General features: G+C 41.1%; 2 protein-coding genes and 1 long non-coding RNA gene across 3 annotated transcripts; all 3 read right to left on the bottom strand.

The window, feature by feature from the left end:
* Positions 1-36,795: 36,795 nt before the first annotated feature.
* Positions 36,796-39,055, bottom strand: hmx2 (H6 family homeobox 2). The gene is made up of 2 exons (XM_015944826.3): positions 38,258-39,055; positions 36,796-37,799 (listed from the first exon to the last, which is right to left on the bottom strand). Exons 1-2 carry the CDS (start codon positions 38,523-38,525, stop codon positions 37,252-37,254), a joined length of 816 nt encoding a protein of 271 aa, XP_015800312.1. The 5' UTR covers positions 38,526-39,055; the 3' UTR covers positions 36,796-37,251.
* Positions 39,056-42,781: 3,726 nt separating this feature from the next.
* On the bottom strand, positions 42,782-45,747 carry hmx3a (H6 family homeobox 3a). The gene is made up of 2 exons (XM_015944825.3): positions 45,037-45,747; positions 42,782-44,405 (listed from the first exon to the last, which is right to left on the bottom strand). The coding sequence occupies exons 1-2, from the start codon at positions 45,323-45,325 to the stop codon at positions 43,783-43,785; spliced, it is 912 nt and encodes a 303-aa protein (XP_015800311.3). The 5' UTR covers positions 45,326-45,747; the 3' UTR covers positions 42,782-43,782.
* Positions 45,748-57,006: 11,259 nt separating this feature from the next.
* Positions 57,007-72,074, bottom strand: LOC139062277 (uncharacterized). Its single transcript, XR_011515853.1, has 3 exons — positions 71,966-72,074; positions 58,554-58,642; positions 57,007-58,467 (listed from the first exon to the last, which is right to left on the bottom strand). It is a non-coding gene; the product is annotated as an uncharacterized lncRNA (long non-coding RNA).
* Positions 72,075-72,089: the final 15 nt, after the last annotated feature.

The raw sequence follows: 72,089 nt of genomic DNA, 5'->3' as shown, positions 1-72,089 counted from the left end.
GTTTTCATTTGCTTCCAATTTTTTCTTTTTTAAAGAAGAGAACGACCTCGACACTGACACTAATCCTTGTTGTGTCAGCCGGTGGTTGCCAAATTATAGAATATCATCTCTCTGCTCGTGTGTGTGTGTGTGTGTGTGTGTGTGTGTGTGTGTGTGCGTGCGCGTGCGTGCGTGCGCGTGCGTGCGTGCGTGCGTGCGTGTGTGTGTGTGTGTGTGTGTGTGTGTGTGTGTGTGTGTGTGTGTGTGTGTGTGTGTGTGTGCATTATTTTCTTTTAGGATTATACCAGCACATTTTGTCGCTGTGGCGAAAGCTTTACCTTTGAAAGCCATGTCGGGCTGATTCAAGATTCAATTTAACCACAACTGTTTATGGCAGTTAATATAGGGACTCGCCACAATAAATGCATTAAATTGCACCTGGCCTCGTGTCCCCGACAATAAGGTGAGTGGACAGGCTGTGTTGGTGTCGCTGGCTCTCACTATTATTACACGCCTGTGTCTTAAGGGTTGTCTGGGCCTCTGTCCATGGGATTTAATCAGCCTCTATTACCTGCTACCCTTTTCACAGTTAAAATAATCACCCACAATTACTGACATAAAGGGAAGAGCTGACAGGAGAGTCAGAGGCAGAGAAATCACACAAAGTAATTCCTCTCCACCTTGGTTGCTTGCATGGCTTTTGATGTTTTGAGGTGTATAATAAAAGGATTGAAGGGTGTCTGACACAACACGGACACACAGATATGGAAATGATTTTTAAGAACACACACGCACATGCCGAAAAATGTTTGAAAAAGAAAAAGATGATATATGGCATCTTATAGTGTATACAGATGTGACTAAAACACATTTTACACTACAACGAATGTGCAAATACTCCCATGCATGTGCACGCACACAAAATGCCTCACCGCCACCACCATTACCTAAAGAGGTCTGTACCGTTTATTATATGTTGCAGATGAAAGCAAAAGTGAAAATAATTTAATAATTGACCACCTCTAAAATGAAGAAAATACAAGCGCGAGAAAAGCGGCATTGTAATCCATTGTATTTTTATCCTCAGCACGTTGCTGACAAATAAGAGACACCATTAAATGTACCTTTGAAATAAATGGGCCCAATTACCGAGACGGCTGGGACTCTCTAATGAAGCTTTTGTTGAATCAGAAAAACATGGTGGATGGTGCTCAAATGGGGCAAGGAACAGGAGGGAGAAATCGTTCAAAAATGATCTACTGTGTGTGAGAGTGAAATTCACGTGAGACATAATGGCTGTGAAGCCGAGCAGCAGGATATAGAGAAACCAACAGGAATTTGTTGATTGTACGATATAATAAATGAATAATGATGGGCATGTTCATATAAGAGCAGAGAGTTAAAAAATGACCCACACAATTAAAAACAGCATGCTAAATGTACAATATGAACATTAGTAGCAATCATTATGAGAAGGGTTGATCAGTTACATTAGCTGCTTCATGTTCGGGAAGTAAGTCATGTTAAATGGGTTTAGGAGAGTTGTTTTGATAATGGCGTTTTGTGGAAACTCTCCTTTTTAATTATCAGGTCAGAGGGGAGCAGCTCAAACTCCCTCTCTTTCATTCCTCTTCACCACAGTGAGTGGGGCTGACCCTTCCCACAGCAATACGGAACACTCTGTACCACTGCTGCAAAACGTTAAAAACACCCTCAATTAGTTTAGCTGCAGCTCCTCATGCTAAGTAATTTATGAAGTCATGAAAATAAAGTCTTCCTAAAAGAGCGTGTGTGTTTATCTTTTTGTTCTCAATTAAAACCACTTTTTTTAAAGTACAATAAATAAAAGATCTGTGATAAAACATGTCATCTGGTGGTCTGTCATAGCTTCAGAGCATGAGTTTGATCGATTCAGGACAAAAAAAAACTGATCTTAGCCGTGGACATCGCAGATGATATTAAATGCAACAGCTTGTCAGAGGGTAAAGGTTAAAGGCATGAGTATCTGTTGAGGGCTAGACAGAGGTCAGAGGGGCTCAGTCAGGGTCAGGGGCTCAGGTGACCCCAAGTCTGTCCCAAAAGCTGCGTTCATGTTAGTGTGTCACACAACTCTTTCTTTATTACTTTAATTCTTTGGTGCCAGAGTCAAAGTATTGGCTAGACTTTACTTCTATTGTCTGCAAAATGCAACATCATTAAGAGGTGCTTTTTAAAGGTTGATAACAGTTCACAGTAAGGGTCCCTTTATTAACATCTCTGTTATTATTATATTATGTTGTTAACTATTAAGTGTCCTTAAGGTTAGGATGCAGGGCCAGTGGGATGTCTGCTTTATGCAGTAGACAATATGGTTACGCGTTTAATACTTTCATAGATAGTTAATGTATACTAATGCAGTAAGTAATGTTGTTAAAAGGACCATTATTGTAAAGTGTTACCAAAAGCTTAATCCTGTGTTAAACATTTTGAGACCAAGAATTATATCTGGATGGATGGATGGATGGATGGATGGCAAAGAAGTAGCCTACAGTTAGAATTTTACACTTTTTGAACTTGATTTTTAGAATGATTCTTCACTAATATATGGATGCTTTCAAGTTTTCATTTAAAAAAGAGAAAATAGATTTATAAACCAAAAGGTCGTATTGGGTAAGACTTTAAATAAGAAGTTTGTTTTCTCTTGAATCTAATTGAAATTGAGCATATCTTTACTTATTGACACCGATTAAATACGATTGTCATTTTTCAATAGACTTTTTTAAGAAGATAAATTGAAGAAAATCGTTTAACGGAAATTTTCCTTCAATAATTTTTCTTCAAAAAGTGGCAGAGAGAGAAATTTCCTTTAGAATATGTTTTGCACTTATTAAAATTAACTACAATAATACTTCAAAAACAAATTTTCAGTTGTGTTGTAATCATCGCCAGGTTGTTCATAAATAAATATATAGTTAATAAAACTCCAATTATTTTGTTTTGTTTAATATCCTCTGTGAGAATCATGTTCTTTGACTTCTCAAGTGCCTTCAACACCATCCAGCCATGTCTACTGCATCAGAAGAAGGGTGCAGGAGTGGATGGACACCTGATTACATGGACCATCAACTACCTCACCAACAGGCCACAGTACGTGAGGCCATGGACGTAATTTGGGGGGAAGGGGGGGGGGGGCATGTTCCCCCCACTTTTTCCAAAGTCAGGTTTTGACCCCTGCACTTTTTACCATTCAAAAACAATATTACGCTATATTAAATTGACACTGGTTGAGCTCTAGGACCAAGCGGAAAACAACCATTTGCGTTGAAGCCTGTTTCCCATTAGAGCATACTGTAAAGATACCCCCCGTGTCCCTCCCACTTCTAAAGTGAAAATTACGTCCTTGCGTGAGGCTGCACAACTGTACATCAAAGGTGGTTGAGTGCAATACTGGAGCTCCACAGGGTACGATGCTCTCGCCCTCTTTTCACCTTCTACACCTCGGACTTCACCTACAACACCAGATGCCGTCACCTCCAGAAGTTCTCAGTCGACTCAGCCGTTGTCGGGTGTGTGTCTGGGAGGAATGACCTGGAGTACAGGTCAGTCATCGTGGACTTTGTGGACTGGTGTGAGCGTAACCATCTTCCCTTTAACACCAGTAAAACAAAGGAAATGGTGACTGACTTCCAGAGACTGGTAAACATCTAAGGAGCAGACATTGAGGTGGTGAATACCTTTAAGTACCTTTGGTGTTCACCTCAACAGTAAACTAAACTGGTGCAACAACACTGATGCTCTGTATAAGAAGGGCCAAAGCTGTCTCCACCTCCTGAAGAGGCTGAGGCCCTTCTGAGTTAATTCCCATCTTCTAAAACCTTTTATCACTCTGTTGTTGGCCCTGTTATTCACTCTTCTGTGGTCTGTTGGGGTGCAGGCAGCTCTGACTGAGACAGGAAGAGACTGAACAAGCTAGTTAATAAAGCTAGCTCAGTTCTGGGCTGCCAACTAGATTCAGTGGAAGAGATGTGTGAAAGATTGATTCAAGTCCCATAGTTGTCACACACACTGGTGTGGTGTGATGTGGTGAAAATTGTCCTCTGCATTTGACCCATCCCTGTGAGGAGTGGTGAGCTGCAGACACGGCTGCACTCAAGAACTATTTGGTGGGTTAACCCCCCAATCTAACCCCTTAAAGCTGAATGTCAAGCAGGGAGGCACTGGGTCCCAATATTGTAAAGTCTTTGATTTGACCCGACCGGGATTTGAGCTCCGATATTCCAGTCCCAGGACAGACACTCTACCACTAGGCTACTGGGCTGAAATCAGGATGCTGAGTAAAATGACCTCCATCTTGGAAACCCCCTCCCATTCACTGCATTCAACTTGGCCATGGACAACACCTACAGAGGCAGATTGAGACATCCAAAATATAAAACGGAACGAAACCATAGTTCATTCATCCCCTCTGCAGTAAGATTCTATAACTTCTCTGTTAAACTGTTACTGATATTATCCTATTATTTTTTATCTTCCTACAGCTACAGCTTCAGCTTATATTCTTGAAGTTTTCTTAAAGTGACAGAGCCCTGGAGCGGCTCATTCTGGAAGGTCCTGAAACTGTCCAGAATAAAACAGCTAATGTTGCTTTATGTGAGAGGAACTTAGTGCAACAAACTTCATAAACATGTTTTGTATTGACCATATAACAGTTATAATTGAAGAAAACAAAATCATGATATGGTTTATTTAAAGGCTTTCATGCAACATTTCCAATTTTGCGAATAGAATTGTAAACATAACACCACCAGGTTTATATCCAACTGTTATTTGAGAGCTGTTGAAGATGAAAACAGTGTTGTGATTAAATCCAAAAACCTCTAGACATTTGCAAAGGGAATTTTTTCTGATTTAACCCTGGCCCTTTTGCCAAACACATGCTCAGTGGCGAGCTACAACGTTTTTTTTTGGCACTTCTTTTTGTTCATGTATTTCACAGCCAGAATTGAGGCTTAAAACTCTAAAATGTTGAGTTTTATCTTAAGTTTTAATTCTTGTCAAAGGTGGTTTTATCTTTAAATCAGCAGCTTTACAATCATTTCTACTTTACTTCATTTTTTTTCTCATATTGTGCTTTGTTTTTATGTCTTCATAAATAACAACAAACTGTCTTAGCAATACTATAAAACAACTGCGAGTTGTTCTAGGTTTTAAAAACAATAATTTAAAATAATTGTCACAGAAGAAAACCAGAAAGAAGCTTGACTTGGCCAATACCACTGAGCAGAATCAGGAGGTGCAGAACAGAATGACAAGGACCAGAGAGTGGAAGACACTGGGATGGTGATTACTGAGAGAGAACAGCTGGAATGATGAACAATGCAGGGCAGGTGTGAATGAACTGAGAGAGGGAATGACACAGAAGAGAACAGTAATACCAATAATAAACTGACAAAGAATATGGAAACATTATCTATAATAAAAAATACCCAAGTGTCTGGTTTTCACTTGTTTTTATGTAAACTGATCTCACATAGTTATGCTGCAACTTTTTAAAGTTCTCATTCACTCATTTTCTCAATTTATTTACTGTGGTCTCTAGTATAAATAAATGCCTTTTGAGTCTTTTTCTATGGAAAAAAGCTCTGGTGCTCCTGTTTATGCAAGAAGAAGATAGTCAGAGGAGGAGCAGGAAACGGCAGAATTTGGAGTCTTGGAGCTGTTTTTATTCTTGTTTTTCTGACATTTCTCCTCTGATTGGCTAACATCAACACGAGTATGACTGACTCTATGTGTGTTTCAACACTGATGTTTTTTCTCCACAAATAACACCAGCCTATAAGAGTTCTGCTATGTTATGGAGTTGTTAATGCTAACAGTTAGCTTCCACTGAGGCACGCTCTGCTCTCTCCTGGACACCAAATCAACAACAACATTCCCTGTCATAAGCCAAGATGGGTGAGCCTATTAACGTTAATTTACAGTGTGGCGTAGATCAGAATGGCTTTTCTAAATGAAAGTCCTGTTACCCCGGCTTTCCACAGGAGCCGTCAGCAGCACGTTACTGCAGCAGCACGTCATAGCTGCTGATAGGAACCGCTGTGGTCAACAGAACCTTTTCCACTGGAGCCGTCGGCAACCGTCAGCAGCGCGAGTCGGCCGCGTCACAGGAGCAGCATGTCGCGGCCTTTACGCGCCGGTTCTATTTCCTACGCGCGACGCCTCTGAAACGGGTCAAGTTCGACATTTTTGGGGAAGGAAAGACAGGAAATCGGACGCGGAAATGGAGAGAAGCTACCGAGATTTTCAGAATAAAGAACGTGCTGCCTTCCGGTTGCTTTACTTTTAAAAAATGTTACTAACTGTGCGTCCCCGTGAGAAGTTATCACCTAGCTAGCGGTCTCCTTTGTTTTTCAGGTCCGTATTGGCGATTATAAAACGGACAGAACATAAAACACAAACCATGTTGTAACTTTCTCCTGCTTGTTGTTGTGTTTACTGACGAAGTCACTCGTGTGACTTCGTGCTCTGTCGGTGACAGCTGCTCCCCTGCTGCTTCGCGTCTCGTGGGAAGGGCCAAGCAGCAGCTTACGCGAGCAAGACGTGCTGCTGCAGCAACCTGCTGCTGACGGCTCCCATGGAAACCCGGGGTTAGAGTGTGTTCTTGTTACCGTGCATGTGTCATTTTTACTTTGACCTGTTGTTTTTTTAATTCACAATTCCCTAGTCACCAGTAAAAGCTTGTTTGTCATCCTGTTTCAAACACCAGCTGAGTGATTCGTGCTTTCCTAAATTTCTTACATTTGGTTGTTTGTGAAAAATACCAACTAGTCAATTAAAAATCTATAAGTGGTACCAGTGATAAAATACAAAGGGTTATTTCTTATAGGTTTTTTTAATACAGTAAATCATAAGATGAATTACAAATGAACATGTTTGTTGAAAATGCTGCTGTTATATCTGAGAAAACAGTGATCATCAACAGCAAGCAGGTGAGGATAATTACAGAAAATTCCAATATTAGCCGAAGAAAATCAACATGTAAAAGAGCAGGTTATGAAGTGAAACGTCAGCTGAACACTTAGTCCATAAAGCAGCCGCTTCAACCTTGGCTGCTGCATTAAAACATAACAGCCTAATGTGCGCCTCAGTCCTACTGTACTATTCATTTCTTCATTACTATTTTATATATGTGTATGATTAACACTCATTGCATGGCTCAGTTCACAGTCTCTCTGTCGGAGGCCGCCACTAAAGACAGCTCAAGCTTGAGAGATTTTTCTTTTTCTTTTTTTTTTTCTTCCTCCCAGTCATTTAAATTTTTACACTTCCATTTACTCAACTTTTAATTTAGCGTATAATGATGCCATTAGAACAAAATCCATCTGGAAGTTCTGTTGGGAGCAGTTAATGTTCCGTGGCGTTTTGCTGCTAATGCCACTGTGCCTGCACTGGCAACAGATGCTCTGAAAGCAACAGATACATTCTTTTCCAAAATCATTACAACCGTGCTCGTGTCCAGGATAAATGTTGCTGCTTGTTCAGGATTGAGGACACATAGCAGACGGTATCACTGCCAATGAATTGTGTTTGTTAGTCTGACTTTTGCACAAAAACCTGAGCTTGTTAAGAGCATCAGTCATTCCTCTCAAATGTAAAGTGTTCTTTTAAGAAGAACAAATAAGGCATGAGTGAAACCTTCTCGAACATTATAAAGGTGTGGAAAACAGAAAAAACATTCAAATTGATACATTTTTATCATAATCAGTTACTCTGAGTTTAACATGGAGGACAAACATGAAAATTGTCTCCTACACCCATCTCCTGTATTAGCTTCTGATAGAAAATAGAAGGTGAAACGCTAGGATTTGAAAATTGTGACGGATCTACAGCACACTGTCACTTGGACTCACATCTTGACTCACAACGGGGAAGGCTGTTGGTTTAAAGTCCAGGAGAACATCTCAGCTAAAGCTAACTGTTAGCATTAGCAACTCCACCACATTAGAATTCCTCCATCCGTTTTGTTCATTAAACGTTGCTAAACAAATGGAGTCGGTGGTAGAGTTGCACTGCTGCATTGCAATTATAAATGAAAGTATCAGGAAATGAGATTCCAAATCCTGCCGTCTGAAGCTCAACTGTGATGTGACTCACTTCTAGTTCCTGAACCAGGTGCACCGGGGTACGACTTACAAGGCATTCATTTCTGCTAGAGACCACTGCAAATATATTATTTAAACGAGTGAACCACATCTTTAAGCAGTTTGAAGTTTTGGTACTTGGGACAGTTCTGCTCCAAATGCAGCCTTTTCACCGACGTCAACAACTGCAGAACACTTGGACGGTTCATTTTCTGTGACATGAAAGCTGAAGGAAAAGGCAAATAATTGTTTTCAGTGGCAATTTGGGTGATTAAGTACAGTGGATAATTAATTGGAATAACAAACAGTTTCCTCCATGCTAGATTAGTTGTGCTCCCCTACCACTGCCATGGCCTTTTTATCCTCTCTGCTTCAATTATGTTAATGCTAACTTTCTCTCCCACAAATAATTTTGATTAATTTGGTCTTGTTTTGAATTACAATTGCGCTGGCTGCTAGCACTTTAAAGCATTCATTAATTCCCAATTAGACTGGTGGGCTCATTTGCTCCAGTGCTGCTCGGTTCTGTAGCGCTTTGTGTTTAATGTGTTAATTGGGCAAGATTAAAAACTACTAACCTCTTATGAGTGGAGAAAAGTTATTCAACTGATACATTAGCATATTTTATTCAGGGATGCTTAATTAGATATTGCCACAATCATCATGACTGCTGAGTAACAACTGTTGTCAGCAGTTGAACACTAAAAGTGAAGTAAGCTCGAGGTCCAGTTCACCGCAGATGTTGGCTTTCTTCAGTTCTGAGCGTCTTGCTAATGTGCTGTCGGTGCTTATCTCCGATCATCCAACATGTCTTACAGCGTGGTGTTTTTTCCCCCTTTTTTTGATTTCTGTGTTTTATGTCTCTTTCGTGCTTTGTTACAACCACTCGAGCAGCATTAACAGCTCACTACTCCATTTACCCAAGACTTGGATTGTCTCTAACTCATTTACCACCATCAGAGGATCGACGCTTCGGGCAAACATGAGTGGGGTTGAACACAAGGAAGAAAGAGTGCTTTCATGTCCCGATGTGATCTCTTCAAATGGGACCTGGAACCTGGGAGTGAAATATTGTGCAGCTGTATGTACGGCACAAGCTTTTTTCTCATCACAAGATGATAGATACTGGTGTGTGTCGGCTCTGAATCTGGTCCTGAGAGGTTTGGTAAAGAACTTGTGCTGATCAAAAGGATCTTGATCATTTTATCTTGCTGAACTCTCTTTAGGTTTCTAATGTCTGAACTTTAATTTTTTCTTTTAGCTTAATAATCTAATACTTTTATAAATTATTATTTAATAAAAAATATTATTTAAAAACATTTGCTTTTGCATTTGCAAACATGTTTACGGCATCTTTACAAACATTTTGTTTGCTAGCAAAAATCCAACTCTTCATGTTTTGAAAGTGAGTACATTCAAAAACTCTAATTACACCAGAGTTGTAGAAATAAAACCTATGTGAGGACAGAAAAATTACTTAAAAAACATCCCAATAATGCTTTTCAGCATCAAAGTTGAACAACAACAGATTAATTAACTGAGTCATTTTGAGACAATACATTTAATTACAATAACATTTATACTACTGAATAAACTCAGTCTTCAGTCATGTGACCTGAGACCTGAACGTGTTGTGATTTATACATTTATACTGGTACATCAATCAAACCCAAAGTTTAAATATTTGGAGCTAAAAGCTGAGGTCCTGTAGCCTAGAAATCTAGACCGCCAGTTGTCAAAGCAAAAGATTTTGCTTATTGGTCTGGCCACTCTCCATTGGAACCTCCTCAGTTGGGTGGCTGGCCAATCACAGTGCTCTATCGTTTTGGATGTTACTGCAACTGAGCAAAACTAATATGACAACAGCTCGTTTGAAACAGCTTTTGACTATTTAGATTTGAGCTTTTCTTTGAGTCAGAAGTAGATAAAGGTACTTAAGTCCTTTATTTAGAAAAAGGATGTATTTGCGTGTTTTTCGACCGTGTATGGCAGACTGCCCCATAGACTGACATCCATAGCATTGTGTACATCACATTGTTTGCTGTCCAATTGCATGCAGCGACAGTTTGAAAAACAATCATAGATTCTGCCTTGTGATTGAGATCGGTCACTGGGTCATGGCCAGATGGGCAGCTGAGGAGGTAGAGCAGCTTGGCTCATGATCTGAGGATTGTGGGACTGATCCCAGCTCCCACAAGGGGTATTCTTGCCCTTGGGCAACACACTTCACACAACTTGCCTGTGTTGGTGGCGGTCAAAGGGGCAGATGGTGCAAATGGCAGCCTCGCCTCTGTTAGACCGCCCTAGGGTGGCTGTGGCTAAATAGTAGCTTACCATAACTGGCAGTGTGTGATTGTGAAAGTGTGTGAATAATGTAAAGCGCTATAAAAATCCAATCCATTTTTATTAATATCACCACTATATGTTCACATATATACGTAGGTAGGCCGTAGAAGGGTGGCTTGACGTTGGGGTCAAGTGAGGTCCTGCCTCAAGTGAAGGAGTCTAAGAATGGGGTCTTGTTCATGAGTGAGGGAAGAAGTGAGCGGAAGATCAAGAGGTGGATTGGGGTAGAGTCTGCAGTGATGCAGATGCTGAACTGGTCTGTTGTGGTGAAGAAGGAGCTGAGCCAAAAGGAAAAGCTCTAGTTTACCAGTCGATCTACGTCCCAACCCTGACTTATTGGCATGAGCTTTGGATAGTGACCAAAAGAACAAGATCATGGACACAAGCGGCCAAAAATTCAATTCAATTCAATTCAAAAATACTTTATTAATCCCAGAGGGAAATTTATTGCTGTAGTAGCTCAGGATAATAATAATAATCAAGTCGTCAAAGAGTTATTGTATATTACAATGGCTGTTGGCAGGAAGGATCTCCAGTAGCGGTCAGTGTTGCAGCGAAACTGAAGAAGCCTCTGACTGAATACACTCTTCCATTGTCGGACAGTCTTGTGAAGAGAATGCTCAGGGTTGTTCATAATTTTCTTGATTCTCTGGAGAATCCTTCTTTGCATTATTTCCTCCAGTAGTTCCACAGTCGTCCCCAGAACAGAACCAGCCTTTTTTATTGGGCTGTTGAGCCTTTTCAGGTCCCTGCTTCTGATGCTACTACCCCAACAGACGTTGGCTGAAGAGATTACACTCTCAACAACAGACTTGTAGAAGATCTGCAGCATCTTGCTACAGACACTGAAGGACCTAAGCGTGCTCAAGAAGTGCAGTCTGCAGTGTCCCTTCTTGTAAACAGCTTCACTGTTCTTTCTCCAGTGCAGTCTGTTGTCCAGGTGAACTCCAAGGTATTTGTATTCCTCAACCACCTCCACTTCTTCTCCCATGATGGAAACAGTGTTTGACTCCACCCTGTTTCTTCTGAAGTCTAAAATCATCTTTGTTTTGTTCACATTCAAGGTCAGATGAATGTTTCCACACCATGCCACAAAGCGCTCCACCAGCTCTCTGTACTCAGCTTACTGTCCATCTCTGATACACCTGACAACTGCAGAGTCATCTGAGTATTTCTGTAGATGACAGGTCTCTGATTTGTACTGGAAGTCTGAGGTGTACACGGTGAAAAGGAATGGTGAGAGTACAGTCCCCTGTGGTGCTCCAATGTTACTGATCACCTGGTTTGATGTGCAGTTCTTCAGCCTCACAAACTGTGGTCTGTTTGTCAGGTAGTCTTTAATCCAGGCGATAGTTGAGGCCCCCACCTGTGTCTTCTGGAGTTTCTGGCAAAGTAAATCAGGCTGGATTGTGTTAAATGCACTGGAGAAATCAAAGAACATGACCCTGACAGTGCTGCCTGCTTTGTCCAGATGACAGTGGATTGGTTGAAGCAGCAGGATGATGGCATCTTCAACTCCAACTCCATGGCGATAAGCAAACTGCAGCGGGTCCTGATATGTTCTAATTTGCTTATTCAGGTGGACCAACAGGAGTCTCTCCAGGACCTTCAAAGAGTTTCTTTCAGAGGGTGGCCGGGCTCAGCTGTAGAAATAGGGTGAGGAACTCGGACTTTTGGGAGAGACTCAGAGTAGAGCTGCTGCTCCTCCGCATCAAGAGGAGCCAGCCGACGTGGTTCTGACATGTTGTCAGGATGCTGCCTGGACACCTTCCTGGTTAGGATTAGGGTATTACAGGCATGTCCTGCTGGCAGGAGGCCCCCAGGTCAACCCAGGACAAGTTGGAGCAAGTACATCTCCAATCTGGCCCAGGAATGCCTTTGGGTCCTGCTGAAAGAGCTGGTGAAAGTGGGAGAGGGCTGTCTGGGATGCCCTACTTGAGATGCTACCCCTGCGATCTAGACCCAGTTAAGCAGAGAAAAACAAACGAACGATAATTGTAGGTAGGGCTTGGCAGGCTAGAGGTCCTGAACTAGTCTTGTAATGTGATGACCTCTTTTAAAAGATCTTTTGATCATTTCAGTTTGACCAATAATTACATTCATTGTGCTCCCACACACAAACCTAATTCATGTTTTGAGCATCTTGTGTATCTAAAAATGTCATGGAAGATGAATCAATTCATGTGTTTGATCTAAACTCAACTAAATAGACAAATTGTATTTATATACATGTTAAATTGTTAAAAATTACACATTTCTGAAATTACACCTTCTTTCATGAATACAGACACTGTATAACATAACAAGACTCTAAAGGAAGTGAACGCATTCACTAGTGTGTGTAAGTGTGTGTAATGACACCTGGAGTAAATGGAAAAGAAGAAGGGTGCTATCATGTGTTGCTTTAACCTCTTTCATGTCTCAAGTGCTCAGACACTGTCAAAATCTATTAGGTCCCTTTTAGAATTACAAAGCAGTGAAAATCCTCCTGTTTAGGTTTTTGTTCAGGCGATTCCTGGGACATTTTGAACAACACTGGAACATCGAAATGAAAAACCATTGTGCCTCACTTACAAATGGACACTTGCTTATTTCATTGCGCACATTTCATCTATATGGAAATCAAACGATGAACTCTAGAGCCTTGTTTTCTTGTTTGTGTTGTCCAGCAAGGACAAAGGAAGGAAAAATAGGAATTGCCTGCATGGTGAGAACCTTCATAGAGAAAGATTTCATGGCATTATTCTTGAGTAGGATGAGAGGAGACATGAATAAAAGAGATGTCCAGTGTCATGGGCGGCCCAGATTCCTGTCATGAAGAGTGCAGCTTGTGAGAGAGTGAGATTGGTTTGTTGGCATTAATGCTACCTTCAAGACGGCATCTTAGTGTGTCTCTTCTCCCTTCCTCATTTGGCAAAATTAAATTACAATGTTTGAAAGAAATTGATTAGTTTTCCACCAAGTGAGGCATTCCCAAATATAATGTCTACTCTAAAAACCCGGTAGGACGAAGGAAACACACAACATCACAAAATCTGCTAAATAAACCAAAAACATGTTAAGAAGTGGTTCAAATATATTCAGTTAATGGAAACACGAAATTCCAGTTAATATTTTAGTAATTTAGTGTTAATAGCTTGAAATCAAACATGTCCATTTTATACATGAATGTAGCTGAGAGAGGAGGCATCCCATTTCCTAACTCCACCTCCTCATCTCCCTGCCTCTAATAGGGGACAAAGGGACCCATTGTCCACAGTTTGTGTCCACTGCCATCAGGAAGTTAAGGCGGAGAGAATTAGAAAGGGGCAGGAACAGGGCTCCTAACTACAAGGTAACAAGGGAAAACCAATCCCACCTGGAATTATCCTGATACTGGAGACACAGGGCTCACCAGACAGTGGATCAATGGGGCTCTCTAGAAGAAGGACGGAGGAGGGGCCTGTTTCGAGATATGTTGCCCAAAAGAAAGTGTGCCACGTCGTGTCTAAATTACCCCCCAAAGTTGTGGGAGATCCAGTTACCTGTTGAGATGCTTTAGTTTGAATGTTCACTTGTCTGTTTTGGCTGTATGCCCATGCTACCCTGACCAAGGATCTGGCTTTGGGACTTGTATTACAGATTACAATGACGCAGAATTGTCCTACAAGCTTGTTTTGTTGAGGTCTGCCACACAAAAGTCAAGCTGACATGGCTGCAGTTTGGAGATAAAATTGCTGCTGAATTGCACTTTTTAAAAAATGCATTGCAATTTGAAGCACAAAATCCAATACAGTTACGTGGTTGTGCAGGTCCTTTCATTCAGAAAACAAGCAAGTTGGAAACCAGGCAATTGATTAAAAGCCTGAGCTGCCAGTTGAGCATCTATTTTGTCTGACTGAAAGCCATTTTCAACATCTGGTCTAAAATCGTGCTCATCATTTCTGGTGCTTTTATTTTTATTTCAATATATTACCCTTTTTCCATTTAGTAAAAATTGGTTATTTATAAGTATTGAGAACAGATGTAAACACCCAAAAATCTGGTTTGGCTTTGTAGAGCTTTGGTGAGAAAAATCTGAAAACAGGCTTCCAAAGGTTGAAGTATAATACAAAGAGGTTGTTGAACAACAAGTATTGGGAAAATTATTAAACTATTAATTACAACTCATTAGTCAGTGAAACCATTGCAGAGAAGATAAAAGCACGGATGGCTGAGAACTTCCTGTTTATTAAAAAATGGAAGGTGGAAGCAGTACTCTTTGGTCACAGTCGTTACATTGATGCCTCTATGGTTGATTTGGGGGAGTTAAACCCCCACATGAGGGATTCAGCTGTTAAACTAGGTGTGAAGATTGATAATGCCTTTTGTTTTAGAGATCACATAAATGGAGTTGTAGCATCTTCCTTCTATCATCTAAGACACTTGGGTAAGGTTAAACCATTCTTGTCTAGACGTGAAATTGTCCGGACCATTGTAACTCTGTCCCATGTGGAGTGAGAGTGCGGTAGCTCATCTGCAGCTTGCCCACAATGGTCCTAAGAGATTCTTGGATAGTAGGTGACTATGCTACTCTTATGTGCAGCTCTACATTGGTTATCTGTCTCTTTCAGGATATGTTTAAAAGTTCTTTCATTGGTTTTTAAATAATTGAATGGTTTGCTTCCTGCATAACTGTCTAACATCCTGCGGTTGTATGTTTCCTCTCAGGCGCTCCGTTCTGAAGACCTGTCATTGCTCTGAGTCCCCAGATCACGGCTGAAGGTGAGATTTCTTTCAGTGGCAGCTCCAAAACTGTGGAACAAGCTTCGGCAGTTGTCTTCTGTAGCAGTTTTTAAATGGACGCTGAAGATCCATTTTTATGATCTGCCTTTAACTCTGTGGGGTGACTGATAGTGTCGCTATTTTATCCTCATCTCTTGTATTGTTTTATTGATTTATGTTATATTTAATGTGTTGTTTTTATTTGTGTCTGTGAAGCACTTTGGTACATGTTTGTGTCTGTAAAGTGATCTATAAATAAAATTTGAGTTGAGTCGAGTCAGGAACAATCATAGGCCCAATCCCAATTGCACTGTGGTCTTCTGTGAAGTGCACTTGGAAGAAGTGTGCAGTAAGGCTTCGAGTGCGAGGTACACAAGTGTGCAAATAATTGCGGAGTTGGGACTAGGAGCATTACATCTTCAACCACAACGTGCGTCGAGAGGCTGGTCATTTTTTGTGCTACTTTTAACAACTTTCAAACAAACAGCCATTTGACAAAAGTTACATTCATTTCTGTCCACATTATCTAAAAAAATAAGAGCATGAATAAATATCATTAACTGTCATAAAATTATCTATTTTCATTTGAAAATATATATTTTCAGAAAAGGCACTTGAGCCTTTGCGCCGCCTTCTTCTCAAAATGTCCAGGCAGCAATGGATTGTGGGTAATACACTGCATAGAGGCAGACTTGGGTGAAGTGCGGATCAAAGTTGCAAAAGGGGCGTGATCAGTGTGTGAATGTGTGTGACTGGATGAATGATACACTGTAGTGTAAAGCGCTTTGGAGTCCTTCCTCTGAGAGGCGCAATACAAGTGCGGGTCATTTATCATTATCATATCCACTTCTGCACCTGAGAATTGGGACATCTTATGCACTCACACCCCTGGACGGGAATGTGCAGTTGAAGGGTGCAAGGGTGAAAGTGCAAGTATTGGGAGTAGTTGTCTTGGTTCACCAGCTTGTTCTTATTTACCACAACAGACCCAACTTACTCTTTTGACTTAAAAAAGGCACAAAGTTAGAACTTTTAGATTGCAAACCGAGATGTGGATATTATTTATTTATTTTAAGAACGTTTAACTTAATGTAGCATCATTCCATGTTTCTTCTGCACTGAGAAACGTGCTGTTATCTACGTAAAACCCAATTAAAGCTCATTTGTATTATTGTTATGCATAATGCAAAATTATGTGCAAGACCAAATCAATTGTCCAACTTGGACATGCTAAAAATAAACAAGTATTTTAACTCTGCAATAGATGCTAATCAATGTCCTATTTGAAACAAGGGAGACAGCCTAAACTAAAATACGTGTTAAAATATTGATTTTTTTCTATAGAACAGGATGATTTGTGCTTCTTAATTGGTCTCATATTACATCATTTCTTCTGAAAAGTGTCTTGATGTAACGATCCTCTAAAATACATTTCCCTTTATTTGTCCCTGATGAAAATCATGTTGCAAACCTTCTGTTACTTAAGGACAAATATGATTTTGTTTCTTAACAGTTTCTGCAGCACTTCCCTACCCTTGGATAACCTGTTTACTTTCCTCTTCAACCTGATTCATCAAGATTGAGGCTTCATTGTTTTCCATTACCCACCAGAATACGTTGCTCTTCCTTTCGCCTGTTGTCTTCCTTTGTTCAAAGCATTAGGTATCCTCTTTAAGCCATTGCACGTTATTAATAAAAGAGCAGAACACTCTCGGTCCTCACCCTCCTAGTCACTACCACCATCCCGAGCACACAATGGACTCTTGTCTAGTGCCATATTTCAAGCGAATGTCATCCTCCAGCGTCTATGAATGAGGAAAGCACAGCACATCACATATTGATCCACTGCCTTTGTGAGGCCTTCCATGCTTGTGATAATTAGCATCGTCCATTAGCAGTGCTAACGCACCCATTAAGAGTCAAGGCTTCTGTTCTTTTCTGTGAACATTCATTTGGCCTGAATTTTCTTCTCAAAAGAGCATAATAAGGGAATGGTGAAATGCCTCGTGGAAAGATGAAAAGTGGAGAACATAAAGTGGGTGTTTAAATGCATTAAAAGGCATCTAGATTTAATTAACACCCTAGATAGCTGGCAGCTTTGTTCTGATGCTGTAAATGATCATCTCAGCAAAAGACGAGAGCTATAATTTTGAGTATGTTTTCAAAAGAAGGTTTACTAAATCATTGCTCAGACTTCTTTTCGCAGCCCAAATTCATAACTTCTCTTTGTGTGCCTTAATGCCAAAAGTAATCTGCAGAGCAAGGCTTTTCTCATCTCGTGTTTTTTTTTCTTTTTCTTTTTGTAATACGCCTTGATTTGATAAATAATAGGTGTCTCTCTTGGTAGCAACACTCACATGTCATTCTGCCTCAAGCAGATCATTTTATAAAACTGCACAGCAATAAATAAAAAAGCAAATAGACACTTTTTTGTGATGACACTGTGAGAGTTTGGTGGTCCCACTGCGCTAAATATAAAAACTAGTTTCAAACATGTTGACACTTTATGGAATTGTTCCTTCTGGAGCAGACAGATTATTGATTGCAGCACAAGAGGTTCACATCTACCTATTTACTTTATCTGTTTACTGTTTGTATTCCACTGGCAGGCGAAGATGTTATTTTTCCGTTGAGGACCCTAGAAAAGCATCCACCCTGCGCTCGATGTTCGACCCCAGCACCCACTGCGGCACTATTGACATAATGAGCGCATGTGGAGAGAAACTGTCGGGTCCATAGAGGCTCTTGGTGAGGCATCCAAACAGCAGCCTCCGCTCTTGCCTTCTCTGATGGCGATCTGGGATGCATGTGTGTCACGTTGACCTGTCCATCAGCTCGCTAAGAGCGCAAATGAGCACACTGGACGAGAAGGAGGGAGCACCGAAGTAAAGTGCCCACCCTGGGCCATTATGATTAACCATCAGCAGTTTTTGTGTAATCATCGTCAATGTGGTTGCTGCAGAATCCTGTATGGAAAGGGCTGCAGAGGAAAATCAATCACATTATATTACTGTGGACATGCTTTATTGACCTCTGTTGGTGTTCACACATTTCATACTTGATTTGTATCTACTAGCGGGCATTTAGAACAATGTGGGCAATTTGGACGATGAGGAAAAACAGGGCAGCCTCCGAAGCCTGGAGCTCGTGCTTAGGGATTGAGTGCTGCTCCATGAAAAAGAAGAACCTCAGATGTACTTCCTGCATACATTTACCCAGAGACATCTCAATAGATAGATGATAGATGACTGCATGGGTACAGACACAGAGTATAACGCGTGAAATCTCTTGTTCAGTCAGACAACGGTAAATAAGTGTTGGATGTCTCATTATCTGGACACAAAGCCCAGACAGCTATTCATCTATAACACATTGTATCTAAAGGTTAAGAGCGGCTACAGAAAAGTAATAAATTATTAAAAATACCTTTTGGAACAAAGTATCCTCTGATATATTTTCCTTGGAAATGAAAGTAGGGTTCGGTGGAAATGTAATAATTTGGCGTCTTATTTTTTCAAGCTTTTATTCCCTTTACTCCCTCTTGAACAATTTATCCAGGGTGGGCGAAGAGCTCACAGCCAGCGAACAGACAGTAAACATTTTGTTATAGTCAGAACCATCTCTTATTACTGGTTTTTCGTTAAAAAAAAGAAAGCCTTTCGAAGCATTCAAAGCATTTCGGCGGATGAAGATGCTTCACAATTTTCTCCCTCTCACCCTCTTTCTCTCCTCACTATACCTGAATCCTTTTTCTTTTTGATGCTGTTAAGGGAGTAATTGAGTGCAGAAAATGGCTTGGCTTATTTGGACTGAGCCTGATCCAGAAATGATTAAAGCTAAAGGGGTTTGAGGTATTCAAAGAGAGAGAATGACAGAAAGAATATGGTTAATGCTTTTTTTTTTCCTTTTTCCATTTTGTGAAGAGAGAAGGAGACGGGAGCGCTGAGCACCGAGCAGCCAGACAGGTTGGTGTTTGAGGGGACTCGGTGGGGGGAGGAGGGTGTGAGCACACAGAATAGCCCCTACTCATACTCCTATTAAAAGCATCAGGGTTGTCAGAGACAGTAAAAAGACAGGAAATCACTGGAAGAAATGAAGCTTCTTTTACCAATTACTGAATACCGAGTGCACACCTTGGAGCTCTTTGTCCTTTATAGCACCCGTTCCCCTTTTTTCTCTCTTTCTTTTCTTTCCGCCTTTCTGTCTCTCTCGCTGGCTTACAGCCTTTGAGTCTGATGCATTAGCACCAAGGCCCGGAGAAGAGGCAGCATTTTCAAAGCCCAGTTGGACTCACTTCTAGCCTGTCGCTGTGGCTCCTTTTCAGGCTTTTATTCACAGACAGCAGGGGCAGGTCTGAAAGAGACGCCCTCAACCTCTCCACTCAAACATTTATCTCTCCCTTTTTCCCTTCCTACAGCAGAAATGATTAGCAAAAGGAGCCATTTACTGATTCACAGTGGCTTTCCACAAAGCGTGTTAAAAATGTAAAAAAAAAAAAATACGGAGGGAACGACACATTCAGCGTGTCTGATTAACTCACCCACATAGATGTGCACATTCAAACACGTGAACAAACGGGCGGCATGCACGACCACAGTCAAGCTCGCAAATGGACGCAAATCCTGTATGAGTGAAATTGTGCTTTGTGGTCATGGCTGACAGCACGATCTCCCAAAGTAAAGTCTATTTTATATAGTTAATAATAGATATGAGTTTGAGTCTTTATTTGAGCATCTGTCAGGTCATTGAGTTTGAATAAGTGAGCTCTGCTGTGCCCTCTCACCTCGGCTCAGACTCTCGGGACCCATAAACGCCTCGCACACTAGCCCTCCATTCCACCTATTGACCAAGTCAGTTAATTACTTCCCAGTTAAAACAATACCAGACAACTAATTTAGTCTTAAGAGACCATTTAATGGCTTTTGTTGTGTGTGTTTGTAGCCTGTTTATGTGCGAAACGCTGCAGCCGCGCTCTCCGACAACGGGGGACATGTTGGTGTGGTTTCACATCGTGGATTTTGTGGGGATTGTTGCCGTGGATGCAGTTATGGTGATAGCTGAAGGTAATGGTGTCATTAAAGAAGATATAGCTTCCAAATTAGAACTTGACAGAGCATATTTACCATGGCTACAGCTGCATTCAGGATCCATAACAATGTTAGTGAGTTTTCATAGACCTTGCAGACAGATGCCGTCGGCTTGTTCAAGGTTTGCTCTTATCAAGACACATGAGGGCATTGTTATGTAAGATTATTCATTCTGAAGGGGTTTAGCTCAGGTTGTGTTCATGCAGCCACTCTAAACACCCCAGCTCTTATTTTTTTCCCCACACCAACCTCTTTACATCACCTCATCTGTCATCTCGTGCCAGCAGACAGCAGGAGACACTTTTCAAATCACCCAGTGTTTCGCCACAAGCGATGTTGGGGTGTTAATAAGATTTTCATCTACTCAGAAACATATGACTTCATTTTAAACCCCTGCATGACTACAGGTACTTTTAATGGTCTGAGAGTTTTGGGCTTGGTGTTAATGTCAACCATCAGGAAGACGCCGGTGCTGACAGTTAGAATGTGTGTGGCATGAGCCATTGCTTCTCTCCAGCAGCCATTTGCAAAGTTAATGTTGTAGAAAACAACATCCATCTTTTCAGTCCCACCTCTCAAAACAGTTTCATTAGTCCAGCGCTATGACCCCTGATCATATATGTATATATGTGACATGTATCATATTGTCAGCGAGTGATGCATTCTGTGAAGTCTCAGATAGGCTTTGCCACAAAGTTGTTCACCCCGTGTGCATATATTTTTTTAAAGAGCCGAAGTGATGTTTTGTGTGCTGCCTGACTGTCGTCCATTCATCTCTGGTTGGTTGATAAGTAAAAAACACTGAAGGTGCTTTTCATCAATAATAATAATAATAATAATAATAACAAATACATTAAGTTTGAGGTCTTATAAACAAATCCTTTGTGCCTTTGTGTTGTGTTTGGTCTCGTCTTGTTGCTGTTCTGAGTTTCATTAGTTAAGTAAATACCCTGATGGAAAAAAAAATCTCCTAATCTGTTCCACAATTCAATCAAATTTAAAAGAGCTGACCCTAGCTTTTCACCAGATGGGTCACGTTACACCTGCAAAGCATAATACCAGAGGTGTGACCAAGTCACTGCTTTGCAAGTTGCAAGTAAGTCACAAGACTTTCCAGTCAAGTCTCGAGTCAAGTCCAAGTCAAATACAACCAAGTACAAGTCGAGTCTAAAGTGAATGATGTGAAGTCCAAGTCAAGTCCCAGTCACCTGAGGCTGAAGTACTAATGCCAGCAAAATAGTTCATTTTGGCCCTCTTAACTGCCTCGTTGTAACATCAACGAACCTGAACAGTTCTAAACAGATCTGAAGTCTGTCTTTCTTCCACACTTTTTCAGCCCTCCTGCAGTCACGTCTAATATGTCTGATTTCCTCTGAAGTCCAACGTTCAGATTTTTTCCCAGACTTGACAGCAGTGAGGAGCGCAATCTCATCACATCCAAGACTGATATATATATATATATGTGTGTGTGTGTGTGTGTGTGTGTGTGTGTGTGTGTGTGTGTGTGTGTGTGTGTGTGTGTGTGTGTGTGTGTGTGTGTGTGTGTGTGTGTGTGTGTGTACTGTTATAACATGAATTTGCGAAATCTCCCTTGATCTTGCACTTCCCTATTGATTTAGAGACCTCACAACACCAACTTTGTGAATACATTCACTACCAAATCATCAGCATCTTTCCTAGTTGGAAAAAATGTGACGCTGAGCTCATGGAGAAAACGCATCTATTATGTTACATGCTGCTTAAATGTGGTGCATCATTAATGGCCCATATTCATAATATCCCTTGAGAGTCAGATGACCCCCCCAAAGTGCTTTACAACACGTCAGTCATTCAACCATTCACACACACATTCACACGCTGGCAGTGATGAGCTACATCACAGCCACAGCTGCCCTGGGCCGCACTGGCGGAGGAGAGGCTGCCAAACACTGGTGCCATCTGTCCTTCCAACCACCATTAGTAGGTAAGGAGAATGAAGTGTCTTGCCCAAGGACACAACAATGGCGACAGATTGAGTGGAGTGCAAACCTGCAACCCTCTGGTTGCAAGGCGGGCAATTAACTCCTCTTCCACCATCACCCAAGTGGAAAGCTAAATGTTAACCTTATCAGATGTAGCTGCCATAACGTCTCTAAATTATCTTTTTTATTGTATCTCCAACTGTGTGCTAAGAGAACGGCAGCAATGGAAACATCTAGTTCACCTGGTAGGCTCAACGCACCAGAGCGGGATGACACCCGGCCCCTTGCAGAGTCTAGGAATACCGTCAGGAGCTGGACAATGTCTCTGGGGAATGACATCTGTGGACGTCTCTCCTGGAACTTCATGACCCAGTCTTAAACAGGTTAAATCAGATTGATGGATAAATACTGGGACGCGCTGACAGAGGCGAGGCCTGCCGAATAAAGGCACCACCGGTCCCCATGACCACCACCAGCAAGGGCAAAATAACAGCAGTCTCTGGTCAGAGCTAGGATTGAACCTGCAACCTTTAAATTACTGGATAACCTACTCTACCTCTTGAGCTACTGCTGTGCCATTATTAAAACCTGGAAGGATATGGGGACCCATCGTCTTTGAGGAATAAATGTGGCCGGAAAAAATTCCCGACTGATCATGATCAGCAATCACTTAAACATTTGTTGAAATCAAATAGAAGAAAAACAACAGCAGAATTTAGGGACATGTTTAATAGTGAAAGTTAGAGCATTTACACATGCATGATTGGGACTGAACCATACACATAGTTTTGGTGGGGAAAGGGGTGGGGGGGGGGGTTAGGGAGCATAAGGTCTGGACTCTGAAGCGAAGGAAGAAGCTCTTGTAGTCTGATAGATCCAGAAGGACCCTGTTCCAGAGTGATGGGGTGTATCAGGGTAAGAATCGTGCTGTATCAGGGTTGGCATGCCTAGTGCCTAATGTACACGCATGTGGGGGCAGTGCTATGATTTGGGGTTGCAGTTGGTCGGGTCTTGGTGCTCCAAGAATGAGGACAGCTGACTACTTGAATATACTGAATGACCAGGTTTTCCATCTTCCCTGATGACACAGGTATACTCCACAATGACAATGCCAGGATTCATCTGGCTCATATGGAGAAAGAGTGGTTCAGGGAGCATGAGACATCATTTTCACACATGGATTGGCCACCAAAGAGTCTAGACCTTAACCCCATTGAGTCTTTAGGATGTCCTGCAGAAGGCTTTGTGCAGCGCTCAGACTCTACCATCAATGCAAGATCTTGATGAAACATTGATGCAACACTGGATGGAAATACAGTAAATCTTGTAACATTGCAGAAGCTTATCAAAATAACATCACAGCAAATGTGTGCCTTAATTAAAACTAAAAGCGGTCCATTGAAAGATTAGAGTGTGTGACCTTTTTGTGTGGTGGCGACTTTTTTTTTTGGCCAGGCAGTGTAATTTATCGTACCTTAATTATGTCTTTAGCCTTCTGTTGGCTCTTTGTTTTCTACGTCTATCAAGGAAAATATACTTAATTTTTCAGTTCAAACAGCATTCACTGCCAGCCGTTTCCTGATCGCTAACGGCCTTCACTGCCAGCGTTTCTCACCGTTTTTACTGTTTTTTTAAGAGTCACAGAACGTTGCACGCTAGCATGATATCGATGCAAAAACAACCAAAACAAAGAGGAGACTCACCTCTTACATCAGGAAGAATCTGCATGTTTTGAGCATTATCCGTTCTTTCATAATCCGTTGCCGAATTGTGATAGGCAGACGCTTTTCCGGTTCGCGCCTCACCTTTTTTACAGGAATGGCCCAAAACGATCTCCTAACACATGGATGTTCTGCTTCCTGATCACGTGGCATGTGACGTATGCGGATGAAGATCGGCTTCAGGGCTGAGATGTTTGTTCTCTCAGCGCGGGGGCTCGTTCCGATGCTCAAACAGTAAAAAAAAGCTAATTGGCAATGAACGGTTGGATTTAAAATGACGACTTTAGTCGTCAATGGCAGTAAATGAGTTAACTAATAAAAAATATCATAAATATTAGTTTTTATAATTTTGCATATGTAGGTGCGAAAGAACAAATACTTCTTGTAAAAAATGACTAATTGTCAGCAGGCATCAAATAATGGCAGCATATTCATCTGCATATCTGAAAGACTGTTGAGCAAGACGAACACGACCAGTGAATCAGTTGATTTAAACAAACTACTGACTGTAATCAGTGACTAGAATATTACTGAGCCTGCCAGCAGGAATGGACAAAAAAAGCATAGATAAATTGCTTTGCTCATTGTGAATTCCATCCTGAATTGTAGCATTTTTCTTGGTAAATGGGATTGTACATTAAAATCTGAATATGCCTGACTTCAGGGGATTGATGCATTTTATTTTCACTTTTTTCCCACAGATGTGGCTTGTGGAAACCCAAGGATTGCAGTGCTTTCTGTGAAAAGGCCATCTTTAGGACCTCTTGATCAATCTGTGACCTTTAAGTATGTAGCCATCTCGTAAATAGGAGAGTGCGCTTACAGAGACTTCAAAAGAGAGGGGACCCGATAATTTCAAAATGGAGCGGTGTGGAGTGGTGCTGGTGGGGAGTCCATAAAAGCCTGCCTTGTTCTCCACACACCTCCTCTTTTGCTCCACAACAGCCAGTTAGGGTAGTAGCTCAAGGGAGAAAGGGGAAGAGAAGAGGAAGAGGAGGGATGGAGGCATGTATGGAGGGAGGGAGGAAAAAAGCAGGTAATTACTTGTAATCATTGGCTGAGAAAGAGCTGATGACCCCTACAGTATAACAGATTGTACTGTTCCACAATGAGAAAATAAAACACTGAGGAGACCGGATGAAGTCCTGTCGACAGGTAACAGATTTTGGAAATCAATTGGTAACCTCAAATCTCCCTTCTCAATCATGACAAAAACACAATTTGCCTCCTTTTCTCTTTTTCTGTGTTACTGAGGGGAATTAAAAAAAAAAACTCAATGATCCTCTCAGTAAGTACTGAATAAGTAGAGAGCACAAGTCCTTTATTATGTTACAATCGTTTTATTTAAATCGGGCATCAAGTAGTGGGAAGTAGTCATGGTTCAGCAAGAAAGTGTGGCAAAAACATGGTTAAAATTAGGTGACGGACAAATTTGGAGCAGATTTCTGTAATCGTTTTAAATTAATTGTGCAATTTATAAATACATCCGTTTGGTTAAATTCATACTGTCATTAATGCTCCACATTCAGTCAGGCATTAAGCTTGTAATGTCTTTGCAGTGTTGGGGAGTAACGGAGTACATGTATCGCTCTTACGTATTTAGAACACTAATGAGTTACTGTATTCTGTTACAGTTGTTAATTTTAATCATAGCATTTAGAATAAAGTTACTTTTGTAATACCATTGGAATACTTGTGTGTTTTTCCACTTTCCACATGAAAGATGAGTAAATATGTTTGGGCAATGTGTGTCTCCGGGCTCTGTAGTATAATGTCGGGTCACGGTCCATTGATGCTTCACAGTCATGGGGCAGGATCTATGGATGTCTTTCAAACTGTCTCCACATGCTATTGGATAACAAACAACGTAACTCACCTCTATGGATGTCAGTCAACGAGGCAGTTAGCCTTACTCTGCCAAAGAAGATGCAAGCACATCCTTTTTCTAAATAAACTTAAGTACCTCCGTGTACTCTTGAGTCAAAGAAAAGCACAAGTGAAAATAGTTGCTGCCAAAGCCATTTAAAAGAAGTTGTTGCCGTTTTTGTTTTTTCAATAACATCCCACCAAGTGCTGTGATCGGCCCACTAAACCAATAGAGCACAGTGATTGGACCACTACAGATGTCGGTCAACGGGGCAGTCCGCCATTACGTCATGAATAAAACATAAAAAACATAAAATAATATATCCTTTTTCTAAATAAACACATTGTGAGTTGATTAGCAGCTCCTGCAGAAAAGTTTTACTTTATTACAGAAGCAGAAATATAATCTATTGAGCTTCTAATACATAAAATAGCAAAAACTAATTAAATTGTTTTATTTATTTTCCCCAGACAGTTGAGCATTCATATGCCCTCTGTTTTCCTGCGACATTAGCTGCCAACACATATTCTGGCATTTAACAGACTTAAATGCTGTTTTTAAGGGGAAGTATTCCAAGTATTTAGAATACAGTACCAGGTTTAAGCTAAGTAACAGAATACATTACAAAATACACTTTAAAGCAGATATTCAGTATTCTTTAACGTAATACATTTACAAAATATTCTCCCCTACACTGGGTACATTGCTTTAGATTTTTCCCACTGAAGCAAAAAAAGCTTTGAGATTATGTATAACAAAATAAACCATCTCCTGCTGTTGCTTTATTCAAAAATTGTATAAAGATTCCTTTTTTGTTTTTGCAGTCGTTGACATTTTCAAAAGAACAAAAACTGCTGCATAACTGCAATGCCTTTTGGTGTAATTTAATGATATTTGCAGCATTAAGGTGTCAAATTGCTTATAAACAGCTGAAGCAAAAAAAACAATTTCTATGCAATTGTACTGTGGCACAGAGTATCACTTGTACTTAAATGATTTCTTACACTGTGTCACACATTCCCAATAAAAGGCTTTGGGAGGCATGGACTTTAGTGGAGCCGGTGACACCGGAAAACATATTGATTTAGAGCAGAGTCTCTTCTTGGGCTCAGCACCACCAGACAGGGTCCTCGTGACAGTGGGAGTCTTTAGTGGATCAATTGGGAACACTTGTACCTGTTTGTAACTGATAAGACAACACTTCAGACAACTGGTAATGATTAGCAGAGAATAAACACAGCAAATTAACATACTCATATGAAGACGAATATTGAGAAAAAGTTTCATTGAACATTGATTGCTTGTACTCTGTGCTGAATCAACCTGCTCTATCTCCAACTATCCTCACAGGTATTCTAATTAGAAATGGGTAATTTTAGCTAAAAACAGCAACAGGGAAAAATAGTGTTTTATTGGAATAGCACGAGAGAGTCTACCAACTCTATTGTGGCGTGTCATAAAACAGTTAACAATTGATATTTCATCCATAATCTTTTGTTATAAATCACAATATTGTGAACCAGATCATTCAGTCCTGACCTACTGTAAGTCCTATTCACCATTCACCAAATGCCATTCGGAACAGATCTTCTGACCACAAGAACAGTTTCTTCCCCTCTGCTTTTGGACTCATGAATGACAAATCCTAGGGCTGCCACAATCATACATTGGTGATTTTCTCAGTCCCTACACCCCCAACAGGTCCCTGAGGTCCAGTGACCAAAGCCTACTGGTTGTGCAGCGCACCAAGCTAAAGACAAGATGTGACAGATCATTTGCTGTTGTGGCCCCCAAATTCTTTTTGCAGGACCTTCGTCACCACCCTCTTGTTCTGTTCATTTTCTGCCTTTCCCGGGATCCACTGATTTCCCTCTTTCCTGTTCATTTCTCTCTCCATTTCCTTACATCTTTTTATTCACAATTTGTATTTTTCTTATTTAAAACATATTTTTAATCATTTTTCATACTTAAATTTAATGGGGCAGCAGCATCTCCTGACTTAGTTGAAGACAGATTTATAGAACCAGAAGAGTCCATGACTGCGTTAGAGGACAAAAGAGCTGGCGTGTGACAGGAAAATGTTGGATCATAGGAGGATGGGATGTCTGATTGGCTGGGGACAGGCGAGGAGGATGCTGGGTTTTGTTCCTGAACTGAACCTATTGAAGAACTTGTTCAGTTCATTGGCTGTGTCCAGGCTGCCATCTGTGCAATCCTATCTCTGCTTGAAGCCTGTGATCTTCTTCATCCCTGACCAGACATCTCTGATATTGTTCCTCTGTAGTTTGTTCTCCAGCTTCTTCCTGTATGCCTCCTCGCTGTCTCTGATCTTGATCTTCAATTGCTTCTGTATACTCCTCAATAATTCCCTGTCTCCCTCCTTGAAGGCTCTTTTTTTCTCATTTAGCAGATTCTTCAGTTCACTTGTGATCCAAGGTTTGTTATTAGCGAAGCATCTCACTGTTCTGGTGGGTATGCTGTTGTCCACACAGAAGTTTATATAGTCAGTGACACATCCAGTCATGGCATTGATGTCCTCTTCATATCCTTGGCAGAGAGTCATCCAATCTGTGGTCTCAAAACAACCCTGCAGGGCTTCTTCAGCATCCTAAGACCATTTTCTCACAGTTCTTGTTGTCACAGGTTGCCTCTGAACAAGTGGTTTGTATTCTGAGCAGAGAAAAACAAGACTGTGATCTGATTGTCCCAGAAGAGGCCTTGTTTTGGACATGTATGCATTCTTTACATTTGCATCACACAAATCCAATGTCTTGTTTTCTCTGGTGGAGCAGCTGACAAACTATTGAAATGCTGGAAGTGTAGCAGACTGAGGCATGATTAAAATCACCAGATATAGCCACAGATGCATTGGGGTGCTGGGTTTGTAGCTTAGCGACAACGGAACTGATGGCATCACATGCACTTTCAGCAATGGTTGAAGGTGGAATATAAACGGTTGCCACGACAACACTGGTGAACTCTCTTGGCAAATAATATGGGCAACAACTTACTGCCAAGAGTTAAACATCTGGGCTGCAAAGATGACATTTCACTGAAACATGACCTGGATGGCACCATCTGTTGTTGACAAGCACTGCCACTCGACCTCCTTTTCTTTTCCCGCTTCTCTTCGGATCTCTGTCTGCTCGTACAGTCAGGAATCCTGGCAGAGAGATGCTGGAATCGGGGATATGGTCCTGCAGCCACGTCTCAGTGAAACACATAACACTGCATGAAAGACACCTTTGAGAGTAGATTCCTTTTGCATAAGCACATGACTACATCAATTGTTGTCATGATAGGTCCGTCAATTTAAACAGGTCTGATCAAAATGTGCCGCCAGGAGTTGGGCTTTCCATCAGCACCTTCTAACAATGCCCCAGCAGTGCAATCTTACTCTGTTTGTCATCAGAATTACAGTCTTACCAGCGGATTATCCACACCCATGCGTCATCCTGTTATTTGAAGTCTGCTTTAGCCAATGCATAGTTTTTGTCAAGCTAGTCAAAAGAAATCAGCAATAACACAGCTAGTAATAAAGGCTTGTAATAGATACACAGGGGAGTTTGTTACTCGTTACAGTTTAATCTGGCCTGCAGGTATCTCAGCAGAGAAGGACAGGTAACGTGAGACTCAAAGATTCGCTGCATTAGTTCTGCTTAGCTAACCGTGAATGCTAATTGCAGGAAGAACAAACTGCTACTCTCCACCCCCCACCCCCCACCCCTTTTTGTGGCCAACTCAGAGCATCTTACAAACTTTGCTCGGAGATGGGATAAAGACAGCTGCACTGCAAGTGAGACTGAATGAGTAGGACAATGAATGCAGAGCTGAATAGCAACCATGATAGTCGTGAACATGTCTCTTTAATAAATCATCAGAAATTAGTTTATCAACCTGGGTGCTTTTTATTTTGGACCATAAAATAAAGGTTTATTCATCTATAAATGTTTATAAAAGCACCCAAGACTGGTTTTATGACACCAGATATATCTTTCAATTAACCGAACAATCTCATTACGACAAGCTGATTAAAAAAAGATCTTAAGTTGCATGACCAAAGTCTTCTGAAGAGCATTTTAACGCAACCTAGCATACCATCATGGAAAATCTAGGAAAAACAAAGAAAGAGGGCTAAAAATCAGAAAGTTCCCACCCAGTACTTGCACTGATATTGATACTAATCTGTGGGCAAGGTCAAAGACCCAGTAAGACACCAGAGGCTAAAAAGGCTCAGAGGTTCTGGTCAGTCTTAGCTGCCAAACCTGTGATCACACTCTGAGGTTCTGACCTAGGCAAATAAAAGGCCACAACCCTACTGGCAACCACTATCTCCTATCAGTCTTCTGACCACACATCTATAGACTACCTGCAGTCCCTCAGGACACAGCTATCATATAGCCACTGTACCAAGCAGCCCTGTCTTTAGCTTGCAGTGGAGATTTATTGTAATTAGAAGATTATTTTACAAAAGCTTGGGATCAGCGTTTCTCCAAGGATCTATGTGCGGTCCCAAAGGGGACACCCTTTGATCCTGACCTCCGAAACCCTCGGGGTTAAGCCTTGCCTTTGCAAATGAGTTCGTCATGATGGGCCACTTCCTAATTGGCCAATTTCTCAGTGACATTTCTGAGGCCTACTAGTATAACAAGTATAGGTTTTCTCTTACATCTGACAAATCCTGACCAAAAAGCTTTATTGCCATACCAAATACACTTCTGTCAGTCAGGAGGCAAACAATAAGTAGTAAATGTGTTAAAAGTTATGTTTTTTAAGGTGTACTTCTCAGACTTCTTCAATTTTTTTATATCTGCTACCGGTCTTAGTGTGGTAGCCTGGTTAAGCTGAAGGCTAGGAGCTCATCAACCATCAGATCGAATATACAAGGTTGTTTTAACTTCCTTCCTGCAGCATGTGGTTTACAAATATATACCTACTCATAACTTCCATAGTTTTTTTCAATCAGAATAGTTGTCTAACAGTTGGAGAAAAGATTGTTGTCAGTGAGGCATGTAGGCTGTTCCTGCATTAATCGTTGAAATTATTGTAATAGAAGCAAGTTTTCCTCTGATGGCTCACCTATAGATGAAAACTGTTGCGTACGATCATTAAAAGTTCAAATGAAAGTTATTTTCTTTGAACATTTTAGCTGCACTTGTCCCGTGGAGTCGTTTTTTAGTCTGTCTTTTGACGTGATTCAGATGGATTAGATGGTAACCTCTCCCGGCGACCTCTGCAAAGTTTGTACACCTGCTGGACCATGGGAATCTCTTTGGCTTTCCTCCTCCCTACACAGAGAGAGCGTGCCTCACCAACCGCCTGGCACCAAGACAGATTGTTCAGCGGTAGTTAGGGGGAGAATCTTCGGCCTCGGGCTTTGCTAATTCCTCTCTAATGTGACAGCAATTCTTTTGAAGAACTGTTCTCTTGCTGACCAAATCTCTTTAAAAGCATCTTGGGGGTGGAAACATGGCTGAGGGGGAGTGCGCTGTGGCAGGCCACACCAGAGCCAGAGGGGGGGTTCAAGTTACACCCTGCCTGCCGTGATGCATTGTTGGTGGGACGCCGAGGCTCCAGTACCTCCTCCTCCTCATCTCAGCACCGTTCCTCCAAAAGAGGCTACCGCAGAGCCTCGCGAAACTCTGACACCAGTCCAGAGGATGCACTCTGCACATGAAATCTTACACTCAACTAATGGTTACAAATGTGTTTTCAAAGAAATCCCTGGTTTCTAGAATAAATTAAACTTACACCCCTGGATGTGCACTCGCACACATGCAAAGCCACAAACACGGACGTGCTGGCGAAGAAATAGGGACAAAAATTGCCACATGCATTTAAAGATGCGTGGTTGGTTTTTTATTTAATGCAGAAAAACATAATCCCATAATTGCACCCCTTAAAAAAGCACGTCCATTCACATTACCAATTCTTGTGTAGGTTGGCTTTAGAAATCACAGGTGTCTGGTGGCTTTGACTGACACTTCACACGGATTTCAGTGACCTCTTGCTTTCTTCCTCCCATTCCGTCAAAGACAATGTATTACCTTCCAGGGGAGTGATCCCTAATTAGTTGTCAGGTGATAGTGTGCTGTTCTCATTGTGTTCCCCGCTGCCGCGCTGCAGGCTATGTGGTCAGCAGTCAGTCTTAGAATAAAGTGACAGATCATCTCTCTATACATCAGACCCCTGCAGCTGAAAGAGACCACTTGGTCCTTACAAAGAGATCCTCGCTCTTTTTATTAAGAAGACTTCAATATCAAATCTCATAACAAACAGATCACTGACCTGGCAAAGACAAAGGAACCACTTGAGAACTTGTTTGTGCTCTCTTACAAATAAAAGCAGTAACACATGATGTTAATCACCCAAAAAAAGGTGATTGATGAGTGATTTTTGGTTTGAATTATTTAGCAGTCAGTTGACTCAGTGGAGTCATCTTAATGGAGACATACTTTCTAGCAGGCAGCCGGTCAAAGAAGCCCTTTTGGAAACACACACAATCACACATATTGCAATTGCAAAAAAAAAAAATGAAGTGTCTTTTCCAATAAAAGCCATATCTTCTTACTTCTCAGGATATAGCAGGTCATTTCTGATATAAATATGACTTCTTCCTGTCTGTCTGTTAGATCCTCTGCAGGTCTCCTCCAGACAGTTCCAGTATACACCCGGGCAGCAGAGGGACCTTGTTTGAAGGTCATGTCAGCACCAGGGTGTAAACGTTAGAGCTTTTTGTGGTCAGCGTAAATGTACAAGGCCGCCCTGCGGGAGCACTCCTTCCCTCTCTTTAATCGGCATGTAACAGGCCCTTGTAGAGCCAAACTGTCTGCGACACATCAGCACTTAGAAATAGAAACCCCTCAGCCGACCCTGCAAACGGCTGCGGTCGGAGAACGGCAGCTGGATCATTTCAGAGGGACAACACAGACGGGTCTGTTGACCGACGAGAGCCAGGAAAGAGAAAATCTATTCTGAGCCTGAGCTCTGCTTTTTTTATCTTTTAATTTTATCTTTGACATGCAAAATTGTTATTTTCTGTCACCATGAAAAATTAAGGCTTACGCATTGACAAGGCTATGGGGAATGATGATTCTTGTACCTCTTTTGAAGCGAATTATTTAGATTATTTTTGTCATTAGGTCAGTGACAAATTTCATCATTATCTAATCTACCTGACGTGATTCTAGTTGTCAGTTTGCTGCAAAACAAATCCAGCGTTTGCCTTTGACTGTTTAAGTTATGTGATTTTACCTTCATGAGAAGGTTTATGTTTGTTTTGCTGCTGTGATGTGCAGTTAATATCAAATCTGTCCCGCAACAAATTGTTATTGATGCTTCAATATCCCTCTCTACCCGCTGCTATTGCAAACATGAAGTGTATGAAATGAAGCACAAAACGTACACATATCTGTCCGTCTGTCTGTCTGGGAAGCCAATCATTTGCACAAGGCAAGAAAGCAAACTTAACAGTTCTAATGCTCCGACCGAGAAACTTAATTTACCAATTTGCAGGAAGACAAGATGGCAGGAAGCAAGCCAATTTGCCACGTGTGCAGCACGCAGCAAACCACAGGCTTGCTCCCCCGGCCTCATGAGAGGTAATTACCCCTAAAAAAAAATGCCATGCTGTATTAAGATGTAGCCGCATCAAAACCAGGGAGACAGCCTCATTACAAGTAATTATGAGGGAATTAGAAACATCATTTAACTAAACAAGCAAATAATGTCCAGGATATTGAAGAAGCTGCCTGCACTTCTGCCGACCACTGCAAGTCCCATTACAAAAATTGTAGGTCTTTAATAGAATAATGACATGCTTTATCTTCCCCGCGTCTCTCTGAGGGTCCAGGAGCAGAGGGAAGGGTTGAGGGAGAGAGGGGAGGATATGAAAACAACTGTTGCGGAGCTCTCTGTCTCGGTGGTCTCACGCTTGAGTGTGTAGCATTAGGCCTTCAAGATAATCCCCCTATTATCCTCACAAATACAAAATGGAGAGCAGAAAATTGTATGCCACAGCCATTATTGTGTCAAAGGTAATGCTAATGGACTTATCTTTTGAGGAAAAGGTTGAATTTTCTGCGTTTATTCCGTAATAGGCTGATGCATATTGTGCCACGAGTGGCTCTTCAAACAGACAGTTTAAGAAATGGTCTGTAATTTAAAAATGGAGCTTAATGCAGTTTGCCAACGAAGGCCTGATCCACATTTTTGGGCTATTGCTTGGAAAGGTTTTCATTCGAATAACAGACTTGTCTCCGTTAATGTTGTCTGGTCATGAGTTTAAGCAAACTGATTTTGCTGCTGGATATATTTAACCAGGCTGCAAACAATGCTGGGAGAAAAAAAATGTGATCTAACCTCTTTTAATTCAATTTCCATCCTAATTTTGGCTTTTTATTGGATTTCTAAATATATTCTATAATAAGTCCATATGTTGCAGTTACCTCAGCCTGATGGTGTGTGCCTCTGCCGCTGAGGGGAAGGGACTGTGGATGGGGAGGAAGGAGAAGGGGTGGGGGCAAACACAATTTCCCTTCAGCTCCTTCATTTCCAGTTGATATAAAACAGAATCATAAAAAATCACTTCTGCTCCAAGCTCTCCTTTTTAACCATTAACCCATAAATACGGAGGCTGGTTAAAGCCAGCGGATGACAGGGCCTGCCTCAAAAACCTTGTTACGCTCCTCTCAAATTCATTTAGGGGGCAAACAGGTCTTGAGAGTTGTCTGGCTTAATGCATTGCGATCGCTTTTAAAACTCTTGTCTTGAGGCGGACCCACGGCTCGCTATCTGCCTGTGGTGTTACACTTCACATCCGTCCTTTTTAATATGAAGCCGTGCGTTTTGTTTTTTAAATCAAACGGCTGCAGGAGCTGGCTCAAAATCCCGTGTCTCAAGCATCAAGAGGGTGAGAATGAATAACAAAATGAGATCTTGGAGATTGTTTAATAGAGGTGGATAATGTTGCTGCTGCTTTTTCCTAATAAAAGTCATTTAAAAGCTAATTTTGATTCATTATGTCTAATATTAACATGTAAACAAAGTGGTTTCTTCCTTGAAATTCATAATTAACTTGTAGATCTCCAAAAATGATCCTGGGAATCAATTTAGCCGTTAATGCCGCTGCTTTTCCCTGGCAGGAGAGTGTAGCTCACAGTTCCCATTATTCCCATCATAAATTATCTGAGCCAGTGAATTGCACTTGCTTTTCACCTTTCCAGGCTGCTTTGATGAATCCTAAGGCAAAACATGTCATCTGGACAAATCTTCATCACCATGCTAATCGCTGTCTCTTTGCAGTTCAAACCACTTCAGATCATTTTCATTGCCGTGCTATTAAAATTTGTAATTCACGTCTGCCATTGCGGTGATACATAGTTACATCAAACGCTCTTTTCTGCCTCCCACCTATTCTTCTCTTTTTATGTTTTTGCTCCTTGCAGCTTCTCCACATGTCTCTCCTGCTTCCTGTCTTGCAAATCAAACATCCAGGGGTGACAGTTCATGCAGATTTCCCACAAGTCAGTGGGGTGCAAACATCCATCCACAAAAGCGGCACATTGCCATCACACACAATGACATAATGGCCACTTGGAAACTAATAAACAGCTTCATTCAAGCAAAGCTATTGCTCCTTTTTGTAAGCGCTACTGTCCTCCATCCCTCTCTTTTCTCTTTCCATCCTATCTGTCACAAATTTATCCTGCTGCACCTCACCTCCTCGCTGTAGCTGGAGTTACCCATAAATCACTGCTGTTGTCTAACGCTATCCATTTTCCCAGAAACACGGGCCGGCTGTTGCAAAAATTGGGTCAGGCATAATCTGCGAGGCAGCAGAGCCTGGCTAGTCATAATTCTACCAGGTAATGTAGCCATTAGCACAGAGAGAGAGGGAGAGAGAGAGAGAGCACAGTGGGGTGGACACAGAGGCTTGGATGGGTGGAAGGGCACTCCCTTGTACAAGATGTGACACCTTAGAAAAGCTGGCAAATGACAAAATGTTATTCCCCCCACCCCCCCACCCCCACCCACCCCCCACCCCCCACCCCCCACCCAACAACTTTGAGATATGAGAGCTTAAATGTGTCTGGCTGTGACTCAATTTAAGAGATGATGTTCAGGCGTGTTTTATATTTGCATGAGCTGCATTGCCACAAAGTTTTCAAACGTTTTGTCTACCACCCTTTGATAGTGAGACGCTTTTTTTGCTTGTGTGTGCATAGGTTCTTGAAAACAAGCATCTGAAACATGAGGGCCTACTTTCCAGAATTCATAGCGAGGTTCATCCAGTAAGCCATTACAAAACGGAGAATAGGAGTACAGCTCAATGACAGGCTTGAACTTTTACAGTATGCCTCCTTTCTTAGGTTTCCTCTTACAAGTCCTGCTGCTTAAGAGCCACTGGAGGCAGACTTCAAATGAGAGAAGATCCCGCCCAGAGACATGATTGGCTAATAGTGAGCATCTCCTTTCTAGCCTCAAATGTACTTTATCCTCCTGATAAACCAGCTATTAACCCATCTTATGCTCTGTAATGTTTAGTATAAAACTAACAAAGCGCATCTTAAAAAACACAAGCATGTTTAAGGAAATACTCACTTTTTATTTAATTTTAAGGTTTGGAATTGAAGCAGTAATGAAGCTTTATTGTGAGCCTTTCAGATTGCATAAATACATTTGTCTTGCTCATGAGCTGGAATTAGAGTCCACCTTTTAACAGAACTCATGGCAGTTTTGTTAAGTTCCCGGCTCAGGGATTAAAATATTCAGAAAGACTTTATACTTGTCCTAAACAATAAATATATTTCTAAAGAATTTTACACAAAAAGTATGAGCCCCTTACAAAAAACATTATAGTCAAAATATGTAAATGTGATTTGTAGCTTTAGCTATTAAGTTTATGCAAAAAATGTAATAATAATAATAATAATAATAATAATAATAATAAATGAATCCAAACTGTTCCAGTTGTCACTGAAATACAAAAATTTATTGACTGAAACTGAGTCTAGATTACAATAGAAACATTTATAGTTTTCCCCATAAGGAAGTCTTTATTTATTTTATTTTATTTTTATCCTTTGGTCAAATAAAATGAAAGATATGACATGTTGAACCAGCCGAGGGTAGAAAGTATAAAAGCATCTTTTTTAAAATCCACTTTCAGTTGGGATGTCAAATTAGAAGTATTTTCTAATCAAATGAGAAGGAAAAAATAAAAAGGTACAAATATGTCATTATTAATTATACACATGGTGTATTTTATACATATAGGGAAGCTTGGTTGCTTTCTCTTGAGATTTACAGATGCTGCATTAGACTTTTAACAAATAAAGTGATACAATATATGTGGTTATGTAGACACTTAAAATGTTTTAACGTGTTGTTTTGTTTAGTTTTTTACTTCATTTACAGAAAAGTTCATCAGTACTCGAGTTTGTTGTACAGGTTGTATAAAGGTAACGCTGGCAGGTTGCTCCCGGGGTAATAGAGAGGCGTCGGGAAGGCAATGGAACGGGGAACAGGGACACGCAGCAAGTTATTATCTCTGAAAACCAGCGGCATCCCCACTAGAGTCTGTGCGGAGGCGTGAGCCATGTTGGCCGCCTCCAGCTCAGCAGAGAGCTGCCTTTTCCATTTGTTCCTCCTGTTCTGAAACCACGTCTTCACCTGAGTCTCCGTCAGCTGCAGGCTGGAGGCTAAGCAGGCCCGCTCCGAGCTGCTCAGGTAGCGCTTCATGTCGAAGGTGGACTCTAGCTGGTACACCTGACTCCGGGAGAAAACCGTGCGCGTCTTCTTTTTGGCCGAGTTGCCCTGCTTGTCCGCAACGTCTGTCTGTCTCTCCTCGGACAGAGGTGACATTTGATGGCATGGTCGTTCCTGCTCCTTCTTATAATCCTGCAGCAGAGGCTGTGACAGGTGCGGCCGTCGCAAGAGCGCGTCATTCCCAGACAGGAGACTTTTGGCGGAACCTGAACGCAGCAGGAGGAAATAATAAGGTTATTTCACATAGTATAATATGCTTTTGAGCAAGCAACCGGGAAAATTTACATTCTAGACATAATATGGTGTTATGTTAGACTTTGACAACCGGTGACTTTAAATACACAATTAGTGTATAGCTGCAATTAATTAAATCCCGCTCTGTTTAACGTAGGTTGGGTGTAGGGCCAGTGCAGCCATCTTGGAAACATGTTTCATTAATTTGTAGGCTCAATTAAATTTGAAATGAGAAGGAAGACATGGGACTATAGGAGATATGCAGCCTGCTGCGAGTCTGCATGAGGGGCTCCATGTGGATGTCACAGCCAAAAACATAAAATATGCTAAATAATATGAAGTGTAACAAAAAGAAATCAAACGGAAATACACAAAAACAAAATGGAAATAAAATATTTGACAAAATGAGAGTAATGAACGCATTCCTCACCCAGACAGAAGTTGTGCGCCTGGTGCTGTGCGCACGGCTCGCCGTGACCCGTGTCGGAGCAGAAGCAGTCCGCTGAGTCCTCCCCACCGCTGCACTCCTCCTCGGAGGACACCGACAGCGAGCGCCTCCGCGGCGGCGACGGCCCCTTGGAGAGCTCCTTGGTCCCAGAGCGCGGCTCATCGGACGGCGTGCCTAAAATAGACTGGATGGTAAAGCTAGAAATTGGCCCCGACGAGCACTTGCTCCCGCTGTCGTCTGCGTTACTCATTCTCGCTTCATAACAGTATTGAAGTATTAACTGAATCGGTCTGCCCCGGTGGATTCCGTGATTGCTTTCTACACGACTGGTGCGTAAAAATTACGAAGGCGTCTTTTCTCTGCGTTTTCTTTTTATGCTCCCCTTTTCACCCCCAGCCTGTTTAATTGTAGAGTTTATCATTAAAAGGAGTTGGAGGTGTATTTTCTAGAGCTCGGGGAACATGAGTGTATTCCCGGTCCTCCTCCTCACGTCCTCCTCATCACGCTCTGGATCGGAGACAACAAGGTTGCGTTGCTTCATTTGCATGTAGGTAAGCTCCTCCTGGGCCAATCGCCGCTTCAAATTCAAGCCCGGAAATTTCAAACTCCTGTCAGGCTGTTGGAGACGGGAATGTGGAGAGGGAGAGAGCCGAAGAAGAGCAGAGCTGAACTTACAATAGTAGGGAGGTGATCTAAACGTGTGCTGCAAAATGTATGCGTGAATCCTCGTGTTTTATACGGAATCCGTGCGCGAAAATAAATGTTTAGAAAAGAAGTTGTGAAAAATATTGTCTTCTTTCTAAATTCCTCTCGGGTTCTTCATTCCTTATAAGACATTTGCTGCGACATGATTTGCATTTCAAATTAACAGACGTGATATTAACACGCGCAAATCCTCAGAACTGAGACAAAAACCTTCCTCATTATTCCTGAAAATAATAAACTCATTCCTCGTTCATTATCTACTATTAAGAATTAATTTGATCATTACTGAGCTAATCTCCCTCGCGATGACCGCGTGTGAGGCGGAGGCCGACTAATTGATTGACTAATTGATTAGAGGTGGTGGCACGAGTGCATGCGTGTGTGCGCGCGCATGCGAGCGCTCCATAACTTGGAAGGGTTATGAGCTTCACCACCGCCGCATTTTTCCTTTCATCTGTGATATGATCAAGCTGCATGTGGTGTGTGTGTGTGTGTGTGTGTGTGTGTGTGTGTGTGTGTGTGTGTGTGTGTGTGTGTGTGTGTGTGTGTGTGTGTGTGTGTGTGTGTGTGTGTGTGTGTGTGTGTGTGCGTGCGTTGGGGGGGGGGGCTCGGGAGGCTTTGGGAGGATGCAGGATTTATGGTTGGTGGTTGCACATAAGGCGTGAAATTTGCGATGACAGTTGAATGGGTTTACTTTATGCTGCTGTTTCCATACAAAGAGCGCTTTCCACCACTTTATACGACTTAAACAAAGTGAGATAAGTTCATCACGTGGTGCACGCAACATGTTGCACAAGCTGCTTTTATGTCTGGCTATGGCCAAGTGTTATTACTTTGGAAATAACCTCCTCTTCCCTTTTTCTCTCGTGCGTCTTCGGGCCTGGTGAGGCCCAAACCAGCTAAGGAGCGGGCCTATACCCGTGCTCTATCGTGATAATGGCTGTTGCACGCGGCCGCCCTATCGTAATAACTGGAACAAGATTTTTAGCAAGAGAGAAAGGTCTGAGAAAGACAGATGAAGTTATGGGGCGCTTTTATCTGGGAATCAAGCTTCGATAAATATTAAACAAAGACCCTTTTACGCACGTGTATTATGATCTATGGCGTGTCCAAGTCTAGAATAAGGAAATTACCAGAGAAAATGATATCAATAAATTTTCTAAGCATAAACGTTGATTACGTTTCGATTTTCATTCAAGAAAGCGGGGCCCTGCTGCTCTTTAATTTTTTCTTCTTTGGGAGGTGTTTGCGTGCGTCTGTGCGCACTTTTGTACGTGTGTGCGTGTGAGACAGACAGAGAGAGAGAGAGAGAGAGAGAGAGAGAGAGAGAGAGAGAGAGAGAGAGAGAGAGAGAGAGAGAGAGAGAGAGAGAGAGAGAGAGAGAGAGAGAGAGAGAGAGAGAGAGAGAGAGATGTAAACGCAGGCAGAGCACCCGAGCCCTGGAGGTGTACAATTTATGTAATCTGAGTGTGGAAATGAACTGGGTAATTTATTGGAAAACACAAAGTCAGGAAGATTGGATCAGTACAGCCTATCCAAGGGCTCCTATCCATCAAGTTCCAATTAACAACCTAACCATTGAGTTTTAATGGCTTTCCAATCTACTGCCCTGATAGACTTATCAATTCTCAGGGGAGAAATTAAGAAAATCGACCGCCCCTCGGCGTTCCAGCGTCATTCTTCACAGCAACTATATGTCAAATTAAAAACACAATTAAAATTTAAACTGTTCCAATCAGACGGTGCTCCGCAACCTATGTTCACTTAATAGAACTTTGATGAAAATCTGATGCTCGCATTCAGTCAGGAAAGCAAATGGCACGTTGCATAAAAACAAGAATTCCTCTTCAAGAGTTGTCAAAGTAACTTGTTCAAGCGTGAACCCGGACGTGCGAGACGCTGGCATTTCCCTTCTGTTATCACCCTGATCTGGAGAGTTTGTTTAATTTTGCTTAAGTTATTTTTTGCCACGTGCAAACTTTTAATTGTTTTTATTGAACTTCCACATCTTCACACATGAGGTGGCAGCTGCAGAGTAGAGGTTGGGTTTATAAAAGGCCGCTTGTGGAAACCGGCACTAGAGCCTGTGATAGAGGCTGAAAATGATTCAGCTCTCCATTTAATGCGCGTTCCCGGTCACGTCCGTTTGTCCCCGTTCGCGCAAATGCGCTTTATTTGATTTTGGACCCGCTCCCTCCGCTGCTTTTTACATAAAGATGTCGCACAAATGGAAATTATCGAGTGGTAATTTTTTTCAATTTATGCGCGCAAATCAAGGTCACGAGCCCAGCCAAGCCGGAGCTGCGTGTGAATGTTGCTCTTACTTGACGCAGCGCGCTGCAGACGTTCACGGATCGATATGTGCCAGAGGAATAATGCCATACTAATCTATTAATTTGCGGTAATGGGTCCCTGTTGAGTGTTAGTGGTAGGTGCACGTCAATACTCACGTGATCTGATGATATTTTGAATGAACCCTTTGTCTCTTGATGAGGTCATCATGCAGAGTTTATGCTGACTGATTAGTTTGACTGCAGATGAAGACGGAAAAAATGACTTAATGGTTGTTTGAACGAAATGGCGCGCGTGCCTCAGAGTTTGGATTTACTCGTCGGTTTAGTTCGACTATCAGTTTAAATCTCTCACACGTGTTTCAGCGGAAATACAGCGCAGAACAGTTTGTTTTAAAGTCACGCACGTGCGTCAAACAGCAGAAACCCTGTTAAGACTTTATTTCCTCTTCAATCAAACTGTTGGCTGTATAACGGTGATTCTGATTAGATTTAATTCTTAAAAATTATTGAAATCCACCAGAATAATTATGCCAATGAATAAATAATAAATGACACAAATTAAATCACTTTTAATTCTAAAGCGTATTATTCACAAGGGCTGACACCTTCTGCCCTAATCCTCTATTTGCGTAAATTAGAGGCACATGCAAATCTGTGAAATAGATGATGGGAAAATGTACAAAAGGCTACATGCAACTATGTAATATGATATTTGAGAGCACAGGCTGGGACTTAATGTCTAATCCTGCCGAAAAATGATCTGTCAAAACATCGTTTTATTGAATGTGTTTTTAAGTCTTCTTTATTCTTGTGGAAGAAAGGGTATTATTGAACCAATCTGAGACTATCCTCACACATTACTTCATCAGATGTCTTGATCAAGAAACATGATTACTTAATTTAGACGCAAACGTGTGTGTGGACGCATAAACATCACCTTACCCAGTGAGGGAAAAAAAGTTCAGCTGTACCTGATGGAAGTTGTGTGAAACAAAGCACCCTATAAGTCACCCTATGTATATATATATATATATATATATATATATATATATATATATATATATATATATATATATATATATATATATATATATATATATATATATATATATATACAGAGACAGAGAGAGAGGGAGGGAGAGAGAGAGAGAGAGAGAGAGAGAGAGAGAGAGAATAAGTCTGTTGGATTACTGAATGACTTTTACTCTGTGTGTGTGTGTGTGTGTGTGTGTGTGTGTGTGTGTGTGTGTGTGTGTGTGTGTGTGTGTGTGTGTGTGTGTGTGTGTGTGTGTGTGTGTGTTTGGGGGGGTGTTAGGGAGAGTTTGCGTTGCATCCTGGCAGACACATGAGCAAAACATTAAAAGACAGCAGCTCGGAACAATTTCCTCATTTGAATACATTACCTCTAATTTTGGAAAGATGGTGCCAATTACGCACGTAATTGACCGAGACACTCCTTATGTAAAACAAGGTTTTAGAGTGCGCAACAATAAGATGATTGTAGAAAACCCACCTGCTGTTGCTGCAGGTGCGTGCGTCTACGCAGGCACGAGGTGTTAAACGAGGTTGTTGTTTTCTTTTTTCATTTGAAATATGTTATATTTACGTTTACATTCTTTAGTTTGTATTTTTGTTTTGAGACCAAATAATCACAAATGCCCATACGGAATATTTTGGATTTATTTCACAACAAGATTCAGCAATACAATATCAAAACGTTGTTTTACTGTACAAATGAGAAGATATTCTCATTAAATATATACATTTACATCTTTTTACACCAGTGTAGTTGTTTTTTCTCTCTTCCTGTTCAGAAACACAACAGCTTAAGGGGATTTGTGCTTGAAAACGTGAGAAGCGAGTGTTAAAAATAAATTTAACATAAAGGTACGCCATGTGTATTTTACAGCTAGAGTGTCTTGATTGTCCCCGGTCAAGCGTTTGGGAAAAATAGAAAAAAGGGGAAAATTAACATTAACATGATAGCAAAACACGTTTCCTGTTGAGAGTTTTCAGTCATTCACAGCACACAGTTGGTGTATTGCACATCATCGTGTCACCAGTTCGGGAAATGGAAATTAAATCAAACGAGTTAAAGAAAGAAAGAAAGAAAGAAAGAAAGAAAGAAAGAAAGAAAGAAAGAAAGAAAGAAAAAGAAAGAAAGATGAGTTTTTAGCTTTACGCAGTTTTCTGTAAACAAAATGTAAAAAATATTAGAATAAAATAAAAAACTCACTAACAACGGTAAACTCCTGAGATGATTTTAGCATAATAATAATAATAATAATAATAATAATAATAATAATAATAATAAATGTGTAAATGGCATTGTTATAAAAATGACACATTTTATCTAACAAATTAGAAGTGACATACCCCTCTTGTTTTGTTTTCTGTTTTTAGTTTATTCTTGAAGTGTCTTTAGGCGCACCGTTTAAAAAAATAGTGTTTTTTTTTTTATTGTGATAATTTGAGAAACCAACCTGTGTCACAAACAAACTGCTACTTTCAAACCGGTCTGAGCAGCGGCACAGAGGTGACGATGGGATGGGAGTAGTAGACGCCGGGATGCGGGAAGGTGAGCAGCGGCTGGCTCACGGGCACGCTGGCAGTTGCGCCCCCGCCCTCAGTGGCAGAGTTCTCGTGGTAGATGATGGGCACCCGGACTATCCTCTGCGCTGCAGCGTGGCTCAGGTTGGCGGCCTCCAGCTCGGCGGCCAGCTGTCGCTTCCACTTGTTCCTCCTGTTCTGAAACCAGATCTTCACCTGCGTTTCCGTCAGGTGGAGGGACGCGGCAAGGCCGGCCCGCTCCGAGCTGCTCAGGTAGCGCTTCATGTCGAAGGTGGACTCCAGCTGGAACACCTGGCTCCTGGAGAAAACCGTGCGCGTCTTCTTCTTGCGACACGGCTTCTTGTCCTCCTCCCTCTTCTTCCACTCGTCCAGCTCATCTTTTTTGGCGTCTTCCGCGTCGCTCTCCTCCAGGATGATCTCGTCGCTGCTTTTGTTGTTGTTGTGCTCGTCGTCCTCCTCGTCATCTTTGGCATCCGGCTCGGATTTGAGCACCAGGTCCGGGGAGTCTCTGTCCGTGCCGGATGTCGGAGAGGACTCTCTGGGTGCTGGTTTCTCGATGACTGGAATGGGGACACACGGAGGAAGACTTGGTCACACACGAGTCATGTGTTTGAGTATTTATACGACTTTACGAAACTTAAAACGAAATAGTGCCATTAAGAAAAACGCTCTGCGTCATAACCCATTAATTACAGTCAATTTTCACTTTATTTATTCCAGTAACTATTTCAGTAGATGGAATTCTTTTAATTCAACAAATCAGACCCATCCTCACTGGTAAAGTGACACTTTTCCTCCTTGAATTGAAGTTTTACTATAATCTCCAGTCCTTTCATGATACCACATAAATCAGAGAGGCTGTCAGTGACCGAGCCTCGGGGGTAAGATGCGCACCATAAGCGCCAACAGACAAATCAAAGGCACGCTGCGCACCGTCACCCTCATCTAATCATGTCTACATCATTTTATGCACAGCGTGTTAGTTTATTGATCCATTACCCCATGTCCTGGCATAACAAAGCAGGCCTTCGTGGAGGAAAAGGTGAATCATCCCAGGTGCGAGACACTATTTATTATTTGCACGACAACGAGGTAAATAAAATCCCTGATTAGTAAATTAGCTGGTTTAATTAAGTGAGGTTAGTTTCTATGTTTTTATTTTTTAATTCATGTTGCATCAGCGCGGCTTACCTTCACTCCTGTGCATATGAGCCGCTGAGCTGAAGGTGTAGGGGTACCACCACGCCGAGGTGCGCTCCAGATAGTGAGCCGGAAGGGTGAACCTCTGTGCGGGAACGTCAAAACGCGGAAAGTTGAAATCCCCGACCTGGGAAAGGGAAAACCCTCCCTCCAAGGCCGCCTTGGTCGCAGTCAGTGTGGGCTTGGGTTTGGATTGTTTGCTATCACAGTTTAGCAGGTTCTTAATGAAGAAAGGAGAATCCTTGGCCGGAGCGCACGTCTCTTGCGTGGTCTCTGGCATTGCTGTGGTCTGAACGTCCTCAAAAAGCAAGACACTAAAAACAAATAGAAATAAAAAACCTAAAGAGATGTGGATATCCCAGCTGAGGGGAGTTCCTGATTTTAAACCGGATTTCACACCCAGAGAATGCGTCAAAAGCACGCGTCCTCTTGAGCTTAGAAAAACAGGAAAACCAAGCGTTGAGGGGTTACAATAGAGACGCGCGCGAGCATGTCACATCCCGGAGTCTTCCGTCAAAAAACTGTGTCCACCGTGTCAGTCTGTCTGGGGTCTGATGCTAATGATGAAATAAAAATGTCATCCAAGTTAAATGCGGAAAGTATAGGCGATTGGGCATGTACAATGGCAAATGGGATTAAGGGAGAGACGGTGAGGGGAGGGAGGAAAAAGAGAGAGTCCGTCCTCCCCTCCCTGTGTGCTCTGGCTGCAGGCTGCGTGCGCTCCCCTGTTATTGGTCTCATCCAGCGCAATTAGCAGCAAACGAACTCGAGCCTGTTACCGCCGAAAAGGAAGGCTTGGACCGACTGGACAAGTGACCCAGCACACGAATAAGAAAACACAGCAATTACAGCGCATATGCGCAAATGTGCGTTCCTCTTTACTAGATTGAAAATGTGTTTACTCCACTTTATTCTTGATTGCTTAAGCTGTTCCTGCATGTTTATTTTTGTAGTTAACATTTTTTAAATGTAGCAAATAAAGAAAATATGATTCCAAGACATCAAAAACGTCAAATTAAAATATTATTATAGCCTATAGTAAATCCCAAGTGTGTAAAAAGACTGAAAGTCACATAAAAGCTCGAAACAAACCTTATAATACATAATATACAATTAAATAATCAAGAATCAATGTATTCATTTAGTGTAGAAATGTAAAATATTTTCAGCGTCGTGAAAATTAAATTCCACTATATTTTCAGCACTTGAAATGTTAAATGCCTCCTCCAATTTATTATATTTTATTCCATCCCCATCCACGGCATGACAAAGGTCTGTGATCAAGCTGCAGCTCCTGGATGTGTCACCAATGGGCGATTAGATTCATATTTCTAATTCATTGATTTCCAGCGAGGGCCACTTCCACAATGTCTGCGGGTCGCACGCTCAATTTTTCTTTTCTTTTTTTTTTTTTTGTCCTCAATCGATTTTGTTAATTCATCCCTCAGATTGCACTCTTTGTAAATGTGCTATGTATATTCACTCATTGATATTAATTGACTTGTTTAAGAAGCAGCGTCATTGGCTGAGAGCTTAAGGACCGGGAACAACGGAGAGACAGCGCCCTCTGTGGGCCACTAGAGGTTATGGTGAGGTTGAGCCTGACTTTATCATCACAGTTTAGTGAAAACCCACCTTCACTCTGATGATCCCTCTAAGAACTCTAAAAAAATAAATCACTTTGTAAACTGGATTGGGTTTATCCAGCAGAAGTTGAATTAATTAAAAATGAAAACAACATATTTTTCACACCCTTTCAAATCAGCAAACAAATTTAAATATCAGAAAAAGATAATAGGTAAAACTAATTGCAGTTTTCTTATGAGGATCCTATTCTATCTCGGGGAAAAGCTATGGTCTTTTGTGTAAAAAATCAACAACTTTAGCTAAAAGAGCTATCAAGTGTAAGGTGTAGCAGAACCGTTTTAATTTGGCCACATTTAGGGTTGTCAAAGGTCAGACGTTCTCCTTCAATAATTTCAGGCAGATGGATGGCAGATTTCAAAGTTCCAGCAATTACAGCAAAGCAGGTTGAAGCAGCCCCATACCACCACACTGCCACCACCATGTTAAGATGTGGCTGACAGTGGGCCCTTTTATATTTAATTTTTAATTTTTCTACACAAATTTTAAATAAGGCTGCACAGGTAGTAGGAAGAAGGTGCTGGGTTCACAACTCAGCCTGGGGTCTTTCTGCAAGGAGTTTGCATGTTCTCCTTGCGCAAGTGTGGGTTCTCTCCAGATACTCCGGCTTCCTCCCAAAGTCCAAAAACATGACTGACAGGGTAATTGTTCTCTCTAAATTATCCTTAGGCGTGAGTCTATGTGTGAATGGTTGTTTGTCCTGCGTGTCTCTGTGTTGCAATCTATACCCCGCCAGTTTGCCTATTGTCTGCTGGAGATAGGCATCAGCCCCCCGCGACCCATGGACAAGTGGGTTCAGAAAATGGATGGATGAATCATTTTGAATAATCGTGATTATTTTTTTCATGTCCAAAATTGCTGCTATTGGCATGATGGCATTTTCTGTTATGCAGCTGTTTTACATGCCTTCTAAAATGTTCCACTTTGTCTCGTCAGAATATTTTTCCAAAACTCATGAAGATCAGATTTTTTTCTTCAGGTAAACGTAAAATAGCTTATTGTGTTTTCATTTCCAAACTTTCCTGTTTTTGTCCCATATCTCTGCTGTTTTTTGATCATGACCTTTGACCTTATTCACAACCAAGCCAGGCCTGTTGTGATTTAGATGTTTTTGTTTTGTTATTGGGGTAGATTTATTTAGAACAGAGCATGCCGTGATGTTCTATGGAAGTGTCGGTTACGTGTACAATATGAGATATGCTTATTTCAACTGAAATCCAGAAGCGTCTTTGAAAAAAAAGTGTAGCTCTTACTATGCATTGATTACAAACATGTAGTAGACATTACCCATAGGCCATTCGAGGTCCCTCAGTGTCAGTGGCAGCGCCAGGGGGGGTGCTAGGGGGCGCTATAGCTATCCCTGGATTAGTCATTGCACCCTCAAGTAAATATTAGATTTTTTTTTTACAATTTAATTTTAATTTAACGTGTGGATGTGATAATATTTAACATACAAAACAAAAATAATCAGTAAATTATCATATAGATAGTAAAAACTTAAACCAAAACAGAAAATTGATGTTAACCTTTGACCTCATTTTCCACCTGCGAACGAGTGAAAGGTAGTGGTAAAATGGATCAGTTTTTGTTGCCCAAATTTCCACAGGTTCATTCAGAAACGAATGAATCTTTGGAAGTGATCTCAGACCCACAAAAACCTACGGATCTGGATGAAGAGAGTCAACCCTCAACCGCCGCAGCAGTCGAGGGTTTTGCCACTGAAAATGCTAACAATAACATTAGCTAACCTTGCAACACTATAGATGGATTTCTGTGTGGTTGTATGCGTTTATGATTTCATGGAAAAGTCAGCGATTGTTCATATGTTTATGATGTATATCAATGATTGTTTCAGGTGATGTTGAGGTTTTGTGCACGCATGTGTATCTGCTAGTGTTGAAGGTGTTTTAGAGAACAATAGGTACGCATGACCACTTCCTTCATAGCACCCTCAATAATAAGACTAGCTCCTTCATAGCACCTGCAGAAAAACATTTCTGGAGCCGCCACTGCTCAGTGTTCCATAAGTCTATTTCTGTTGCTCCTTGAGTAGGTTAAAATGGCCTTTATATTATTTATTTCAAAGCACCCAGATATTGATTATTTCACAAGGAAAAATGACAAATGGCAGGAGGGAATGACACGGTCAGCAGGTTCTATTAGAGAAATGATAGTGTTGCTCGTGGTTTGTTAAAGGGTCCAGTTTAGATACTTTATAGGTTTACATCCATCACCTTCTAATGACCTATTTGATGAAAAGCACGCGCTCTGGTGACAACAGCCCTGTGCAGCCAACTTTGCTTTGTAATTGCTCCCATATTAAATATAGATTTTTGTTTTGATATCTTGTGAGAATTCCTTTCTGTGGGTCAGAAGTAAAAGACAACAGCAAAAACTCAGAAGGAAAGAAACTGGAAAGAGAATTGAGTAAAATGGGTAACTAAGAGATGTGGAATCTAGAACTGTGAATTTGAGAAATGTTGGAGGGAAAATTTTAACCTTTTATTTGTGTTAAAAATGTTCAAATGTGCAGCTAAAAGTAAAGCTGCAACCTATATTTATGTCGATGGCTGCAACACACCAAAATAACATGTATACCTTTACCTTATGAAGTTAAAGCTTGTTTGTGTGTGTGTGTGTGTGCGTGCGTGCGTGCGTGCGTGCGTGCGTGTGTGTGTGTGTGTGTGTGTGTGTGTGTGTGTGTGTGTGTGTGTGTGTGTGTGTGTGTGTGTGTGTGTGTGTTTATACTTGTCAGGACACGTTTTAACTTTTCACCTCTAACAATGGAGACATTTTGAAATTGTGTGGACATTTGCCAGGTCCTCACAAGAAAAAAACCCTAATAATTGGTTTAAGAGGTATGGTGTGAATTAACCTTTTGTTTAGGTTAGGGTTAGGAATAGATCACCATTGTGTGTGTGAATGGGTGAATGACTGATTGTGTTGTAAAGCACCTTGGGGAGGTTCTAGAACTGGTTATGGCGTTATGGAGTCATTACCATTTATTTATTTATTTATTTAGACTAGACTAGACTAGACTAGACTAGACTAGACTAGACTAGACTAGAATAGAATAGAATGGAATAGAATAAACCTTTGTTATCATTTGAATGAGAAATGTAAGTGTTATACACTATAGAGTAAAATGAGTATGAAGATGAAACAAAATTATTGATTGATTCATTGTTTTAGTTAGTTTTGTTTTAAGAAGCTTCAGACAGGTTTTTGTTTTTCATTTGTTTATTTGTTTATTTATTTATTACATTTTGTTAATCGTTTAGTTTGTTTTTATGTTTTCTTCATGCTGCACATCTTGGCCATGGTTATTTGTTTATAATTATTTAAAGGGGAACTAGCACCTCCTAGTGTCCATTCCTAGAACAGAAACAAAAATCTGTCTCCTCACTGTGCATTCGTCTTTTTAACACCTTAATCTAACTGCTGAAATGTCTCCCCAGCCTTCATCAGTGTCTACAGGAGTGATTTATCACGAAATTAAACAACCAGCTGTGTTCATGATCTAAAACATGCAGGAAACGTGCTGGAAGAAGACTGCAGTGCCAGGTATGTTCAGTTTGCTACATCCACCAGTCTGAAGTTGCAAATGGAACATTCTGGCTACAGGGGCGATAGAGGTGGATGGCCTTTCATTAACCCTGTAAAGGGTCATTTTAGCACATACTGGCTCAAGAAAATGATTTTAAAAATATGAAAAAGTTGCATAGTATCCCTTTAAATGTGGTGGGTTAGATGAATGATAATCAGTTATAAAGGAAGCTTTCAGGTGCTTCAAACTGGTAAAAAAAATTGCTATAAATAAATTTTTATTTTTATGAAATTATATTATATACTATCTTATGATTAATGTGTGTATTTTATATAGAAGGTACATTTAACTTTTATGTATGTTATGGTTGCAAAGTAGGCTTGATTGTCAAAATAACAAAAACTTAACCTGTGAAACCTTTTTTATTTTTATGTTTTTCCACTTATTTGAATAGAAGAAAGGCAAAAATAAATACTGAAATATACACCTTCTTAAACCTGAAAAGAATTTGTACATTTCATCATTTACAGCACATAACATTAGAGGGTTCCGATCATCTGGAGGAGCTTCTGTGCACAAGTGAGAAGATTGAAAATCAATACTGGTATAGCATAGCTCTGTAGTAAGAGTCCAGATGATGAAATGTCCTACTTGCAGCCCAGACCTGCTACTGACTGAAAACACTTTACACGTGAAGATTTGAACAGCAATAGTTCTTCTCGGCATGCATCAGATTTTAGATTTCATAACTAGAAAAGAGCTTCATTTTAGAAAAATTTATACTTTTCTATTTTCAGGTCTTGATTCAGTTGGGAATATATCCAGTGTTGTTTTCAATCATGCTATAAAATGTATGGTTGTAAAACCCATTTTAATGCAGTCATGTTTAAACTAATTAGACTTTTTTAGATTTGCTGTTTTCTTACCTGAATATGATAAATAATATTCATGTCATAATTATAGAGGTGTATCCTTCAACGTGATCAATTTATCAAATCTCTCAAAAAAATGAAGTGTACGTTGACACACATTTGTTTAAAGCATTTGAACTTACTGATGTCTTAAGAGAACATTTGTGAAATTAATTCCACCTCTCTTAAAGGGACTTTACGGAGTTTTGAATTTTTTATGCTCGCGATTGCCCCCTCAGGCCAAAAGCGTAATGGCAGCTTTAATAGTAGGCTCGTGCACGAGGCGCGCATGCTGTACGTGCACACTCCTTAACGAAAATAACAGCTGAGACGAAGCTCTGTTAAGCTGACGGGGGTCAGCTTCACAGAGCTCTGAGAGCTGACAGTCCCGTGTGTGTGTGTGTGTGTGTGTGTGTGTGTGTGTGTGTGTGTGTGTGTGTGTGTGTGTGTGGGTGTGTGTGTGTGTGTGTGTGTGTGTGTGTGTGTGTGTGTGTGTGTGTGGCCCGGAGGACAGAGGACAGGAGAACGTGCAGCTAATTAATTAAATAATTTGGTTCTGTACCTTTTTCTTCAGCACAGCCGACAAAGGTTTATGATGGGTCGTCCTCCTGCATGCTCAGATCATTCCCTTCCCTTGCTTGAAAAATTGTTTCAAAATGAAAGTTGAACCCACATCTTTTTTATCTGTGAATTCAATGATGTTCGGCGAGTCTCAAATAAAAATTTGGGCATCTTACTGTAAAAAAAAATATACCATTGATGTGAAAAATAAACTCTAACAAAACCATATTCCCTTGGAGAATCAAACCCAGGCCTTCTGCCCGGGAGTCTGTCATCTTACTAAGTGAGCTAAAGCACCAGTGACATCTTTTGTATCTGTAACAATTATATCCTTGATGACAGCTGGAACAACGTTCAAAGAACGGTTTGGAGCGAAAATGGCTTTTTTGTTGCTAATCTGCAGGAAATATCTAGAAGAAAGTAGCTAAGGGTCCTCAGAAATGTAGCTAAATTCATCACTAGGCGTTAGGAACAGCGACAAAGTCGCTGAGTTGGCACTACCTCACTCTCTGCTGCTAAAGCTACTGATAGCAAATGCTACGGGCAATGCCTGAGCGTGAACGTGCATGAAGCAGCCTGCTCGACCCGAGCAGCTCTCTTTTTCTGTGATTTTACAGAAAAACAGGCAATCACAGTAAAAATGCCAGGGCTCATTCTACAGGACCAGGGCACTGCAGGAGAATGTATGAAGAAGACATTTACTATTTCTATGCATGTTTTGACTGTCAAACTTCCATAATGCCCCTTTAAGTGTTTTTTGTTACTAACAGAAGAGTAAATATAAAGCAATAATGATGTTCTGACTTAAAACGTTACAGGTTAGTCATTCATATACCAGATTCTGTAGCAAGAAATAAAAGTGAAATAAGTGAGCTTATTTGTCAGATAGCATCGGCACAAACAGCAGCTTTTGTCCGTAAAGCTCTTTCACCCTGTGTCCCTTCCTGCTCTCCTAACTGTCCATTCTGGCTGAAACAAGCCATTAAACAGCAAAGGCCACACTGAGATTGCTCAGATTTAAGTATTGCATTTAAAGGAATTAGTGCCCGTGCGCTGACCCGGTAAGATTTAATTGGGATTGTGCAGGTATTGATTGTAAGTGGCTGTGTGAATCTTGAATTACAGCCTGATTAACTTTTACTCGGCCCCTTGCACCAGCCAGTCGAAGAAGCTCAATGTCATCCAGCCGATCTCAACAGAGGAATCCGGTTACTTTTTCAGTAAACACCCAACAAGGTGTTTTTAAGATGAGGGGGATAGCTTGGCTTGTAGCTAGCAGACATAAAAGACATATCCTCCTTTTTATCTCACCTGCTCCTGTTTTATCTACATTTTATCCCCCTTTCTCTTTCTTTATTGTTTCTCAGCAGAGATAATGACCTCTGTAAGGTTTGGATGGAAACAGTGACGGGACTGATGTAGCCCTTTTTCTGCATTACGAGCAGTTTTATCAGACCCCTCCAGGCGTCTAGCCTCAACGTGCCTCCCCTGTTCCTCCAAAAACCCGTCTCTGGATTGTTAGCTCTCACCGAGCCTGCCTGATTGTGTCACTGCAAGTCAGTAATCTGGAGAGGCTATCGCAGAAAAGTTCCCATCAGTGTCGGCCTGAGATATAGATATGGCCCGGGTAACAAATGGCCAAATGCACAGGCAGCAGAGCACACCATCAATAATGCAATTTCTTGTGTCATAACAGCCACGCTTTTGCTAAAGCCAACCTTTCAAAAACTTTTCCCTCTGCAAATCGCTGCAGCCCCACCATTAGAGTCCTGCCTTGTGAATTTAATGGATTCCGTACAAATAATATTCCACTATAATGGAAAAGGTTGAAGTCGCTGAAGACAGATGAAGTCATAAACATGTATAATTGAGAATCAAAGACCGATAAATTTTAAACTGCTATCCATTTTCTCTTTTTAGATGATGATATATGTCAGTGCCTCTGCAGGAAAATGGAAGAGATTATGGGGGGAAATTATAACAATAAATTTTCTAAACATACACCTTGATTATGCTTCGATTTTTTGGAAGGGCTGAGGGTGAGGGAGGGGGTTATAGGGAGAAAGCTGGGATTGCTGAAAGCTTGCTGCCTAAATGGCACCATAAAATAGGTTCCCTGCTCTTTTGCCTGCAGAGCGTAGGCATGCCTGGAGGTGTGAGTCCCTCCCCACCCTCTAAATGGGGGAAATGAATTGTGTAATTTATTGCAAACGTGCACACAGTGAGATTAGATCAGCATATCCCATCAAAGGAACAACAATCAATCAGCCTCTAGTTAACAGCTTGAAACACATAAACCAGGGCCTCTAATGGCTTTCCAATTTAACAGATTGATAGACTTATCCGGTCCTATGGGATGAATTAAGAAAACTGGGTAGTTTCATACAGGCACTGACACTTTTGACAGGACCTTTGGCCCACCCCAAGCATACTTACTATCTTTTCTTCAGAATTTGAAGCTAAAATTAACCTTTCAATAAAAGAAAAGCCCATTTCCTCTCTCTCTTTTTTGGCCTTTCTGTTTGAGGACGCATGCTGCAGCTTATTTGTTATTCAGATGAGGTGTGAGTGGAAGTGTGTCAGATGCGGGGAATGGGCTGATTTTAATGACCTGATTATCGTGGGTCATTTGGAACTGTGAAATCGAGGGAGCTATTCAAACCCACTTAACAATATCTAAATGTGACCCGGGTGATCCATTCAAGCAAGGATGTAGCTTAAAAACACTGAGCTTGTTTGTTTCATATCTTATTAATCATATAATTAACTTAAGCCAACTCAGTCATGAGAAATGTTAAAGGGTTAGGTGGACGTTTTGGAAATTCAGTGTTTAATAGAAAGACAGGCTTTGAGTTAGCCAGATTTGCCAGATGGGCGGCTAACTTTCCATGGTGGCTGAAACCAAGAGAAAAGGCTTTTTTTTTATTTCCACCTAAAAATAAAGAAAGTAAAGAAACTGATATGTACTTTAGTAATTGTTTCTCCAATCCCATCGGCTATTTAGAGCCAAGTGAAATATTCTGCAGCAACATCAATAGAGCCTGCAAAAGTCTAAACCAGTGGTCACTGACTCCTTCTTTCCACGTCATGTGAAAGCATTGCAAAACGGCAGCGAAACGTACTCTGCGGCAATTAGACTCCATTGGTTAGCGACAGCAAAGTGCAACATTTTCACCCGTCCCAGAAGCAAAGGGATGCTATTATTAAGTGTCATGTCTATTTTTTATGCACTACGTTTCCAAAATACGTCAACGTCTGCATTTTAGACAGGGCCAGACAGGAAGTCAAACACGAAAGCAGTGTAAAACATCCAAAATCTTAAAAAAAAAAGTCCCATGTAGGTAAATGTAGATAAGTTCCTGTTAAAATTCCCATAGCCAAGGTAAACAGAAGAGAAGCTACAGACCTTTTTGGGTGCATGAAGCCATCTTTCTCCTTGCTTGTAACTTTCAAAATTACATGTGGTGTTGCAACACTCCTGTGATTTTGTGAGGACCACCGGTAATTACCTTTTTATGTCAAGTTGTGATAAACCCTTTTAACTACTCGCTTATTTGAATCTGGTGTGTTGGAGATTGCATCCTAAAAGTTACAGAATAGCAGCCCTCAAGGACTGGAGATATTCTAATCCTGCCCTAAAAAGCTTTGTATTGTTTGGACTTTTTTACGCTTTAGATGAAATATTAAACTTTATTAGAGAAAAAAATCCTCAGTTCTAGGCCATACTGGAGAAATAATGCATAATTTGCATAAGCTTGAATTATAAGTTTTTCTTTTCAAATGGGAGGTTCCCCCACCACCGTTTTGACTGTGTCACACATCTCGTCACACTCAGACAATCAGAAAATGGGAAAAGAGGTGGAGCTGAGAGTGGGGCTGTTATAGTTGGAACAAATGAACCAATGTAGCTACTGGCTAACTTAACTAACCCAAGAAGGTAAGGAGGGGCTTCGGGGACCAAGGTAGCCCACCCGCTCAGCCGCCTGGTTTCTGTTCAAGGCTGTAGTCATGCTGGTCTCCTGTGGAGATCCAATATGGACTGAGCCTGCTAAATTACAAGCAGAGCCTCAGATCGCTGCAATCGTAGACAAGTGCCATTGCCTTTTACATCAGCTCATGCTCCACGGTCGGAGATCAGTAGGACATTAGCTACATGCTAACCCAAAGCTAACAGAGTTTTTCCGGGCGTTTTTAGCAAGAAAATGCGGCAGAGCGATTCCAAAGTGAAGACACCTCCGGCCTGCTTAGTAACAAAATCATAATTAGGTAAGCTGGCTGAGGATGTTGAGCTTTGCTGGTCCATCGCGGTCAAAGATCCACAAGTCCGCCTTTGTCGACAGTCCCGTTTCTTGGACCATCAACACAGAGCCGGGAGCCGAATGACCAGGTGATGGTATGGTAAATGCCTTGAATTTTCCCCCATTCAACCAGCAAACTTTTAGTGAGGAAAATGCGGTCGAGTTACAAAAAAATTCACCCCCCTCAGAGTTGTCATGAATGTAAATGAGATCTATTAAACCTAAACTTGTTTCTTTGAACCAGGCTGTAAACATGTTTATTTCTGCTGTAAAATTGGCATTTTTAACATGGGAGTCAATGAGGATTTGTAAACAAGTAAGTGTATTTGACCAACTTTAAAGCTTTCATTCACCCATTTTTTTCAATAAATTTCCTGAGTCAGTTTTTGAATAAAAGCTGTCCTGCTTTTGCTTCGGGGGTAGAAGTTTGTCGGAAAAGTGGAGGATGGAAAATGGCAGGATTATGAGTCCTACTCAATAATATCCATGCAAACATCTCACCTCTGATTAGCTAACAGCGACACGATTCTTACTGTCACACGCCAGGGAAGGTTTGAGCCCGTGAATGCAAATTTTCCCTGAGACGAAGAAGAGACTGTTTTTATTCTGATTTGATCATTTTTCATTTTATTTCTTTTCATGTATATCATGCATGTTAAACTCAAGAGTGACCAATCGTATTTGAAAAAAATAAAAAGACTTACACACTTTCTCAGTGATCTTTAAGAGATCAGATAACAAGTGTCATGGTGCTGAATGTGTCATGGTACTGAGCATCTTCAGCCAGCAGTCACACTCTACACACACATACGCACACACCTGATGGTCATTGAACTCATCACATCATCACCTCCTTCCATCAGAATGGAAAAGTAATTTAAAAAACTCTACAGCTAATTTCTGAGATCATTACTGAGGAAATTTAGCAAAAAATCTGTTAGAAAATAATAATAATAATAATAATAATAATAATAATAATAATAATAATAATATACATTTATAAAGTACAATATTTTTACATCTTTTAAAACTGGTTCACAGGAAAAGTTAAAACATCAGATCACACTATATGAACACTGTTCTCTTAATCTTAAGACAAACTGCATCAGCAAATTTCTGAAGCCAGTGGAGATTATCATTATTATTATTAGTAGTAGTAGTAGTAGTAGTAATAGTAGTAGCAGTAGTAGTAGTAGTAGTAGTAGTAGTAGTAGTAGTAGTAGTATTGATAACAATAATAATAATTTTAAAAGCATTATGTTCTCCTTGCAGTTCAACCTTCTAAGAGGAAACAATACTCCCTTAATCTTTCATATTTTTTGGAGTTGAAATGGTTATTTTCCCTAACTATGGACGTTGACAACTGATGTTTTATGTATTCATGCTGAACAAAAAGAACTTTGACCATAACTTTGGGTGAAGAATTAATTGAGTTTTCTCTTTGGCTTCTCAAAGAAACAGAAAATTACATCATCCATTATAAACACATTTTCCTTGAAGCTCTGATCTGAATTAATTAACCCTAGATATTAGTTGGGTATAGAATGTGTCCTAAACATCCAGTAGTTGTTTTCAAATTTGATTATCTTCCAAAGAAATACCAGCTGTAGGGATGAGAAAGAGAAGGCAAAGGCTACATAAGTTTAAAAACATGCATGGAAAGCTGAGCAAACATCATGTTACACACTAACTAACCCCTTAAGGCTGTACTGCTTCTTCAAAGAGCCACTAACCCAGAACCTTGACCCAGAAAACTTATGTAATATACACTCAGTGCAACTGTATTATCTTGTCCTCATCCACGGAGACAGCTGATCTTTCTGTGCCACTGCATAATTGAGAAGCTGCTGGTATCAAGGATGTGATCCTGACAGGGATGAGAAAGTGTCATCCTAGACCACCAAGAACCTGATCGGACTGGAACGAGCCCAGGACATGGTGGAGAGGCAGGAGCAGAGATGGTCACGTCTCTCTGCAATTCCAATTTGTCAGAGGGAAATGAGCAGAAACCAGACGTGTGCTCTCCAGTGGGACGTGACAGAACTCAACCTTTATGGAAGGTTGTGGCTTTTGCATCACACTCTTCAGGAAATGCATTGTGATTTTGCTCATGGGTTAGGAATGAGCAGAATTGATTGCTGATGGATCGATAAATTGAATAACAAATAAGGGCCCGTTACTAACCAATCAAAACTAATAGTACTTTAAGTGCCTCTTTGTTTCTTTTCTGTCAGCTTAGATGGAAACCTGCAGCACCCACCTGACAGCACTGGATCAATGCTCTGAAACAGAGAAGAACAAAGGAGAAGCAAACAGGAACAAGACTGTTAAGCTCCAAAATTATTTCATTTTTTCTGGTCAAAGACCAACAAATGTGTTTTCCTACTTAACGCTGAAATCCTCCCCTGTTGACATAACTTTTCTGACCCTCTTGTTCTTTCGACAAGTGGAGGAAGCAGACCTGATCACAGAGAAAGCCCAAACATAGTTACCCCCACCCCTCACTTATCATGACAGACAGTAATGAGTGTTTGTTTTGGCTCTTACCTCGCTCTCTTGTGTCGGGGGTGGTAAAGAGTGTTATTACTGTCAGCTGCTTAGCGTGGCTCATTTGCTTCTTCCAGCAGCTGTCAAAGCTGCAAAAAAAAAAAAAAAAAAGAGGCAGATACTGAGTGTGAGAGGGAAATTCTTATATGAGGATAATCCAATCACTTATTGGTCAAACATCAACTTAGCAGGAGTGCCTTAAACCACTTCTGTCATTTTCAGGGGATAAAAGAACAAATCTGATGCCATATTACGTCTCCCTTAGGAAAAACACGTATGTGTTTCCTTAACTCAAACGAACGATATCTTTCAGCATCAAGTGGGATTTGCATGTAGTGCAGGGCCTTTACTTCTCATGAATGCAAGTTTGTTTGCAGATCATGATTCCTTTTGTAAAAAGCTTTGTTTACAGAAAATGTGATGCTAGTTAATAACTGGTAAATACAGATCTTTATTGATCTCAATGACTCATTTTGTAACACATAGTGTAAATTTCAGCTTTTGGGTTGATGAATTTAATGAGACATTAACTCTTTATTGTGAACAGCAAATGTTTACCTTTTTTGCATCTTTTAAATAATCTGTAAAAAATAAAGAAAATAAATTAAAATAATAATAATCCATCCATCCATTCTCATCCGCTTATCCGGAGTCGGGTCGCGGGGGCAGTAGCCTAAGGCCCAGGCTTCCCTCTCCCCGGCCACTTGGGCCAGCTCCTCCGGGGGAATCCCAAGGCGTTCCCTGGCCAGGTGAGAGACATAGTCCCTCCACCGTGTCCTGGGTCTACCTTTAGATCTCCTCCTGGTTGGACGTGCACAGAAAATCTCACCAGGGAGTTGTCCAGGAGGCATCCTGACCAGATGCCCGAGCCACCTCAACTGGCTCCTCTCGATGTGGAGGAGCAGCGGGTCTACTCCAAGACCCTCCCGAATGACAGAGCTTCTCACCCTATCTCTAAGGGAGAGCCCAGCCACTCTTCAGAGAAAACTCATTTCGGCCGCTTGTATCTGCAATCTCTTTCTTTCGGTCACTACCCAAAGCTCATGACCATAGGTGAGGATAGGAACGTAGATCAAATGGTAAATCGAGAGCTTCTCCTTCTGACTCAGCTCTCTCTTCACCACGACAGACCGGTACAACGCTTGCATCACTGCAGATGCAGCACCAATCCACCTATCGATCTCACGCTCCAGTTTTCCCTCACTCGTGAACAAGACCCCGAGATACTTAAACTCCTCCACTTGGGCCAGGACCTCATCCCTGACCCGGAGAAGGCATTCTACCCTTGTCCGAATCAAGACCATGGTCTCAGATTTAGAGGAGCTGATTCCCATCCCAGCTGCTTCACACTCGGCTGCGAACTGCTCCAGCGAAAGCTGAAGATCCCGTTCTGATGAAGCCAACAGGACCACATCATCTGCAAAAAGCAGAGACCTGATCCTCAGGCTACCAAAACAGATGACCTCCACACCTTGGCTGCACCCAGAAATCCTGTCCATAAAAGTTATGCACAGAATCGGTGACAAAGGGCAGCCTTGGCAGAGTCCAACTCTCATTGGGAACGAGCCCGACTTACTGCCGGCAATGCGGACCAAGCTCTGACACCAGTCATACAAGTACCTAACAGCCCATATCAGAGGGCCTGGCACTCCCTACTCCCAGAGTACCCCCCACAGGGCCCCCCGAGGGACGCGGTCAAACGCCTTCTCCAAATCCACAAAACACATTTAGACTGGTTGGGCAAATTCCCACGCACACTCCAGGATCCCCCTAAGGGTATAGAGCTGGTCCAGTGTTCCACGGCCAGGACAAAAACCACATTGCTCCTCCTGAATCTGAGGTTTAACAATCCGACGGACCCTCCTCTCCAGAACCCCTGAATAGACCTTACCAGGAAGTCTCAGGAGTGTGATCCCCCTGTAGTTGGAACACACCCTGCTGTCCCCCTTTTTAAATAAGGGGACCACCACCCCGGTCTGCCAGTTCAGTGTGACTGCCCCTGATGTCCACGTGTTATTGCCGAGGCGCGTCAGCCAACACAGCCCCATAACATCCAGAGCCTTAAGGAACTCCGGGCGGATCTCATCCAACCCCTGGAGCCTTGTCACAGAGGAGCTTTTTAACCACCTCAGTGACCTCAGCACCAGAGATTTGAAAGGCCAACCCAAAGCCCCCAGACTCTGCTTCCTCCCTGGAAGACGTGTTGGTGGGATTGAGGAGGTCTTCGAAGTATTCTGCCCACCAATCCACAACGTCCTGAGTAGAGGTCAGCAGCACACCATCCCCACTATAGATAGTGTTGGTAGCGCACTGCCAACCCCTCTCAAGGAAACTGTTTCCAGAGCCAGAGCCATGTGTTGATGTGAGTCCGACTATATCTAGTCAGAACCTCTCAACCTCACACACCAACTCAAGCTTGGTTTATGCTTGACGCATTCACTTTCCGCTTGGTGATGCGGCTCGCGGCTGGAACGCGCTTCACAACTCGCAGTGTTTATGGTTCATGCGGCTTGTCTCTGCGGTGAGCCAATATTCTCCCAAACTGAACGGGGCAGCATGGAGCTCTACGGCATGCATCCAACACTACACCATAGTAGAAGTAGAAATTACTGTTTACAACACGGCATTCCAGCATTTTTTAACTGTGTCCTCGAAAATACTGTATATATCATAAATGTAAATCAAATGTAAATATAACTCATCCTTTAAAGTACCCAATGAGACTCTATCTATCTATCTATCTATCTATCTATCTATCTATCTATCTATCTATCTATCTATCTATCTATCTATCTATCTATCTATCTATCTATCTATCTATCTATCTATCTATCTATCTATCTATCTATCTATCTATCTATCTATCTATCTATCTGTCTGTCGGTCTGTCTGTCTGTCTGTCTGTCTGTCTGTCTGTCTGTCTGTCTGTCTGTCTGTCTGTCTGTCTGTCTGTCTGTCTATCTATCTATCTATCTATCTATCTATCTATCTATCTATCTATCTATCGTCTGTCTGTCTGTCTGTCTGTCTGTCTGTCTGTCTATTTAACTTTTATTCATAATTCATGTAAAATAATTTAAATACCAGTATTTTTAATGCCCCCACTGTGGGATTAATTAAGTCTACTCTGTTCTATTCTATAAATCAGTCAGTAGGTATAAATATGTTTGATGAATTTGACCTCTCCAGGCTTCCTTACCAGTAACCTGGTTACGTGTAGGAGGGGCTTGGCTCGTCTCAGTACATAAACTCTAATTTCCCTCTGGGATTAATAAAGTATCTTTGAATGTGAATAAACAGGAAAAAAACACAGAAAAGAAGAGTTGCCTCAATTTCCTTCTTTTTTTCGTCAAATTTGCCAGTATTACATTTTCAACCCTTTATTGGTAAACTGTTTAAAATTTAAGGACCAATCCAATAACCACCAGCAGGTAAAGTGGGTCAAGTGTCTTGGCCAAGGACAGAAAAGCAGCATTCCCTGGTGGGAGCCGGGATCAAACCTTCAACCTTCCAATTACCAGACAACCTGAGCTACTGCTGTCCATGTGAGGTAAGCAGAGTAAATCATTGTGACTTTTGCATCCCATCCAGAGCATTACAACTAAAATGTTGCTTGGAAATGACTCAATTCAAAGATCTTTAAAAGCACAAATTGTTTGGCAGAACATAATGAATAAAAGAAAAATATTTAAATAATGAAATTTGTTTCAGCTGACTAAATAAATTACTGCCTACACAGAGTGGAACCGGAATCAGGACATGGCAAAACAAGATAAAAGGCAGATGCTTTATCCACAAGACTACCAAACCCAACACAATGGTTGAATTGCCTAAGACCCAGCTGTTGTACGTGCCTTCTATTGGAGCAGGCTTAGGCAAAGCACCAGCGTTGTTTCCAAAGGCACATTCTTCTCAATCGTTGCTTCATGGTGGCCCATGATGCTTTGTGGGTTACACAATGATTGGGGGCGGAAACAGACCGGTTCATTTCCGGGTACAAATTAAGGCTGATGAAAATAACTCATATTTAAGATTAAACTGCATCTCAGTAGTGCCAACAGTGTGATTTTATCCTATACTGTCAAGACCTTTACTCTCAAAGGTTTTAAATAGCATGATCTGGCCCCTTTAAATAAAAATGGGACCCATCAGGGAGCAGCATCAATCCCTAATGGACCTCTTAAAATTGCACTTTTAATACATCAAGTATTCACACTAACCCTCAACAACTGTATCTCCCTCACATCTTCTGCGCGCTCACGCAGTCCTCAGGGCACGCAAGAAAATTAACCATTTATTAGCAATGTATAACAGAGTCTGACTCAAGGGGATTTCAAATCACTTCCCCTCTCAGACACGCACACACAAAAGAAGGAGCAACCACATATGGTTGCTGAACAACAAACAGTCCAGTCAGATCTGTACAAAATGGCACATTTGACTGAAATGTATCAATTACTGGCCATCGATTTAGAGACGAGTCAAGCATGTTTTATATGTTGAAAAGGACAAAAATCAGAACTATTTAAATTAAAGACTGATGATAACTATATTTATCAATGTGCATATCCTGTTAATGAACACTGCCTTGTTGTGTTTTGGGAATCAGATTAAGCATACTCAGAATGTTCCTTAGCATCTGCTGTCTTGTGTCCCCCTTTTAGTATTAAATCACCCCTCATTACCCACCCGTTTCCCTGATTTTCCTTGTGTATCCTTTTTGCTTTTCTGTGTCAGATCCTCGTCGAGTCTTCCTGTTCCTGCTTGCCAATATTCAATAAAACTGTTCATTTTAAACCTGCCGGCCTGCATCCTGTTCCTACTCACTTGCTTTTGGGTCTGAACAACACTTCACATCATGACAGGGATGGTAAGCCAAACAATTATGGTGGCTTACGGGTCAAATAAGTAATTGCACTTCAGTATATTGGAAAACTTTAGTTTTCGGCATACGGCAGCAGTGCAAGAATAACGTGAATCCAACACCTGGGGAAAAAACATAATCTGAGCTGTATTTTATTTTTAGTAAGGACAAGATCCCATACATTTATTCACTATCTTGTACTGCAGCCAGCCACTAGATGGCATTTACATCCATGTGTCTAGTGGTAAAATAACAGTTACTTTTAAACAATCATTAATTTGATTGATTTTGAGACAAACATTAATTTTAAGATTTTTCAAAAATGTGTTACTTTACAAGAAAATCATGTTCTTCTTATAGTGAAATAGTTCATGCTTAAGCCACCTATTAAGAAGCATTTCATTGGCATTAAAGAGCATTCAATATTAAATAGATGAAATAAAATGTGAAAGAAATCCCAGAACTGGTCATTTTTTTTCCAGATCAGACGTATCTTCCACCCATTTAAGTCTAGATTGAGTTTGTTGTATTTTAGGACATTTGTAAAGCACTCTTGCATTTATCTTTTTCATTAAAGTCCTTGTTTCATCTTTTTTTCACATATTCAGTCACAGGTCATTGTGCGAGTCAAAATGGATCATTGATTCTTTGTAAAAACACAAGTGCAAATCAAATCAATACTGGGTACAGAGAAGAGCTCCCTACCTGTGCACACACACACATACACACACTGGAAAAAGGTGGGCAGTAACTGACCAATTGATTTGATGTGAAGGAGGGGCATTCTTTTTCCCCTCCGTGGAAAGACCTTGACTGTAAGGCGAGCAATCACTCCACCATCTTACCTCCAACTACAACTGCCTCTAATACCCAACTGTGTCCTCAATCTCCACTCCAATGGACCCAAGTATGCAACTTTTCCGTCAGCGGCGTTATGTATTTGGCTTTCTATTTCACTTTAATAGGGAAGAAATTGCCAACATATTCTTTTACAGCCCCTTGGTACCATTAGAAAGCCGCCTGTCATTTGGATTATTTATGAAAAACTATTTCATGCTTACTTACATTTGCTGCTTATTTTCCCCCAATGTGACCTGCAGGAGATTTAGTTCCATTTTGAAAGCCTTAAAGCCAATTCTTTATGTCTGCAGGTCAGCCTTCTCAATTGAGTTGAGATTGAAGTACCGGTGTGTAGTGAGGAACAAATGGCAAGAGGAAACCAATAGTCTTTTACTGTGTGGGGGCCTGTAAAAAAAAAAGGAAAGGGTGTAGGGAAACAGGTGAAACAACAAAAGGGCGAGAGCTAGGGAGAGGACGTGATTTCAGGTGGATGTGAGAGTGGAGAGAGGGAATCTGCAGAAATGTGAGGTAATGCAAATGCAGCAGTGAAAGCTGAAGAATGAACATCTGGCTGCTGCTGGGCTGCAAAGACAACATGGACCAGAGAGAAACTGAGTCAGCAAGCTGGCATCAAAATAAAAACAGAGAAGGCATGAAGAGAAATTAGTATTAAGTCTACAGGTTTTTATGATTGATCCAAAATCACGTAAAAATTCCCCCTGCACTGTTTCACTTTAAAAAACAAACTGACAAAACAGGCTTTTAGTTTGTTGTTTTTATTTTCCTGTTGCAGCCAATCCTGTCAGCACAAAGGAGCAAATCCTTATCCTTCAAAATTTCAGCCGAAGCAAAATAATTTGTTTTACCAAAGAGCCTTACAGGTCAGAATTAAGGTCCTCTTGAGACGTGCATCAGTACTCATAACATCATAGCATAGGAGATTGGGTTTTTCACTCCCTAGTGAACACACACAAATACACACTCGTGATCAGCGTTTGGCCTAGGTTTTATACATTGACCTTAATAAACTGCGGCGTGGCTGTGCAGGTTTGTCACTGTCACAGGTAAATGATGTAATTAATGAGGGTGTAGTGGAGTGGATGGGAGCTGGGGTGTTAGCTTTTAAACACCTCTCCAGCTGACTGGGTTTGGGGAAGCCCAGCTGGACACAGCCAGCAGATCAATGCGAGGTCAGAGGTCAGTCAACCCTCCCATTATGGCCGAGGCAGCTCCCATCATCATCTGGCTAACGATGCCTGCAGGAGGGCTGGCGAGGGAGCCGCTGTGTAGAGAGAACACTGATTTTTAGAGCTTAGGTTTTAAACTGGTGAGTTTTCTGAAGCTTTAAAGTTCAGGAAGTTTGTATTTTCACATGCCAAAATAGAAATAAAGTCCTAAGGCACACTGAAAGCTGAATAGGTTAGAAGAACACAAAATGCAATAATTGACTTGCTTTATTATGTTTCAAACAACATTCTTAGTTTGTTTTATGACTTTTATTCACTCAGGAAACCCGCAATCTTCAGGTGGGTTTGTTTTATCTATGGTAACATAATTTCTGTAGACTTGAAACAGAGTTAATGTCAGCCAAATGCCTTCAGGAATTTGTTTTTATTGAAGTAGAAAATTGTGACTAAGATCCTGTTTATTTTCTTTTCTTTGATTTAAAGTGGTGTTTCTAAAATTTAGGAATTTCCACTATAAAGCTGCTATAGCAAATTTTGAAAACATATTAGTGTTAAAGCATTTTTTTAATAGTAGATCTATGAATATATTGTGGAGCACTCTCTCTTTTCCTCTGGTAATGTAGGTTTCTGATTCAGGCAGAAGCATCACAGGGAAGATACCTGAGAGGAGAGGTGAGTGTTCTGTGATCGTGTTTACGTTCAAAACCTAAATTGTTCTGTAGATCCGCTAGCCTAGAAATCTAGACGGACAGCAGCAGAAGCAAAATGATTTTGCCCTACATGTTAGTCTAGTGACTAGTCACGCTCCATTGGAACATTGCAGCCCTGGCCGGTCTGGTGGCTTGTCCATCACAACGCTTTATCAGTTTGGTGGGATGTTATTGCGACTGGAAAGAACAAACATGGCACTGGCTTGTTTGAAACGACATTGGCATTAACTTTGAACTATTTAGTCTTGGGCTTTTTTTTGAGTCAAAAGTAAATTTAGGTACTTCAGTTTTTTATTTAGAAAAAGGATGCATTTGCATTTTCTTCGATATATGGCTGACTGCCACGATGACTGACATCCGTAGTGGTCCAATCACAGCGCTCTATTGGTTTGGTGGGCGGGATGTTACAGTGACTGAGCAAAAAACTAAGATGGGGGCGGCGCGTTTGAAACTGCTTTTGCATCAGTTTAGAATAATTAAGATTTTTGCTTTTTTGAGTCAAAAGCAGATGTACGTACCTAAAGACACATTCCTGAACTTTGCGGATATATGCTCTCTGTAGCCCTTTCAAGGCTTGCTGCGTAACGTCACTGTTGTAAAATCAAATCTCCCTGTCTTTCATAAGAGGCATATTTACTGGCTGTTTTTCAGCTTGCATGCCTTTAAGCAGTGTTTCAGCATTGAACAAAGTTTTATCAAGCCTGTATAAAAGCAACAACCCCGGTGAAATTATTTATTACTTACCTATCCACTAGCAGCACGGCTAGGTCAGAGTCCATAGTACATGGCGTTCTTTCATGAAGAGCTCTCCAGCGAGGAAAAGCTGGCCCAATATTAACTCTGGTCTTTGCTCTTGCTCTATTGCATTCTCTGTTTCTTTTCCTTGATTCCTCTGATGAGGGATTTCTAACTATCTTTGTTGGAGCTGCCATGTCTCAAGTCTCTAAACTGCGGGTCTCCCTTTGTCCGCAGTGCATTCATTTCTACTAAGGAATGTGCAACCCAACTAAAAACCACATTTTATCAAGCTTTTTCTCAAAATCAGACACAGGTTTCTAACTTTGCATTGACTTTAGACTTTTCTACAGTCACTGCTTTGTAGAGTGAGACCCATCCAATATGGTGATGATGCTGTTACGTTATCCAGCGCCTGATGGTGCATTTACATGTTCATATCAATGGGGTCTACATCTACGTGATACTTTGCACATAGCAACACGCAGTCAGTACTTCTGGTTTCCAGGTCAAAACCTGTATAGTGCGGTAAACAGACGTGGGACCCCGAAAAATTATTTAAGGTGTAAAATTTGCAGAATGGGGCTTTAAGTTTGTTGAAAAAGATGCATTTGTGTCTACTTCGACAGTGTGTGGCAGACTGCCCCGCTGGTCTGAAACCCCTGCTGAAAAAATAGCATGTGTTGTGTTTAGGATGCTGGTGCAGAATCCAATTATTAGCATCCAAGGGACTAGCATCTCATGCATGGACCAGCATTCAAAACATAACATATGCGCGGGGGGGGGGGGGGGGGGGTTCAGCAAAGGTAGTAGTGAGTCACATTGTTTGTTGTCAAATAGCAGACTGCTTGAAAGGCAACCGTAGACCCTGCCCCACGATTGAGGTCTGTCGATGGGCTGTGGCCAGACTACATATTCACATACATTATATAGGGTAGCTTGCCAGGCTACAGATTTGCTATAGCAGCTTTAATAACCGACCGACTTTATACTAATTTATTTCCCTTTAAAAAATATTCTTGGGTGAAGTCAGTTTAAGTAAATAAAAGCAGAGAAAAGCTAAAGCATCAATAATTCCTCTCAGATTCAACATAAAATTCAAACAGCTGCTCATAAAACATACTAAAAGCAGGTTATTTAGAGTCTCAATTTGCTTCAAGTTTACTTTATCCTGCAAAATGCTCCGAAGGAAAGCAGTGACAGCTCTGTTCGTGATGTTATTCTATTATCAAAACTACAGCAGAGGATCTTGGGAAATCAGTCCTCATCAGATTGCATTTGATCAATAACTCAAAGATCAAAGGCCTCCTTCATCTAAAACTTCCCTCACATTAGCAATGCTGTTCAGTGCAGATCACTAATTCTGTCAAACTAAATATCCAACAAATGAGATTTTTTTTTACAAATCATGGATCCATTTGCATATTTTTTCAAAATGATTGTATTAATTTAATAGGATTGTAAATTATCAAACATGGTTTATTTTTATTGTTCAAAATAATAAATTTCTTGTTATTTTCATGAATTAAAAAGTAAAACTTTTTTGTTTATTTTGGCTGTCTGATGTTCAGTATTTTTTAGTCAATACAGATCTTTCTTTAACCCAATAAAGGTGGGCAAGTTTAGTTTATTGAGAAATAAAAAATATAAAACTGCTTTCAGTCAAATTCCCTTAGAATAAACAGATTCATTACTTTTATTTTGAGTATGGAAAAAGATCATTTTTAGGGGAAAAATAACAAAAATGTATCACAGTTTAGTTAATTAAAACATTTTTTCACTGACTGCCTTTCATTAAAAGCCTTTCATTCTTCTACAAATATTGCAATATAAATACTCAGTTTTACTCTAAACCATGCATTTTTTCATAAAACAATTCCCAATAAAGTGGGAATCTTATACATGAAGAAGAAATAATCTTTTATCTGCAGCGTAGTAAATCTACATAACAGATAAAAATCACAAGGCACTTCAAAACAACAAAATTTTAAAATTATTTTTAAACGTTTTTAAAACTTTTTAAAAATATAAAAGAAATTGTGAAAGAAGTGAGGAAAGGAAAAGAGAAAATAAATAAGAAACAATTGCTGAATTTTTTTGCTTCCTCCCTATAAACAACAATGCAGATTCATTTAAATCTGAGCTGTAATGCAGATTTACCGATCACTCCGAGTGGAGTTGTAGCCATTCTGAGCGTTGATACTCTGCATGTTACCAGGATGTAACATGGATGCACTATATTATCTTCCTATGGACAGGCTAATCCATTACCAGCCTTCTCACTGCACAAGTGTAATGCTCGTATTAGGGCAACTGTGCGTTCAGAGGCATCATTCAGGACAATGAGATATAGCCAGAGAGTGACAAGGCAGGAAAAATGTCCCCACTTTTCAGGCTGTACAAATGACGTTTGGCCACGATAACTCACAACTGGACACTTCATTTCAAGTTGGGAGCTAGCTGGCCAGTCACAAGCTATTATACCATCTTCTTTATTTGTGGCCCATGGTTTTGGTAGCAGGACCATCAAATAAATTCTACTAAAATGCCACTTCAGTCAAAAATATTGGCCAATTCCTCCTCAGCTGTGACTTGGTCCGGATGGCAACCTGTTTCTGATGGCATAAACCTTTAAGAGGCAGGTGGTCGAGGTGCCGACATTTATCACATCGCTAAAATACCTTGACTTTGTGCTGGACGCAAGTGAATCCTGCTGATTGCTCGCAGCCATGCTAAAAGCTTAATAGTCAGATGAATTGATCACCAATAAATCACAGGGGAATTGCTTGCTTAGAGGAATAATAAGTCATTGATAAAGATGGAATGGCTATGAATAGATTTCAAGGATGACAATCTTTGAGGAGTAATAGTATAATTTGTCACTTGTGACAGTCGATTTGATTGTTCCTGATATTTCATCCTGTTGGGAATTGTGGACAGAATCGTGTCGGTTTGTCAAAGCCAGTCTAAGGTGTGTGTGTGTTTTTTTATCTGTGTATGTGTGTGTGCGTGCATGCATGTGTGTGCATGTGTTGAGTGGTGCTGGATATAAAATATGGCGTGGTATGGGAGCCAAAACTAAGACTACTGTCCAGCAGCAGGAGGCTATTTAAATTCTGAAGCAAACTACCGACCTGATTAACGATAAGCTGGCGCCGGTAACTGAGAGGCTGGCGCTGCTTACTGAGAAATAGCACCTTTACCGGCATTACTACGAGATACGCTAGGGACTAGCAGCCCTCGGCCGGTCATTGACTGGTTCACACACTCCCTCTGCTGTCTATTAGCATGGATAGGCTAGCGTTAGCCTGGACGGGCTGTTGTTAGCACTGGAAAGGCTAGCCTTAGGGTGCCTAGGCTGGCCACTAGCTGGATTTCCTACCCCCTTGATGGACCTTTAGCATGGATAGGCTGGCGTTAGCTTTGGAGAGGCTAGCCATTAGCATGTTTCGGAGAGTCACTTACTCTATTAGATGTGTGTTTTTTTTTTGTACATATTATATAGTTTTAATAACATCACAATTTAAGTAATCATTAACCTGTAATTCAATACAAAGGATTTAAAATCCAAAGATGAAAAGTACTAACTAGTTAGCTCTGGCATTTTCTCTGAAATGTGCAAGAAAACCAAACGAAAACACCATGTAATTAAGAGCAAAATGGAGTTAACGCAGCACCTAATCAATGCTAACAGGCTGTCAGCTTTACAATATGCTTAAAGTTGATGTGCATAACAATACGTTCTGTCAAAGGAACAACTGTGATTGTAGGTCTCATAGTATGTCATCCCTTTAATAAAAGTAAAAAAAAATACACATCTAGTAAGTGACTCTCTGAGACATGCTAATGGCTAGCCTCTCTGATGCTAATGCCAGCCTATCCATGCTTAAGGTCCGTCGAGGGGGTAGGAAATCCAGCTAGTGGCCAGCCTAGGCACGCTAATGGCTAGCCTCTCCGATGCTAACGGCAGCCTATCCATGCTAATGGTCCTTCGAAGAGGTAGGAAATTCGGCTAGGGGCCAGCCTAGACACGCTAATGGCTAGCCTCTCCAATGCTAACACCAGCCCGTCCAGGCTAACGCTAGCCTATCCATGCTAATATACAGCAGAGGGAGTGTGTGAACCAGTCAATGATCAGCCGAGGGCTGCTAGTCTCTAGCGTATCTAGTAGTAACGCTGGTAAACGTGCTATTTCTCAGTAAGCAGCGCCAGCCTCAGTTACCGGCACCAGCTTATCGTTAATCAGGTCGGTAGTTTGCTTCGGAATTTATATAGCCTCCTGTTGCTGGGCAGTAGTCTTAATTTTGGCACCCATACCGCGCCATAAGGCAGTCAGAAGAACACACTTAGACTTCCTAAGGTGACAGCAGTTTCATTGCACATCACTTCATAAAGTCCCATCATATCTGTTCGCCTCTATTATGAAATGGGTGTTTAGTGCAGCTGTGTGTGTGTGTGGGTGGGTGGGGTGGGGGGTGGGGGGTGAGAGCTAAAAAGAGGATGTATGAATAACCTTATTTATGTAAAATGCATGAAACTGGATAGAAAATATCTGCAATAAAAGGGAGATGAGAGTAGAAAAATATAGGATCACTATAAACCCATACTCTTACTCTGAAGGATTTCTTTGCCTTTTCTCTCCTGAATCCAAGGCTGCCGTGGTCAAACTTTACTGACTTTAATCAAATGATTAAAGTTTGTTTTTAAATGAAAGATAGAATTCAGTGGGGAAAGAGTGTAACCTTTCTTTGAGTCATGCAGGAAATTAATCAAGGAAATTTGGTTTTGGTGTACCTATATCACATCTAATCTATCCTTTTGTCCACATGTAGCCGCCTCCAAGCCTCACCAATCAAGAGCGACACGCTGGTTTTCATGAAAAGCCACTTGTTTCCTGCATAATTGGGGGGTCTGACTGCTGAGTTAAATGGGACCTCGAAGAGGGAGGGCCTGTCTTGTTTGTCCATGTAAAGTGTGATCCAGATAATAGCATTCTCATCAAAGGCGGCAATTACATTCATTACAACGGTGCAAGGAAATTAAGTGGTGAGAGGAAAGAAAAAGCTTAATATATACCTCCTTTATCTTCTGTCCCTCCTCTCCGTTCTTTTTCAAACGCTCCACGTGGAACGGGAGACCTCAAGAAAGAAACAGTCGCAGTCACAGAAGAATAAATCTCCTCCAAGTTTCCCCCTTCAGC

Source organism: Nothobranchius furzeri, chromosome 12, assembly GCF_043380555.1.
Source record: "Nothobranchius furzeri strain GRZ-AD chromosome 12, NfurGRZ-RIMD1, whole genome shotgun sequence".
In the NCBI taxonomy this organism is placed as follows: Eukaryota; Metazoa; Chordata; class Actinopteri; order Cyprinodontiformes; family Nothobranchiidae; genus Nothobranchius; species Nothobranchius furzeri.
The sequence above is the reverse complement of the archived record's forward strand: the minus strand, read 5'-3'. Positions and strand labels throughout refer to the sequence as shown.

Excerpts from the sequence above, each read along its gene's own strand:
- hmx2 (XM_015944826.3), bottom strand. The coding sequence starts at position 38,525 with ATGAGTAACGCAGACGACAGCGGGAGCAAGTGCTCGTCGGGGCCAATT. Across the intron at positions 37,800-38,257 it reads GGCGCACAACTTCTGTCTGG|GTTCCGCCAAAAGTCTCCTG; the intron begins GTGAGGAATGCG and ends TGCTGCGTTCAG.
- hmx3a (XM_015944825.3), bottom strand. The coding sequence starts at position 45,325 with ATGCCAGAGACCACGCAAGAGACGTGCGCTCCGGCCAAGGATTCTCCT. Across the intron at positions 44,406-45,036 it reads TCATATGCACAGGAGTGAAG|TCATCGAGAAACCAGCACCC; the intron begins GTAAGCCGCGCT and ends TCCCCATTCCAG.